The 72,089-nt window shown below is 33.6% G+C and overlaps 2 protein-coding genes and 1 non-coding gene across 3 annotated transcripts; 1 reads left to right on the forward strand and 2 right to left on the reverse strand.

Moving 5' to 3' along the window:
- Positions 1–26,822: 26,822 nt before the first annotated feature.
- On the forward strand, positions 26,823–26,929 carry LOC121212852 (small nucleolar RNA R71). Its single transcript, XR_005908225.1, has one exon. It is a non-coding gene; the product is annotated as a small nucleolar RNA R71 (small nucleolar RNA).
- Positions 26,930–33,835: 6,906 nt separating this feature from the next.
- On the reverse strand, positions 33,836–34,426 carry LOC107919339 (E3 ubiquitin-protein ligase RHA2A). The gene has a single exon (XM_016848815.2). The coding sequence runs from the start codon at positions 34,424–34,426 to the stop codon at positions 33,836–33,838; it is 591 nt and encodes a 196-aa protein (XP_016704304.2).
- Positions 34,427–53,601: 19,175 nt separating this feature from the next.
- On the reverse strand, positions 53,602–54,641 carry LOC107894704 (L10-interacting MYB domain-containing protein-like). The gene is made up of 2 exons (XM_016819956.2): positions 54,349–54,641; positions 53,602–54,259 (listed from the first exon to the last, which is right to left on the reverse strand). The coding sequence occupies exons 1-2, from the start codon at positions 54,532–54,534 to the stop codon at positions 53,633–53,635; spliced, it is 813 nt and encodes a 270-aa protein (XP_016675445.2). The 5' UTR covers positions 54,535–54,641; the 3' UTR covers positions 53,602–53,632.
- Between the last annotated feature and the right edge of the window lie 17,448 nt (positions 54,642–72,089).

The raw sequence follows: 72,089 nt of genomic DNA on the forward strand, positions 1-72,089 counted from the left end.
GCAAAGTAAGGAATCTCTAGCAATTGAGTCACGACAATCAGGTTTGAAAAATGTTAATAAAATTTTTGATGACTTAATCTTTGAAAGATCTCTGTATTTTGATTAGCTTAATTGTTATTCATTTTTTGTGGATGATAAATTTGTTTTGAGTTGGGGCATAAAGAGTTGTTTGCTTGATGTGTTTTGCAATAAAAAAATCTATTCATATCATTTGATTGAATCGACAAGTGCAAAATGTAATCATGTATGATGACAAGTTTTCACGTAAAGCGCTTAATCTGATTGAATGTAATAGTAGTGTGAATTCTCTATCTTTGTGCAAAATCCACATGTTTTTGCAAGTCTACTCGGAAGAGTTTCAAGGATTTTGATTGTTTGCATATTTGTTTGCTTAAATCATTTTCATATGACATGTGTGATTTATTGATGAAAACAAATTTCTTGCGGCACTTTGGAACTAGTGACCAAAACCATGTGTTCAAGCCCGATACATGTTCTCTTAAGTTGTTGCCAAGCCAAGGTGAGCGTCACAATTGTATTTTGAATAAATGTGTTGACCTTTTCTACGAGCTCCGACTTTTATCATTTTTTTTGAAAACAAAAGTTGAGAATTTTGTTGGCATGCAAAATCAAATTTTTGACCTTGGAAATTGCTCTATTGTAGGGTTTAAAGAATTCGAGAATATCTTGCATGATTCTAACTTACAACTGCTTCATATTCCTTCTATGTTGTTGTCCATGAAATTTTCAAGTCAAAATGAAATGGTAAGTGAAAACTTTGCCTTCGAACTTGGAGATTATTGTTTTATATCATTTTGTATCAAGCTGTTCAAAGGATTGGAGTGGAGAATTTTTGTTGTCCAAAAACATAATTCTCATATGCCTTATGGTCTTGTTCTAACATTAATGATGAACCTTTTTAGTCATTGTAAACTTATCAATCTCTCATTTGTTTTATCCCAAACTTATCACCTTCGGTGTGGCATTTGAATTATAATTTTGGTTCCTAACTCTCTATAGTTTACGGCTCAAGATCCTCTTATCAACAATTGCTATTGTTGGTTCATTCTCTGGCCTTAGCCATCCATCTCCTCCCACCATCCTATCACTTCACCATTCATCCAACTACCTTGCTTATAAAAGCCATTAGCCTAATTTTATCCACCATTCTTCTAATCCATTTTAACCTCTTTGTTTAAGCCTCATTTCTATCTATTTTTATCCTTTTTCAAAACGAGCCAAGACTTACCCAATTTATCGATCGGGCAACTTATACGACTCAAATCACTTCTGAGGCGAGTTCGTATCACCAAGACCACAACCTCGCTTGGAAGCTGAACCAAGAAGGAATTTAGAGTGCAACCATTGACCACCCCAATGTGGCACTGATTCTGACCGTCATATGCATTGATTAATTTTATTTTGTATTATTTATGAAAAATGAAGTTATTTTGAATCTTTTTGTACATAGTCTGATTTTTGTTCCATTCATCTTTAGGAAAAATGGAAATTAATTTTGATTCTTTTCACATACCATAACAATAATATTTGATTTGACAAGAAATATGTCATGCTTTTGTTAAAAAAAATTGAGAACCCAATTCGATGTGGACATATGTTTTTTAGTTTGATTTCACATACCATAGTAATAAGATTTGATTTGATTTGATTTCACATATTATAATGGAATTAACATATGATTTCTAGTTCGCTTAGTCATTTTAATGTGGACATGATGGCATTGTATCGCCCGGGTTCCTACACCACTCGTATAACCTTGGTTGATTTGACCTGTCCCAAATATCCATGTTGTCGCATATTTGATTCAACATAGGTCGACCTTTTGGTTTGCAACACAATCTTCTATTGAATAACAACTTAAACAAAGCAAGTGATACAAACAGCCACTTACGTTCATCTAGGACTGGTGGGAATATGAGTCTCCACACGTTGTACAGTTTTCTAATTTGTACACTTCATCGACAAAGCTCATAAGATCCAAACAGAGATCGATATGAGCTGCAATTGCATGAGTGCATAGAAAATGAAGTGCATCAAATTTCTCACAGTTGTAAATCCTATTTCTCAAGTGTACACGGTACTGTGCCCCGGCAATACCTTAATTTAGTCTATCAAACTCCTTTACCCAAAACTGTAGGTCATCGCGTGAGTGACAAACTACGTACATGCTGTTGGCTTGTGTCTTACCCTTCTTAATTTGTTCTGGTACCACCGGGCACCATACATGGCCTCCCTACGTTTGCCTAGCATAACTCGCCACTCACTTTGGGAACAATTCCGCCAAACGGAAGTATGTCTTTTTGACAATCGAGGTTATTAAAAAATGAAGCATTCCTTTTAAAATGGAACTGATGCATTCTGCCAAGTTGGAGGTCATATGGCCATTTCTTAGACCCACTTCGTAGGATTGTGTCCATTGATCGAAGGCTATGTTAGAGAGGTATTGTGCCCCTACTGAGTTAGTTGACCGTAAGATTTCCAATATCTCATGAAAACAGTTTTCATGATCTTGTACCCTGTCAGTAGAAGTTGATAGTGACGATTACAAACCAAAAAATATAAAAAAAACAGAATATTACAAACCAAAAAATATTGGTGATGATAACATACCCATGTTGGTCACTTGTGATCGCTCAGCGGTAGAGGGATATTGCTAGTAGTAGTTGGATGCAACGTGCCTTAGACAATACCGATAGTGTGTGCGGTCCCAGAGGTTTTTCTATTGTTTAATTGCAAATAGTATTCCAGTTCTTTGACCCGAGATGATGCATATATTAGGTTAAGGGTAGACATGCCTCCTAAACCTAAACAGAAAGAAATCTCAGTCGTCTACTTTCTCCCCTGGTTTTATTGCAAATGCAATTGGAAAGATCATTTGATTACCATCATGTGCCACAGCCAACAACAGTCAATGGGTATATCTACCATACATAAAGGTAACGTCTATTTGTACCAATGGCTTTCAGTACTAGAATGCTTGAAAGCATTGCTTGAAGGTCCAAAACAAATGGCAGAACACTCGGTATCTATGAAACAAGTGATCATTGTGGTACGCAGGCTCCATTTCAAGATTTGTTACACAACCCGGGACGTACCTCTCCAGCACCTAACACAACTACCATACCTCATTGTATGACACATCCCACCCACTGTGCATCTTCTCCAAGGCCATCTGCTTTGCTATCCACACCTTGCGGTACGAAGGCGTGCAGTTGAATTGGCTACGAATATTTGCAATTAAAACTGACACAACAATCCTCAAATCCACTTTCACCATCGGTAGTATTATGCACGCGATCATATTTGAATCTAACTTTGAATGATCTCGTGAAACACTTGCAACCACACGAGTATGTAAAACCCTAATTAATAAAACCCTTATTAATAAAACTTTAATTAATAAAACCTTAAAAACCCTATGATACTTTACCAAAGGCAACACACATATACGGACCAGTGAATTTTATTATTGTGCATAATTTCGTCTTCTTCTTAACAAAAGCCATGATTTTTCATGCGCATCTACCATCTCACATTGCACACTTGGCCTCGAACCTCTCAGATTTAAGTTTAACTAAGTGGAAGTTAACCCCGTTTTTTATGTTGTATCCCTTCAATGCACCGAGAAAACCATTTTTACTAGAAAACTCCCTGCCTACTTCCAAATCATCTGAATCTAACGAAAGACTTGCATGGCCAGGCCTTCTATGTGATAGTTTTGCAAACTCCAACTCATCCTCTACCGATAGTCGACACTATGCATATTGGATAGAGGAAAGTACATCGTGAATCATGGATTTTCTTCTTCTTCATCTTCACCCCCTTCACCGTCTTCCAGCTCAGTTGGAACATGCTCTAGTTCAGAAAATAATACAACTTTTAAACTATCGGCACTAGGCTCCCGGGTTGTATCCACATCGGATTCATTGTCATCCTCATTCTTAAACTCACCAACTTCCATGTTGGAGGTCTCCTTACCGGTAGATGTCGTAGGGAGACATCATCCCTTCTCATGTATGTGTTGGAACATCCAAAATCACATATCAATTGTCAACTACTGGAAGTTGCTACATTCCCCAGAAAGTATTCCCTACGTTGAACATTGACCTACTGATGTTCATGTCCAATCCACTAATTGAGCGTCGTGCGAAGGTTATGTATTCCATTCTACCACAAAAACCCGATATTTGGGTGTTTTGCCTCCCACGATTGAAATCCAAGACCGAGACGGATGAGTGTCTTCCCATTGATGATTCTGGGATTCATAATGAGAACTTTCTAACAAAGTGGTTGGACTATCGATATTTTCAATTGTTATCACCTCTCGAACAGGAAAAGATGTTGAAGTCGCAAGTCATTCATCTGGCCTTGAAAATTTCACATATAACTTAATAAACGGAAATCCACTGTCGATGTGCGTCTACAACATTGCCTCCAAGCCTCGAGCACCTTTGATATTGAATACGTCATATCACACTGGATCGACCGAAGCACAAAATTTGTAATATCCCTAAATTAGGTCTAGTAGTTTCGAGTATATTTTTTAGGTTCCGAGTGTGAGGGAATTTATAGGGTTTCTAGTCATTTTTAATTTAATTTAGGAGTTTAATTTCATCTAAAATCGATTAAACAATAATCCAGAAAATTAAAAAAATTATATTTTTGAAAAAATAATTTTAAAGATTTTAAATAATTATTAGTGAAAATAATCAATTTGGGTTGAAAAAGAATTTTATAATAATTTTTATTGGGGGTAATTTGAGTAAAATTTTTAATTATTAATTAAATAGGATTTAATTGTAAAACAAGGAAAAATTTAGAATTTTGGAGGGAAAGGATTAAATGGTAAAGTAAGGGAAATATGGGAGTGGTCATTAACCAAATTTCCCAATTTTTAAATTTCTGGTGGGAGGTTTCACACATTTTACATCAGATTAAAGAGCTTTAAAATTCATTTTCTTTGCATGATTTTAAATATTAATCATCAGAGAATAGATCCAACCAATTTCCTTCTCAATATACTCTCTCAGTTCACCTGAAATTATTCTCAAAAGTAGCCAAAAATATTCTGAAATTTCTCAAGTTTCTTGAATCAAGATTTTCAATCAACGAATTTAGAGCGAATCAAAGGTAATCTTAAATCCTAAACTTGTTTTTATGATGATTAGAAATATTTTGACATGATTTGAGAGTCAATTAAATTATTTTTATCAATGTCATCTTTTTTCAAGAACACATGACTCTTTAATGGTGGATCTTGAATTTTGAGAGGAAATCTACAAATCAATGGATGTTCCAACTCAAAATGGATCTATTAAAATATTTTTGATATTATTTATCAAGATTAAACATGATTTGTGAGGTAATTTAAAGAAATCTGAATTTCATCATCTTCATAAACTGATTTTCTGAAATTTTGTGAAATTGATTTAAAGATCAAATTGATGCTTAATATAAGTGCATTTGGCTAGTATTGATTATTGAAAGTGTTTAGGAGCGCTGGAGAGATCGATTTTGTGAGGAATCGAGTTTTCGATTTGATGTTACAAATTCAGTAAGGTATCTTTGTGAGAGGATTTCGATTAGTATAGCTAATTAAAATTCGTATTTATTATAGCATCAAAAAGGTGGTAATGTTTACTTTATCTATGTTGAAACTCTGAATCTTGAAGAGGACCGAGCTAACACTACAAGAAAACAGACTTTTAGCGGCATTTCTTTTAGCCTTTAAAACTATTAGCGGCATGGAGTTTGTAAGAAAAGCGCTGCTAAAAGTCATGGCTTTTAGCGGCGTTTGTTAGGGAAGCTCCACTAAAAGTCATGGCTTTTAGCGGCATTTTTTTCACAAACGCTGCTAAAAGCCATGACTTTTAGCGTCGCTTTTTTAATAAACGCAACTAATTTTGGCAGATTTAAAATGTACATTTTTCACCAATATCCAACCCTTCCTGCATTAAATCCAAACAACAAATATAACATGAAATCCAACCAAAAATAGCAAATGTAGCATAAAAAATACAATAAAAAACATTAAATCTAAATGATACTTCAAATTCAACGAAAGATCTATGATGTAAATTAATAAATTAAGTAATAATCTTACAATAATGTTAAATGTGACAATGTTAAAAATATTCTTACAAGGAGAAAACTAATGCCTAAGATGGCGGCTTTTGTGACTGTTGAAGCATCTGCATCATTTGCTGAAGCTGTAGCTGGAGCTCATCGTACTTTCTGTTCTGCTCTGCTGCCATCGCTGCTACCGCTGCCTCCCTCTCTGCTGTCTCCCTCTCTGCTGCCTCCGCTCTAAGTTGTTGCTGGAGTTCTTCATATTTTCTTTGAACCTCGACAATTTGCTCAACCATGTTCACTTGCATCTAAGTTATCTGGTCTCTTAACCTCTAAACTTCAGCTTGAGCTTGACTCCCGAAAGGCATGTATTGCTGGGAGCCGGATCCAAAATATTGGGTCGGGGTAACACCAGATCCTTGAAATCGAACCCAACCATACCTTTCAGGACCCAAAACTTCAGTGATAATTCTGTTATCAATGTTCTCAAGATTAACAGAACTATCAATCGAAGCAATCTCTTCATACTCCGCCTTCTTCTCCTTTAGTTTCTCCTAAAAAATCAATTAAAGAGTTAGAAACAAAATATATAATAAAAAGGAATGCAACATAACTTAACATTATTTAAAACTACTAATAACGAATTAAACCATTATAATTAAACATTATAAATATTTATAATAAATCAATTTTTATTAAGTAAATATACCATAATTTCTCCAGCTTCGAATGTCATAGGAGATCCGTCTTTCTTCCTATGCGTAATCTTAAAAAGCTGAAGGCGTCCAACTTTTTGACCAGACAAGACTTCTTGCAATATAGTAGTAAAAATATTATTCAATAGTAGAAAGTCATTAATATTTGAAAGAATTAATAAATTCATAATACCTCGGCCTCAGCTATAGAAGCAAAACTTCTTGACCTTGCCGTGTGCGTGAATTTTTGTTTTTGCCTGCTGCTTGCTCCAACTCGCTCACGGTCCTACACAATGAAATTATTATTACGTATATAGTAAAGACTATATATAAGAGTTTGGAAATACGTAATACCTATCCTTTCTTTGAATTCCAGAATCTAACCGCATCTTCCCATTGGTACCTCAACATTTTCGGAGGGACATTTCTCAATTTTTCCTCGAGGCTTATGTCTTTCTTAAAATATAATTTTTTTCAAAGTGCTTTTATGGTCTCTCCATTTTTTACCCAATGCCTTCTTGATACAGTCATCGGAGACCTCTAAAGCAAATCTCTCCTAAAACAACACAAGTTTAGAATGTAAATATAAATGAAACTTAAACCAAAGTATTATAAATTACATTCACGTTTTGTTACCTTAATATTATTGAGAGCTTGATTTTTGTTGCTATCAGGCATGTGATGCCATGATTCGTAGTTGATGGGCAACATATTCACATTTCGTGATATAATGCCCAAATAGCCTTCTAAAAGTCGAGCTTCAGATCCAACAAGCTGATCATGACTGTTTCAACTTACTTTGACATGCTCGACAGGATTTAAGTCGTATAAATCTTTAAGAAGCGTACATCCTCGACCTCTATGTGTCCCACCACTTTCAGCTGAAAAAAGGTATATTATTACATTAAAATTGACAAATAAATCAATAATAAAAGTCAACACATGTAAAATGAACTTAACATTATTTTGAAATTCTACAGGCTCGTCAAGTGTCTCCGGCACATTCGAAGATCCAACAACTATTGTTGTTCACTATTTGCTTCTTCCGAATTTGGAGTATTCTGGACAATACTTAAATCTCGTAATCTTCTTCTACGCATTTTTCCTGCAATACACATAAAATAGTTGAAGTTTTAGTAACAAATTACAACAATAATAGTACATATAAAATAGTTAAATTATATAACATGATCAAGATTAAAATTATAATATTACATATAATTAAAAAATCGTAAAATCATTCTACATCATTATTTGTAAATATCTTCATCCACATCATGTCGAACCCATTGATGTTGTGTACTAGTACTAGGGATATTTTCATCTAAGTTTTGTTCTAGAAAAGGTAATGTTTCTGACCTTTCAACGATGTCATCTCTACTTCCATTACCCATGTCAAACAAGTCTCTAGGGGTGTTCCGGAGTACAACATACCAACCCTCATCAGTTGGATCTTTCGAACAAAAAACTTGTTTCACTTGAGAAGAAAATACATATGGCTCGTCCATCAATTGTTGTCCAGTGTGAATCAAGTGAGAGAAATTAACCATTGCAAAACCAAATTGATCTTTTTTAATTTCGCGAGCAGTATTAACATCAGCCCAATCACACCAAAATAAGACAACTTTCCATCTGCCATAATAATCCAACTCAATAATGTCGATAAGAAGTCCGTAACACTCCACATTACCCTCAACCGGATTACTGTCCCTAGCACTAGCATAACTTGTAATTGAAGAATTAACAACTATTCCATAATTTTGAGTTCTTCTCATTCTCTCACGATATTTTGTATGAAATCTATATCTATTGATGAGGAAGGCACTATATCTTTTTATTACTCTATTCGGACCTTGGGAAAGCCATTTAATTTCGTCATTGACGTCCCTCCCACTCCAAACCTATTGAATCGAAAGTAAATTGAGTAATTATAAATGTATTATGTAAAAACATTCTTATTTGATTAACTAAATTTCGCAATTATATGTAACTTATTAACTTCAGTTACATACATTTGGCTTAACCATTCATGAAAAGATTCTGTGAATAACTTATTAATCTCTCGATGTTGTAATCTTCGAAAGCGTGCACGAGATCTCAAAATTTATTTGTACTCACTATGTTAAGAACAAGTTTAATTGGTTAGAAGATAAACAAATCAAAATGACGAATATGCGAGGAAATTTTAGAACTTACTTGCGTAACGGTTCAACTGAATCGTGGTGAAAAAGTACATATCGATGTGCTTGTATCCACGATATATCATCTAATTCTGCAATTTCAACTTTGCCGATTGGTTCTCCATAACTGTGGAATAAATAAGTTTCGGCCAAGTTATGATCATTGAGCCTAGCATTTCTACTTGGTCTATTCAATCGTGGTTCAACATCTTCTAAATATCTAGAACAGAAGGTAATGCACTCCTCTGCCAAGTAGCCTTCAGCAATTGATCCTTCTGGATAACGCTTATTGTGACAATAAGACTTCAATTTGCTTAAGAACCTAAACACGATATACAATATTTATCAAAAGCTGTAACTAAATGTATAGAGGCGAATGAATGAATACTTGACAAATAAATTAGCACCTTTCTATAGGATACATCCATCAATAAAGCACCGGTCCACCAAGTATTGCTTCGTGAGGGAGATGGATTACCAAGTGCACCATAATAGTGAAGAAGGAAGGTGGAAAGATCTTCTCCAAATTGCATAAAGTCAAAGCGGCTGGATCATGTACTTTCTCAAGTTCTTCAACATCCAAAACTTTGCCACAAATAGCTTTCATTATATTGGATAGTTCAATTATACAGGACGTCACATTTTTTGACATACAGCACCGTAAAGCAACTGGGAGTAAATCTTGCATCAAGATGTGGTAAGCATGTGATTTTAATGAATATAATCTTTGATCTTTAAGACTCACACATTGAGATATATTTGACGCATACGCATCTGAGACCTTTATATCCTTCAACACCATGCAGAACACCTCTTTCTCTTTCTTTGAAATTGAAAAAATAGAAGACGGCAACCGATATTTCCCATTTGGAAGTACTTGAGGATGAAGATCACACCGAATTCTCATGTCAACTAAATCAAGTCGACTCTGAAGATTGTCTTTTGGCTTTCCATCGACATTCAAAATTGTCCCAATTATGTTCTCGCAGACATTCTTCTCAATATGCATGACATCAAGATTGTGGCGTAAAATGTTGTGCTCCCAATAAGGTAACTCAAAAAAAATACTCTTTTTTTCCACAAGTCCGCCTCATTAGGATCATTCTCTTCGTCAGATTCATCATCAGATTCATCCCTCGATCTTCTCTTTGTTTGCATGTTAGGTGGTTGATTCATTTTCCCATAACTGAAGTTGATATCTTTTAACATAAACAAGATTTCAGATCCAACGGTCTACTCAGGAACTCCTCTGTACTCTTCAGTACCGTCAAATAGAGTCCTCTGAAATCTAAATTTATGATTTCCATCTAACCACCGACGATGGCCCATATAAGAGAACTTCTTCCCATTATACAACCACTTCGAACAAGTTTGCGCAGCACAACAAGGATAGGCATAACGTCCTTTAATACTCCAACCCGATAAATTACCATAAGCTGGGAAATCATTAATTGTCCACAACAAAGCTGCACGTAAATTAAAGTTCTCCTTTCTTAATACATCATATGTCTCAACACCCGACCATAATTGTTTTAACTCTTCAATAAGTGGTTGCAAATAGATGTCAATATCATTTTTGGGACCTTTCTCTCTAGGGATAATCTTTGATAAAATAAATGAAGATTGCTTCATGCAAATCCATGGAGGCCAATTGTAAGGAACAAGTACTACAGGCCAAGTACTGTACGAAGTACTCATGATTTTAAAAGGATTAAAGCCGTCAGCTGCTAGCCCAAGCCTCACATTCTGAGGATCACTTGCAAAGCTTGGAAATTTACTTTCAAAAGATTTCCAAGCTAAAGAATCAGCAGGATGCCTTAATAATCCATCATCGGTTCGTTGATCATTATGCCACCTCATAGAATCGGCCATCTTTGACGACATGAAAAGCCTTTGAAGTCTTGGTATTAGGGGAAAATATCGTAAAACCTTGACTGGCTTCTTTCTTAACTGTGCCCCACCTTCATCCGCATTCACATCTTTTGTATTCTCATTCATCCAACGAGACTTACCGCAAACATGACAAGACTGTTGGTTCTTCTGATCACCCCAGTACAACATGCAGTCATTTGGGCAACTATGAATTTTATTGTACCCAAGGCCCAAATCTTTTATTAGTCTCTTCATATCTTGACAAGACCGGGAGATTTTTGCAAACGGAAACATCTCTCTCAGAAACTCTAGCAGCATTATAAAAGAGTTTCCGGTCCACCCTCCGCATCTTCATTTGGCTCCTCATCAGGTGCACTTGTTCCCGTTTCGCAAAAAATATTTCCACCAATATTACAATCATCGGATGCAATAAAGTTAGGTAGAAACGATTGCTCACCATGATTGTACATATTAAATGCATCCCGCAACATACCTTCCATGTCATCTTGTCTAACATACTGGTGTAATCAGTATCAGGATAAGTCGGATTAATCGTTGAAGAAGTTCGACTAGATGTACACTCTCTATGGAAAATCTAGCTTTTATACCCTCGAATAAAGCCATCAACAATTAGATGTTCGTTGACAACTTCACAAAAATGCCAATTGATGTTGCCACACCTCTTACACGGGCAAAGAATCATATTCTCTTGGCTTGCATTTTGAAATGAAAAATTTAGAAAAGTTTGTACTCCATTTCAGTAGTCGTTGCTTACCCTTGACAAATTCATCCAACTCCTATCCATTTTGTTGTTTTTGAACTCTAAAGTTGACAATAAATTGCATTTACTAAAATAGATAATATATATCAAGTATAAATTATCTAATGGGTGTAAACTAATTCAGGCAGTGGGATTTTCAAGTGTATATTTATGTATTACGTAAGTTAAGTAAATTTTGTAAGTTATGTAAGTTATGATATGACATATATTTGTGTACTATGTAAGTTATGTAACTTATGATATGATATATATTTATGATATATATTTATGTATTATGTGGGTTAAGTAATTTTTATTGTTAATTTTATAAGTGATGAGTTTATATTAGAAAATAGTTTAGTAAATTAATAAATATGAGTAAAACATATAATTATGTTGTTTGATAAAAGTAAATATTGATTTTAAAAATTAATTATTTTTAATTTTAATTTTATTAATATAACATTTTATATTATTTTGAATAATTTTGAATAAAAGATACATATGATAATTTGAATATCTTATTTTCAAAAAAAAGAATAATTTATTTTAATGTTTTAATAAATAAAATCGATTTAATATGTTCTACATTAAATGATAAGTAATCAATATTTTTAAAATTTTGAATTAAATAAAATTTATTATAATTATCAAACTCATTTTTAAAAAAATTAAATATTAAATTTTTTAATGAAATAAAAATTAATACTCGAATCAACAAACAATAATAATAATAATAATTAAAGCTTAAAATAATAATAATAGTTCAGAATTCGGATGTTTGGAATTTAACATGCATGATGTATATAAATTTCAATGGTTAGTTATTAAATTATTAATTATATAAATAGTTACAAAGTGTATTAAATTATTTTAATTTTTATAAGGGGTCATTCCTATATATACTATCTAATTTTAGTGATTTTTTTAAAAAATAAAGAGTATTTTTAAAGATTATAGGTAAGAATAAGTATTATATTAAAATAAATATCAAATAAAAACATTTTTATTATATCTTTAAATAAATTAAAGAAATTTAATTCATGTTAATTCCAAAAGGTAACAATTAAATACATTTAACTTTGGCATTATATTTATTTTTCATGTAATTTGTGTAAAATGTTAACATAACGTATAAATGTTATGAGCTAAATTTGTTAAATTATGACTAAATTGACATAAGATATAAACATTACGATTTAATTTGTTAAATCAAGATCAAATTGATAGAATATATAAACTTAAGATCTATTTGTTTTGTGTAAACTATTTATGAAAAATAATTTCTGAAAAAATATATTGATTTTATGGAAAAGTTGATATTTTTTTGTGTTTAAATGATTATAAGTTTTTCTGGAAAAACCTAAGTTGTACCTAACTACCATTTATCCTACGAACCAAGTTGTATATGTTAACCATGTTAGAGTGAGAATAAAATGTCATAATCTCATTCACAAAATATTCAATCTAATAGAAGCCACTTGACTGATATAAAATTCTTTTTTTCTAGTTTCTTCCTAGAAACCGAATAGAGACATGTTAAAAGCAAAGGAATTCTAAAGTTAATAACACACATTGGATTGGCAGCAAAATTATTATCAACAATAACTACTTCAAAAAAAAAACAATCATAGTAAACCAAAAAAGACTAGTTTCTCAAATATCTTAAACAACGAACTAAGAACCTTCCAGACATCTCAACAGTAGTTTTTCTTTCAATTTTCTAAATGAAATTCAAGAATGAGGAGTTGTTAATATAATAAATAAATAAACAAAAGTGGTAATCCTCATATTAGGGTTGAACTTTTTACCTTTATTTGATATAACAAATGGGGTTTGGACTTCAAGCCCAAGTTCTAATGTATGCCTGCAAATTCTTAAACCATGATGATTCTAGAATGTGAAATGTGGCAGCCATTCAATTTTTTACCAACACAAATGAATAAAGAGATCACAAAGGGATTTGACAGATACCAAGAAACTAAATGTAAAGACATTATAAATTGATAAAAGGTAAGCATTTCATGGTAATGTCTACCAAAATTGCTTGAGGCCGCTTTGAAGAGCTGGCTTTGGGCAACATTCATTAAAGTTCATTCCCTTTTACATTTCAACGTTTTCTTTCAATAATATCATTTTAAAGTTTAAAACTAGCTTTATTTTTTTAGTGTGCAATTTGCTGATAAATTTTGCAATATTTAATATAAGATAAATCTCTTCTACTTAAAAGAGTTGAATGGACCTACTGTGCCATAAATAGCATGGTGGAATATATGCATGGATATGATGATAATATTTCTGCTACAATGGGGACAAGAGAAATAGTTTTGTAAATATACATACCTCTTAAAAATTATAAATTGGATGGTAGAGTCGATTAAATTGGATGGCAGTTTAAATTACACCTGCAAACAATGAACAGGCACAAAATTAAAAAATAATCTAAGGATAAACAAGAATAGTAATTTAAAAAATGAAAATAAAAGAAAATAAAAGATTAACTAACCTTTTGGCTATCTAGGCTTTCTGTATATCGCTTTAGTGTATGAAAAGAGCAGCAAATGCAGGTCCTGATAATTTGATGCCAAACTGCTAGAAAAGAGCCACTCCAATGGATTTTCTATGCCTGCCTTTGAATCACCTACAACACCAAGGAAACAGAAATGTAAAAATTAGGGTTTGTTTAAACAAAAATGTGGGGATAAAAAGATCCAAATAAATCAAGCTAGATAGACTATATATACAATCAGATAAGCAACAAGGATTCAAACCAAAAGGAAAATGAAGTAGATTTTTGAAGAGTAAAACTCAAATGAAGACCACCGGATTACTTTCTGACCAAAGTGTAAACTTATTAATATTTGAGTGACCACGAGTGCAATTCACCCAAATTTTTATAAATAAAATTTTTTACCACCGACATCAGATAATAGGTAAATACAAAACGAGCTGTAAAAGGAAAATCAAATTATTTGCTAGTTATTGACACTGCAAATTTCATATAGGTGGTATTCAAGTTTTGTACAGGTTCAGATTTTGCATGTATATTATAGTTTGAGTGAGCTTCCATTCGAAAACACTGTTGCAGATAGCAGGAAACTTAATGCAGCAATAATAAATTCAGTTAGGTCCCTCATTTTTTGAAACTTATATATCAGAAAATTATTAACAACCCTTTACAATCTAATAAAGATACATGCATATACAACATTACATGGAAAGATATAATGTCTTGTTCCAATGTGAACCAGTTTACTCTTCTGCTCAAGTATTGTGACAGAACACGCAGTTATTGAAGCCTCATAGAAGCTTACCGCAACAATGAAATTAGTTCAAAACAATAAACGCGAAGGGTCCAAATTGATTAAACTACTAAACCAATATCATCTATTATAAAATTTACAAGTGGAAGGAAGGTTGAGTGCTGAGCATTAACAACAGAAAGTGTTAACAATAGAAATCTGCGTTCCCTGGGTTTCTATTAAAATAAACAACAGAAAGTGTCGAAAGAGGACAGACATTTACAGATTGACTGTAACAGCGGAGACCGACGGCGATGCAGCAGAGGGGTTAGTCGAGGGTGATGCAACAGTGATAGGGTCAGCGTCTTCACCAGTGGATCAGTTGGGATTCAGACTTAGGGAAAATTTAGGGATTTGGGAGGAAAACCCTGAATTGGGGAAATTTTGCTAAGGGAAAAAACAAGAAGTATCGGGGGAGTGAAATGGGGTAAAACGAATGAAACCAAAATGACACAGTTTTGGTATAAACAAAATGACATTTGCAGCATTTATAAAGAAGAGCCAGTAATTCACTTTTTTTGCAGCATTTCTAAGATAGCGCCACTAATTCCTAAACCGTACCACATAAATTAATGTAGTTTTCATTCAGTTTCTCATATTTTTAGCAGCGTTTATAAGATAGCGCCACTAAATCCACTACCATGCCAAATAAAACGACGACGTTTCCATACAATTTCTCATACTTTTAGCAGCGTTTATGACTTAGTGCCACTAACTCCACTATCCCTCCAAGTAGAACGACGCTGTTTTCATTCAATTTATCATATTTTGTGGCATTTTTTAATAAGCGCCACTAACCGCGCCACTTAAAACGATGGCATTTTTATTCAATTTCCAATATGTAAAACCAAAACGACACCGTTTTGTTTAAATTTAAATGTTTTTTTGCAGCATTTTAGTCTAAAATGTCGCTAATACCTTTGATTTAAACACAAATTTTTATAAGTATAATTAAGCCTAAAACCAAAAGACTAAACCCCAATACCCTAAACCCTATAAACTAAACTCTAAACTCAAAACCCAATACCCTAAACCTTATAAAATAAATCTTGAACCCAATACCCTAAACCTTGAACCTAAATTATAAATCTTAACCCCTAATTCCATGCACCCTAAATCCGTAACCATTGATTGCGAGGTTTCGTGATAGGTTTTAAATATTTATAATTACTCGTTCTTGAACTAACTATTATCGCGATGTAGGCAAGTGTACCTATCGAACAGTAGTATAGTTTTAGCAAGACCGGATTGTCGAACCCAAAGAAACTAAAAGTACTAGTAATGATTGTCTTTTTATTATCTAGCCTAAGAATAAAGAGGTTTTGTTTTAATTAACTAATTATCTAAACTAAGAACTCACAGAGAAAAGAATTGGGGAATTGCTTTTGGGAAAATCGATTGAATGAAGGCAATACTTAATAAAAAATCCACGTAGACTTATACTTGTTATTCTGGCTTCGAATCGGATGATTTATTCATTCAACTTGTTCCGTTGAGATCCCTAAATTATGTTATTATCCCTATTCAAGAATAACAACGTCTAATCCCTAGATTGAATAACCGAGACTTTTCTCTAATTAACACTCTAGGGTTGCATTAACTCAATCTATGGATCCCCTTATTAGGTTTCACCCTAATCCGGCAAAATCTTGTCACCCTATTTCTAGGTGCGCAAGCAACTCCGCTTAATTATGAAAAAAGTACTCTTAGACAGGGTCTATTCCTCCTCTGAATAAAAGCATGTCTTGAATCAATATCCTGGGATATCAAAACAAGAATTAAGAACACATAATTAAGTACAAGATAAATATTTATCATACGATTCAGAAAATAAAAACAAGATTCGTCTTAGGTTTCATTCGCCTTAGGTATTTAGGGGTTTTAGTTCATAACTAAATAAGAAAACATCTCAGAAGAATAAAGAATACAAAACATAAAGAAAACCCAAAACTCCTGAAGGGAAATTGAGGAGAGATCTTCAGTCTTGATGATGAATCCGGCTTCTGAGATGGATCAATCAGCTTCCTTGGAGTAATTCCTTACCCCACTCTTCTCCATCTCCCTTTTTTCTCCTCTTATAAGGTGTATTTATAGGCTTCGAAATGCCTAGAAGCCCTCAAAAGTGGCCTTTTTCCGAATTGGACTTAACTTGGGCTCGGCAGGGACACGCCCGTGTGACACGCCCGTGTGCGATTACTTCAGGCCGTGTTCGAGCCTGTTAGAATGGCACGGGCGTGTGCTATACCCATGTGATTCGTGCTCCAATTCTTCCAGATTGACACAGCTGTGTGGTCTGCCCGTGTGAGGAGGTCCAAGCCGTGTTGATTTCGTACTTTGGCCCATTTTCTTTGTTTTTTGGCCCGTTTCTCATTCCTTTCACTCTCCTATGCTCTCCTAAGTATAAAACATGAAATTAAAGCATTAGGAGCATCGAATTCACCAATTCTAATAAGAAATCATCCATAAAATGCATTAAACATGAGGTAAAAATATGTATAATTTACGATTTATCAAATACCCCCACACTTAAGCATTTGCTTATCCTCAAGCAAAATTCTCAACTCATAATCAAAATAAATTCTTCTCAACTTATAATTTCTATCGATAATATCTCACACTAATCCATAAGTAATCATACATTGAAAATTCAACTAAAAGAACACAAAAGTTTCAAACATTCCAAGTTGAGTTTTTAATCATGCAAACATAGGTGTTTCTCCGCATCTAAGTAATTATCTTTGATTCAGAATATCACAGAGTTTCACATCCTCACTAAATATTCACTCAAATCACTCGAGGTGTTTAAGGACAATAAATGAAGCACTCAATAGTCAATAATGAAAAGTCATTACTATAGGCTTGCATGAAAATCAAATCTGCACCACTATAATTCAAGATGATACATCAATCAAAAGGTCTTTAGAGGGTTGTAACGAGGCTTGGTTAGGGGGGTGTGGTCACAAGCTGAAAGAAAGGGTTAGAATTGAGATTGAATCAAAAAATTGCCTAACTAGAAAAAGAGTTAATATTCACTTGTGTACAACAGAGCTTCTTTTCAGAATATGAAATTATAGATATATATATAGTTTTTTATTTTTTTTAAAGAACAAGTTAAATAAAAAAAAACATAAACTAATTATTAAGAACAAGACATAGCTAAACAATTCATTCAACTCAAATCTCAACAAAAATAAGGATTAATTTAGGGGATTTCAATAATAATGGGTTAAAGGTTAATATTAAGTGTAATACAAGAAATGGTTTGTTAGGCTCAAGGGGGTTTACTACGGGTTAATTGTGGAGGTAGGCTTTTCATGGCATGAGTGGGTTAATCCTAAGTGCCTTAATCATTTTGACATATTGTAACACCCCGAACCCGAGACCGACACCGGAGTCGAACACGAGGTGTTAACAGACTTTAAACCCCTTATAAAAAAAATTTCCCAGACACTGCCAATCTGCGTACTAGTCGCTTTAAAAATCATATCTTGAGTTTCACAACTCAAAAATCAGTTTCGTGATTTTTCCCTGAAACTAGACTCATATGCCCATCTACATATTTTTTTCTAGAATTTTTGGTCGGGCCAATTAGTACAGTTTATTAGTAAAAGTCTCCCATGTTACAGGGATCGACTACACTGACCTTTGTGCATTACGACTTGGATATCTCCCTGCACAGAGCTTCAATACTGATGCCGTTTGTTTCTATAGAAACTAGACTCAGAGAGGAATCTATACATATATGGTATGACTCCTAATTATCTCTGGTTAATTTATAATGAAATTCCAAAGTCGGAACAGGGAATCCAGAAACCGTTCTGGCCCTGTCTCACGAGAACCTGAATATCTCTTAACATACTGTCCATATGATCTTTTCGTTGCTTCTATATGAAAATAGACTCATCGAGATTCGAATACATAATTTATTCATCAATTAATTCCACTCCTACTATTTTTAGTGATTTTTCAATCTCACGTCACTGCTGCTGCCAGCATCTGTTACGAAAGCAACTATGCCCATTTCGTGATTTCTCCTTGATCTAACTAGTAATTCATCATACATATCACAAATTATGATCATGACTAGCCATGCCAAAGGCTAATCATTGTCAAACATCCCCCTACTACACTATTGCCATATCATGAATTTTAACACCAAAATAATCAACCATGACATATGGCATAAAAAGGTCGAATTATCAAGATTTACGACCTAACGTTATGAAACCAAACCCAACCGAACATTTATGCCATTTTCGCATGGCTAAAAGTTTACATACCAAAGTTCAAACACAACATAATAGCCTATACATGCCGAAATGTTCTCCTAAGCCGACTAAGAAGAAAGTACCAAAACTTGCTAGCCGGTGTGATGACTTCGACGACGGCACGATCACGCAAAAAGAGACGAGTCCAAGAAACCTAGAATAGGTGACAAGCAAACACCGAATGAGTATATAACTCAGTAAGCCATAAGCATTCCACAACCATCCATTAATAAAATTATCACAACAGGAAACAATGAAATGAGGTTAAGTACTCCATCCATACCAACTATACCATAGTTCCTTAAACCCTATGGTTCAATCTCATACCAAGTCCTACATTGGCCTTTCATACATCATTTTATTTTCGTTATAATCATACAACTAAACGTACTTTCACCTATTCCACAATGAACCTTATGTACGTGACTTCAACTATAATCGTCACATAGGTTCAAAACTTACCAAGCTCAACTCCAAATATAAACATAGCGCCTATTAGCCATGAACTCAAGGTACTTACCTTTTCCGCTGTCCAAAATTGACTCGGTAAAGTCGCACCCTTCATGTAAATAATTTACAGAAAATATATATTGGGTTCGCACACATAGTGCTTAATAATCAACCACGCACACTTAGTGCCATGCACTTTAAACTCACACACTTAGTGCCATGCATTTCAAGTTCGCACACTTACCTTTTCCGCTGTCCAAAATCGACTCGGTAAAGTCGCACCCTTCATGTAAATAATTTATAGAAAATATATATTGGGTTCGCACACATAGTGCTTAATAATCAACCGCGCACACTTAGTGCCATGTACTTTAAACTCGCACACTTAGTGCTGTACAATTTAAACCCGCACACTTAGTGCCAATCTCATGACCGTGAACACTTATTGCCCGCACACTTAGTGCCGAAAACCAGCCACTCAATAGGCTTCACTTCCTTTTTACATTCGACAAATTTCATCTCTACTTACATATACATTTGTATACATTTCATCTCATTAAACACAATGGTATAGGTATTACGATCCTTTAAATCAATACCAAAGATATGCTTAATGACTTACTTGTGTTGGGTAAGATGGTTCCAACTCGGCTACTCGATGATCTTTTCTTTGCCTTTGCTCGATTCTCCTCCTTTAACTCCTTGAGCTTAATCAATAAATCAACTAGTTTAACCGCCTTGCTAAATATTTACAATCCAATTACACATGCATATGTATGTTAGTATATTCGGCAATCACCCTTACTAATCACCCACTTGATCAATTATAGAGAATCAAAGTTAATATCACAATGTGTACCCTATATGGCCCATTATACATAATCAAATTTAACATCATCTATATATTTACTCATATGGCCGAATATACCTAATCATACATACACCTAACCAAAAATAATTTCTAGAATCTTTATATCATTTATACACTAGTAAAGCATCCTCTCCCTTTCCATCAATTTAGCACATGCATTACTCATTAACCTACAAAAATTATATTCGGCCTTAGCACACAACTTGCTAGCCGATTCTTCCCCATCTAGCAACCAATGCACATATGTGCTCACTCAAAAATGCTAAAAAAAAGAGATTCAAGAATCATCAATCCACCATCACATGCATCATTAACAAGCTTCATATTTAGCATGCAATGGCATTAACACGAACTCCACCTAGGCCGAATCTTAACTCATCTTCATGCCTCATCACCACAACATCAAACATCAAAATACCAACCAAGAATGTAACATGCATGGCCGAATATCATCTCCATCATTTAACAAAGTTTGAACCATGGCTAGGTAGATTTCAAACTTACAACTTAAAATATACATGAATCTCAAAGAATAATATCAAACATACCTCAATCTAGTTCATGCATGGCCAAACTTCCTCCTAATTCTCTTCCAAACCAAACATGAAGCAAGAACTCCTTCCTCCTCCCTTAGAATTTTCGGTCAAAAGAGGATGAAAAAGGATGAACAAGTTTTTCTTTTCCTTTCTTTAGCTCACGGCAATGGGGGGAAACAACCACTCATTTTTTTGTTTTTCCTTTCTTTATTACCCATACTCCTTATTTTATTTTTTTCCTACATACTTCACTAGGCCAACATGTTCCCAACATGTTTCCACCCATAGCATGGCCAACCACTAGCTCAAATTTTGGGTAATTTGACATGCAAACCCATCATTTTCACAACATGCATTAATAGACCATTTTAAATTAGCCTATCATATTTTCACCATGTCTCATATCGATCCCTATTTAATAATTTCTCATGCAATTGGCAAAATTGGAGAATGAAACTTCCACATACTCATGTACACACATAATAAGCATAGAATATGGAAATTAATTATTTTTATGACTCGGTTTTGTGGTCCCGAAACCACTTCCCGACTAGGGTCAATTTTGGGCTGTTACACATATCAAATCAAATGGTGTGGTCTCGACATGCATAATCAAGCAAGTTCTAGAATAATAGTTCAATACTGATGCACTCAAAGCAATAATAAAAGTGAGTATGAAAGAATTAATAGATGCTCAAAAGGCTCAAAAATCTCACAAAAATTATGGCTTTTTGATGTTTAGACTCGTGAATTCCAATTCAAAGTAATACCTAGACTTGGGGAAACAACCTATAATTTTAAATTTTTAAAAATCAACTTATCATGCTTGATTCTCTAAAGTCTTAAAGTATAAAAAATCAATGCATAAATCCCTATGTTTTAATTCAAGATATATCAATCAAAATCATAAATTTATCCTAAATATGATATGAGAGTTTTTCAAGAGAACAAGATGATCATTCAGGGATTTTTCTGATAATGAAATAAATACCCCCCACACTTAAGATGTACATTGCCCTCAATGTACAAAGATAGATGTTAGAGTATAAAAATAAGATAATGAGAGAAGTGAAACTTCTTGTTTGATGAATTCCTTGAACTAGAGTTTTGGAGAGTGATCGGTTCAAGAGTGGAGGAGGATACTCCGGCGGTCATAGAGGTTCATTAGGCCATAAGCCCTGCGCCGAAAGAATATTATATCTAGTGGTAGCTATGGTCGTGGTCGAGCAGGACATGGCAGTCGTGGAGAACCTTTTCTGGTGGAGTTTTAGTTCCTATGTGATGATGAGCTTAAGAACTCTATATAACTGTGATAAAATCAGAAACTTTTTAGGGGATATTAGGAAGAATAAGTACTTGAAAAGAAATAATCAAAATTAATAATTAAAAATAAAACTCTAAAATCTAACAAAAATAAAAAGTAGTTTCAATAAAAATTAAAAACATAAAACAATAAATAAATATTTCTAAACATCTTCATCACTGGATGGTTCGCGAGGTGGGACTGGCGATGAGATGTGGAGGTGCTGACAAATCTGCTATAGAGTAGCATCAATGTTGTCAAATTGTTGAAAACACTGCTGCTCAAATCGGATGAGGCGCTCAGAGATGTTAGCATATGAAGCCGCCGCATGAACTGGATGAGAGGGTGGTGGTGGCTGAGTCAGTGGGTCCTCGTGCTGTGGGGGGACATCATCAGGAATGTCCTCGTAGGCCTCCTCCTCGGTAGATTAGGCGAGACGATATTGGGGAGGGTAGGTTCCTCGGCTCCTCTCGATCATCCTCATCCCAAGCATGCTCGAGATGCCTTGTGGAGACATTTGGCCAATGAGGGTGAGAGATGATTCTTGGGCCGCGGTGTTGAGGAGCCCGAAGTGTCGCGCCAGCCTAGTCACATAGGGGCCAATGGAGATGACCCCCTTCCGATGCCGCTCCGTCTAGTGCTGAATCGCAAGGGCGATGAAATAGGTAAAGTCGATGACATGCCCTTGCGACATGCACCATAAGAAGTAGACGTCGTGGGTGTTGACGATGCCAGTGCTCTCTCATCTCCCTGTAATTGTGCCAGCTAAAATTGCATGTAAATACCTCAGAGATGGTGGGAGAACTGATGCCTTAGAACGGCTAGGATTGTAGGAGGGCGTGCTAGGGGCCAACGTGTGCCAGCACTTCGAGGGAGAGACATGTATATGGCGACTGAGAGCATGTAGTTCATTCTCCTCTCGAAACTCCTCCGTATATAGGCCTAGAGCAGCACCGAACTCTAGGACCCTAAGCTGGCAAATTAATTTTCCTAGGTGAAACTGGACCGTGCCGGGATCATCATACCTTGTCATTACAGCCTGGAGATGGAACATTGAGCATAGTTCCATTATGAGCTCGAGGTATGTCAGCTCGATAATCCTGAAGAACAGCTCCCAAGGGTCAGTGGTTAGGAGAGCCTGAATCGTGTCAGCCATCTAGACTTGTTCTACAGCAATCTAGTCGATGCAGCAACCCGCAATTAGGGGTTGAGCCCAAATTATTTGGAACAGTTCTTCCTAGGGCCCTCGGAGAAACTGTCAGAGAGGGTGACAGATTTTCGCGGTTAGGCCCGCGGAAGAGGACGCTCCCTTCCTCTTCTTCGAAGCAGGTACGGCAGTTTTCTTTCCTCTTGAAGATGACATGGTACTTGCGAGTAGAATCATCGAGTCATCTTGATGAGTGGTCGAAGTGAAAGGAATACAATATTCAACTAAAAAGCAGACATTCGGCCATAACCAAACATGACTAATATAATAATTTCATAACCTTATCATTGTATGTAGCAGTGGCATGTGTAAGACAAAAGAATGAAGCTTTCCTAACAAAATGAAATGTATGATAAAAAAATGCAAATTTCATGAGAGGCATTGGCATGGAAATATCATGAGAATGAGCATGGTAAAATCATGGATATGAAGTTTTCCTAATCACTTGATTTAACATGCCATGTATAATAGCTAACTTAAGAATGCAAACTAAATGATAAAAATCATGAGCAAATTGAAAAGTAGTTCAAAAGTAATGAAGATTATGCTAATAATAAACATTAATGATAAGTAAATAAGAAGTGAAAGGAGTAAACAAACGCTAAAGGAGAGAGATTGAGCGTCAAAAATAAAGTTGAAGGTAGCGCACGGGCGTGGCAGGGGGCTGTGTGAAGTTGCAGTGGCTAGGGTTAGGGTTTTTGAATGGGAAAGAAAGTGAATAGTGCAGGGTATTTATAGATTTTAGGGCACACGGCCATAGTACACGCCCGTGTCCCCCAATTTCAGCCCGTGTGATTTGCAAATTTGAAATTTGGGCGCGTTTAACATTTAGTACACACTCGTGTTCCTCGAGCGTGTGGGTTCACACGACCATGTCTAGCTTCGTTCGCTTCTACCACGCCCGTGTGTTCAAGCTCAACGCCCATGTTCATTTAATCGGTTCGACCATGGGTGTTAGGCACGGGCGTGTCGCACACCCGTGTTAGTTTCTCAATTTCAACCACGGATCTTCCACACGGACGTGTCGCACGCTCGGGTTGTTTTGGCAGGCTCGACCACGGCCATGTCGCACGGCCGTAGCGTTTTATCGTAGCCCATGTTGGGGAAATCTGTTGCCCTATTTTCACAGGACCTTAGGCACGCCCGTGTGCTTGGCCGTGTCTCTGTGGAAAACCCCTATATTCAAGATCTCTGTTAGTAGGTTAAGAGTTAAATACCAAAATTTAAAGAAATTAATAATGTTAGTGCTCGAGTTGCCTCCCGAGAAGTGCTTATTTATAGTCTAAGCTCGACTTACCACTCTGTTGTATGGTCATGGTGGTTGGAGGAGTTTATACTCCTCATTCCTGCTATCAGTCTTATTAAAATAAGGTTTTAAATGGGTGTTGTTTACCTTAAAAGTGCCGAACCTGGGATGACTCACATCCACCGTACCGAATGGAAAAATACTGAGTACCGTAAGAGGGATTTCCTCATTTGGTGTGGTAGTGACAATGTAGGGATCTGCGGCATCTAGTAAGACTTTATCACCAACCTTAAGTTGATTTGGAGAGGTATCGAACTCCTTCTGGCGTAATTTTGGTTTATCATGTGTTCTTGGTTTATGTGCTCACCATTCGTCTAGCTCCTCTATCCGTAGCCTTCGTTCTTTATGAATGTGTCCTTGGTCATTGCTGGAACATGCCTCATGAACTTCTTGGAAACTCAGTTTCTGCAAAGTAGTTTGTGTCATATTGTCAGTTTTAGTAGACTGGTGTGGACCATTACCTTCAATGTTTGATGTGATGCCAGAATTACGAGCTTGAAGGGTGATCACTTCGTCTCCCACACGAAGTGTAAGCTCACCTGTGCCAACATCAATAATTATTTTAGCAGTTGCTAAAAAGGGCCTCCCTAAAATCAAAGGGGTGTTATTATCCTCCTCTATGTCCAGAACAACGAAATCAACGGGAAATATGAACTTATCTACTTTCACTAGTACATATTCAATAATACCTCTAGGAAATCTTATAGTTTTATCTACCAATTGAATGCTCATCCTAGTTTGTTTAGGTTTCCCAAGACCTAGTTGCTTAAACATTTTGTAAGGCATGACGTTAATACTAGCCCCTAAATCAGCTAATGCATGACTTATATCTAAACTACCAATTAAGCAAGGAATTGTAAAACTCCCTGGATCTTTCAATTTTTGGGGTAGCTTATTCTGTAGAATAGCTGAGCAGACTGCGTTTAGCTCCACATGCGACGCTTTTTCCAACTTCCGCTTATTTACTAAAAGCTCTTTTAAAGATTTCATTGCATTTGGCATCTACGACAAAGCTTCAATAAATAAACGGTAAGTTAATATGTAATTTTTTCAAAAGTTTGAGGAATTTACCAAATTGTTCGTCTGAGCGGTCTTTTCTTGTCGCGTTAGGGTATGAGACACAAGGTTTATATTCTTAATTCACCGTTTTGTTATGACTTACCTCACTTTTACCTTTGCTCACCACAGTTTCTTGCATCAATTCTGGCTCAGGCGCAATGAATCCTTTCTTATATTGAGTACTAATTGCGTTGAGGTGCTCCCTTGGATTAGGTTCAGTATTACTTGGTAAGCTACCTTGTGGTCGTTCGGAGATCAGTTTGGATAGCTGGCCTATCTGAGTTTCGAGCCCTTGGATCGATGCTTGTTGATTCTTAAGTGCTGTCTCGGTATTTTGGAAACGGGTTTCTGATACCGATATGAATTTTGAGAGCATCTCATCAAGGTTCGGTTTCTTCTCTTGTTGATAAGGTGGCTGTTGAAAACCCTGAGGATTTTATGGCTTTTGATTCCCTTGACCACCCCAGGAGAAATTTGGGTGGTTCCTCCAACCTGCATTATAAGTATTACTGTATGGGTTATTTTGAGATCTAAAGTTATTGTTACCCATATAGTGGACTTGTTCCTCTTCGGTTGTAGGATTGAAGGATTGATATTCTGTATGCACACCTCCTCCACTTGAGTCACACCTCATTACTGGATGTACCTGCGTAGAACCAAGTAAACCATCAATCTTTTTATTGAGAAATTCTACCTGATTTGACAGCATAGTAACTGAGTCGACGTTATAAACGCCGGCTATTTTTGTTGGCTTAGTCCTCATGACCTGCCACTGATAGTTATTCAGTAACATTTGTTCAATGAATTCATAAGCCTCTTCAGGTGTTTTGTTGTTGATGGTTCCTCCAGCAGCTGTGTCAATCATTTGTCTTGTTGAAGGATTCACACCATTGTACAATGTTTGAACTTGCAGCCATAGAGGTAACCCATGGTAAGGGCACCTTCTCAATAGATCCTTGTATCTCTCCCATGCATCGTAAAGTGTTTCTAAGTCCATTTGTACAAAAGAAGAGATATCATTACATAACTTAGCCGGTTTAGCCGATGAAAAATATTTTAGTAGAAATTTTTCGGTCATTTGTTCCCAAGTAGTAATAGATCCTCGTGGTAACGAGTTTAACCACTGTTTAGCTTTGTTTCTCAGTGAAAAAGGGAATAACCGAAGATGAATGACATCATCAGAAACGCCATTAATTTTAAAAGTGTCGCAAAATTCCAAAAAATTTGCCGAGTGTTGGGATCCTCATCCTGCAAACCATCAAACTGAACAAACTGCTGTATCATCCGAATTGTGTTAGGTTTCAGTTCAAAATTGTCGAACAGGATTTTGATTAGCCACAATTGCAAGAGGTAGCTGATTGCCTTGGTTTTCAGCCATCTCTTCGGTTGGGGCTTGAGTATCGTCTTCTTGCTCATTCTCCGTGTATCTTAAGCTTCGCCTTATTTCTCTTTAGTTTCTATGAACTGTGCGATCGATTTCTTCGTCAAAAAGTAATGGTCCCGACGGGTTTCTTCTAGTCATAAACTATGAAAACCTGCCAAGAGAAGGAAAAAGAAAGTTAATTAGTAATAATAATTAAATTAAATTAAATTGCAAGAAAAATAAATGGCTAAAATAATAAAAATTGAGTGTTCCTAATATTTCAGTTCCCCGGCAGGGGCGCCAAAAACTTGATCGCGAGGTTTCGTGATAGGTTTTAAATATTTATAATTACTCGTTCTTAAACTAATGATTATCGCGATGTAGGCAAGTGTACCTATCGAACAGTAGTATAGTTTTAGCAAGACCAGACTGTCGAACCCAAAGGAACTAAAAGTACTAGTAATGACTATCTTTTTATTATCTAGCCTAAGAATAAAGAGGTTATGTTTTAATTAACTAATTATCTAAACTAAGAACTCACAGAGAAAAGAATTGGGGAATTGCTTTTGGGAAAATCGATTGAATGAAGACAATACCTAAGGAAAAATCCACCTAGACTTTACTTGTTATTCTGGCTCCGAATCGGACGATTTATTCATTCAACTTGTTCCGTAGAGATCACTAAATTATGTTATTATCCTTATTCAAGACTAATAACGTCTAATCCCTAGATTGAATAACCGAGACTTTTCTCTAATTAACACTCTAGGGTTGCATTAACTCCATCTATGGATCCCCTTATTAGGTTTTACCCTAATCCGGTAAAATCTTGTCACCCTATTTCTAGGCACGCAATCAACTCTGCTTAATTATGACAAAAGTACTCTTAGACAGGATCTATTCCTTCTCTGAATAAAAGCATGTCTTGAATTAGTATCCTGGGATATCAAAACAAGAATTAAGAACATATAATTAAGAACAAGTTAAATATTTATCATACGATTCAGAAAAAAATAACAAGATTCGTCTTAGGTTTCAATCCCCTTAGGTATTTAGGGGTTTTAGTTCATAACTAAATAAGAAAACATCTCAATAGAATAAAGAATAAAAAACATAAAGAAAATCCAAAACTCCTGAATGGAAATTGAGGAGAGATCTTCAGTCTTGATGATGAATCTGGCTTCTAAGATGGATCAATCAGCTTCTTTGGAGTAATTCCTTACCCCCTATTCTCCGTCTCCATTTTCTTCCTCCTCTAAGGTGTATTTATAAGCTTTGGAATGCCTAGAAGCCCTCAAAAGTGGCCTTTTCTGAATTGGACCTAACTTGGGCTCAGCAGGGACACTCCCGTGTGACACGCCCGTGTGCGATTAATTTAGGCCGTGTTCGAGCCTGTTAGAATGGTACGGGCGTGTGCTATACCCGTGTGAGTCGTGCTCCAATTCTGCCAGATTGACATGGCCGTGTGGTCTGCTCGTGTGAGGAGGTCTAGGCCGTGTTGATTTCGTACTTTGGCCCATTTTCTCCGTTTTTGGCCCATTTCTCGTTCTTTTCACCAATTCTAATGAGAAATCATCCATAAAATGTATTAAACATGGGGTAAAAATATGTATAATTTATGGTTTATCAACCATAAATGTCAAGATTCTTATTATTTGTTTAAACCTTAAAATCATTTGATTTTTTCTCATTTTTATCAATACTCCTTACCCTAAATCCATAATACTCTAATAGTCCCCAATCACTAAACCCACTAATAGTTAGAAAGAACGTCACTATTGTTCAACTTTTTGCTAACCATAATTTAAGTGAGATAATTATTAATTTCGAAAAAATAATTTTCGTAAACATAAACGTAATCTTCAAATATATGTTGGATTGATATTTTGATATATTAATAGTCTTTCATTTGCCAAATGCATCATTTTTCCATTTCATTTTTTTTTACCTCTTTCATTGTTTGTGTTTTGTTTTTTTCTTTTATATTAATATCTATATACATATTAATATTATATTATATTAAAATTTATTTTTAAGATTTTAGGGTTTATGATTTAAGAGTTTAGGGTTTATAGTTTAGGGTTTGAGATTTATGGCCTATAATTTATGGGTTTAGGGGTTATGGGTTAGGAGTCAGGGTTAATGGGTTAGGATTTATGGGTTAGAGTCTAGTGTTTAGAGTTTTAAGGGTTTAAAGGTTTAGTGGTTTAGGGGTTTAGTGCGTTAAGGTTTAGAGAAAATCATAACATTGATTTTAACAGCTTGGTAACTTAAGTTATCAAATTGTAACTTTTCATACTTAAGTAACTAAAATGAAATTAACTTTCCCATAACTAAGTGAATGGTGTAGTTAATTTATATTGTTTATAAGTCGGTTTCAGATATGATCAAATTAAATAAAATAAAAATAAGACCTTATTTAATTTGTTATAATTTGGTCCTATCTAAAATAGATAGTTACCTATCCATATCAATCTGTTACTTTTTTATTTATTTTTCAATAAATAATTTGTTATATTTTTAATATATTAAAATTAATATTATCTCTTTTACAACTATATAAGAGATTATTTAATATATAAATTAAAAAATACTAATTAATCTAAACCCTAAACCCTTAACTATAATCTCCAAAACCCTAAATTATAAAACATAAACCATCAATCCTAAACCACAACCCTTAAACCCATATTAATCCCTAAACCTTAAAATTGTTATCGAGCTTTAACGGCGTTTTTCAAAAAGCGCCGCTAATACTCAATCTATTGCGGCGTTTTCGATAAAGCACTTTTTGAAAAACACCGCTAATGCCACTAAATCTCAAAGTAAAATGACGTCGTTCTACTTAATCTTTTAACGGCGATTAATCAAAAACGCCGCAATAGATTGAGTATTAGCGGCACTTTTTGAAAAACGCCGCTAAATCTCAATCTATTGCGGCGTTTTTGATTAAGTGCCGCTAATGCCACTAAAGCTCAAAATAAATGACGTCGTTCGGCTTAATCTTTTAGCGACGTTTTTGAAAAAATGCCGCTAATACTCTATCTATTCGCTTTTTAGTGGCATTTTCTATTAAAACGCCTCTAAAAACCTGTTTTGCTGTAGTGTAACCGGAATTAAAGCTTGGATTTGCTTGGTTGATTACTTGTTTGTGATAGAATAAATTGTGTGGTGAGTGTTTTCTAAGGGTAACTTGGTAAATTGACCCTAATTTATGTTTAATTAGTAGCTTAATTGATGATTTCAATTGATTAATTATGGTTGAACGGCTGATTTTTGCAAGATTGATATTATATGTACAAGAGTTTATTTTTTATTGAATAATGGTAAGTAAACACTTAAGTGGTTTTGTGAAATTTAATTAGGCTAATTAGATTGATGATTAGAGCATGGTTACTAGTGTTTTTTATCATGATATATTGTTGTTCCAATTGGTAATTGAATATTGGAAAATGGCAAATGAAATGCTTGATTTAATTGGATGTTAAATGGCTATGTTACATGTTACACATAAGCATTTTGTCACATTAAATTGACCACAATAATGATTGATTTATATGCTATGTTTGACTGAATATATTGGCAACATGCATGGTGGATCTATTAGATATAGTTGGCATGCAATAGGATTTGTGATGACTCACCTTTATTTGTGACATTGTGAGCATATGGCTCTAGGTGGACTGATTTGTTTGCAGTATATAATGGAGTGTTAAGCATGAGACTCCACTCATTGGGATATTTGAGACACTATAAGAAAGCGTGTGCTTCGGCCCGCTCAACTCGGTGGACTGTATTTAATATTTGTGGGAGTTTAGAGATCCATTTATCCGATGTATTATCACCCGATTAAGCCATGAGAAGTGTATGCCAATATATTTTTGTGTGATTATTGTTATATCATTTGATGTTTGTAAGCCATGAATAATTTATTATTGATATTGATAAAGCATATGGAAATTAAATTGACATGTTTCATTATTATGGCTGATAATTGGTGATTGATTGGATGTGATTTAAGCATGATTTGGATGTTGATTTAGTAGTTGTTTTTATTAACATTCATTGGGTTTTTTAAAGCTCGCACCTTCACAATTTGTGCAGATAATCGTTGGGCTTGAGGAGTTGAGGAGCCGAGCGAGAGAGTTCCAAGATATTTAGGCTTGGTAGAGACTTTATTACACGTTTTAAATACTATAATCAGGCATTGTGGAACTCCCGAGAATTACTTTAATTTTGGTTGTAATTAGACTTTGGACATTGGACATTTTATTTTGGGATGGTTTTATAATGAACTTTAGGCATGTTTGAGTTTAACTATTGAATGATTTATAGTGTATTGTTGCTTGATAACACGGTGTGTGAGGCATAAAATTTATACTAACGATTGTTTAAATAAAGCTTCCATAGTGTGGTTTACTAGCGACTAAGGTATGCCACTTGTTTGATTTATTCGGTGTTTGTTATGCATAAAATTGATTGTCTAATTCTATATAATTATGGCTTGATTGATGTCAATAAACTCAATTGCAGGTGTATGTATATGTATGTTAATTAATCGTAGTTAAATCGGGTTTACTTAACCATTAAAATATGCAAAATCGGGTTTTAAAATGAATTTTTCATGAAAATAGTCATAGTGGTTTTCACATGGGCATGTGAGGGGTTGCACATGGGCGTTTGGGTAAGTGAGACAAGCGCGTGGAGACTAGAGTTATCACACATGGGCGTGTGGGATTCCCACACCAGCATATGCGATTGGTCTAAAAGTTTTTCACGATGCAAACATGGTCGTTTAATGACACACGGTTTAGAGGACACAACTGTGTGGGTTTTAGGGTTTGAATTTTTGTCTCTTTAAATTGGTATTCCAATTTGTTTAAGTTACAACCTAATCATTAACGATAAAGCTTGAATTAGACATAGTAAACGAACTCAAATTAAGCTGAAATTTTTAGGCTTGCATAATTTGACTAAAAGAAGGTCGGTAAACACTTAGATCTAAAATCGGGTTAGTTTTACCGTAGGTGGTAAAATAATGAAAATTCCTTTAGATTAAATTACGTAGGAAAAGTTTAAAGTTGGCTCATAATTTGCTTCCGTATTAATAAATAACTAATAATTAGATAAGATTGAGGTGTTATAAAGTCGGGGTGTGTCTTGGGTGGTCGTTAACCAAAGAGCCACTTAGATGGCTAATGTAATGCTTTGAATTCGAGCTGGTCTGTCCCGGTCGGGTTGGGGGTGTCACAAACTCGATACTTAATAAATGATGCTCTAATTACAGTAGATCCAATGATTTTTCTCCTAATTCATTTCCGAAGTTCTGGCAACTCTATGTTCTAGTTAAAACCAGAAGATCTATGTTCTCTGATAAAAAAAATCACGCTGTTCTCGGTGTCCCGGACCTTATCCTCATAATAAATAATAGCACTAATTCTTCCATTCATTTTTGACCGAATTATCTATCGAGAGAAGTTCGAAACAAAAGCATTATGCAAAAAATATAATGCTTCAAATAAATATTTACTTAAAAAATCAATGCTTATGCTTACTATTTTTACAAATAGTATCGTTGCTCCAACTTATACCTTCCCTACGAACTTCTAATCTTTTGAACTTCTTCAAATTCTATTGCTCTAACTTATGCCACCAGATGCTAAAATATGGGTCATTTATAGCTAAGGGATAACATCTCACTCATTTCTATAGAAATGCCCTGGATAGCGGGGGTTGATATTTGTAGAGAAAAAATGCTCCAAGCAGGATGCAGTATCAGCAACAGTACTGAAAAGGGTGTCCAGGTGAAGGAACTTTCAATATTTTTCTGACAGTGCATTCTTCTTACAGCATTTTTTAAAAACATTTCAAATATCCCAAGATATTTTCTCAGAACCTATCTCGTCAAAAATTATTTTTTCAAAACACTTGAACACTAAAAACCCTAACAATAAAACCAAAAACATTAAAGCAAACCCAAAACCCTAATAATAAAATTATTTTTCTTAAAACCCTAAAACACAAATTAATAAACACATAAAAATTAAATAAAACACTAAAACACTAATTTAATAAACACTAAACCCTAATTAAAATTCTAAACCCTAATTTAATAAACCTTAAATCTTAGTTAAACAATTAAAACCCTAAAAACACGGGGGAAATGCGTTGACCTAGATGTGTTTTTCCTCAGTGCATTGACCTGGACGCATTTTACTGGTCAAGGGGAAAAAGCTTGTGTTGGACGTGCTTTACTGATTTTCCCCTGAAAACAAGATCGGCTAAGCGCACTTTTGTAAAATTAGTCTATTTCTGTCAATTTTTACAAAATTTGCCATTTCCGATATTATTTTATAAAATTGGCCTTGTCTAGTATTAAACCCAACTTTAGTAACATTTTTCTTAAAAAAGAATTTTAGATAACTAAATAGAAAACCACTAGGTAAATTTTTTATTTAAGAAAAAAAACCCAAGCTGAAATCTTGTTAACATTATATCCAATTATCAATAGTTCTTCACTACTGTTGATTATCACTCCAAAAAATAGAAGAAAAACCCAATCAAATTCACCCATCAAGTAGGCATCTGAAATCGACAAAGTGGACAAAGATTACTCTTCTCCAGCCAGCTTAAGATGCAATGTAGATGATATATATGAGAGCGAGGCATTTGAGTAACTTTAAACCCATCCAAAATCTCTTCCAAACAAATCACGCACTGCACTACGGTAAACTTGCCTTCTTCAACTTTAACCTTCGTCAGTGATCCCTTGCGCTTATCGACGGCTTCGTCCTCTGATGGTGTTGCAGCAGCAGGACCCAGAGTGACGATAATTGGGATGTTCTTGCGCTTCTTGTTCTGTGTTTTCTTCATGGCGGAACGAGCACATTCTATGATCTTTAGCATCACCCTGGCATGAAGGCCAAAGGGTATTTCCATTTGCGAAAGCTTGCTAGATATAGCCGACCACGATGTGCTGCTGGCCTGCGTTAACTGATCCTGTGGCAGCAATAGCTGTTGAATGATGGTTCCATGGTCAGATATAATGTTAGCGAAGATTTCAATAGAAAACACAGGACACAGCGACGAATCTTCTTCTACTTGCATCACCACTTCACCGTCTTCACCCTCCATCTGCCATGCCTCACATTCATAGTAACACATTCTTCTGTGTGTGCAAGGCAAAATACCCTTAACAAATAAACAAAACGCAACAAAATATGTTATATGTTTGGTGGGTGGGACGGTGGGTGGCTTAATGTGTATTCATTGAAGTTTCAGAAGAGTGGGTGAACATTTTTATTGATTACAACTTGATTTCTAAGATTTTTGCAATTCGGAAAATGATTTTGAATTTGAAATGTTGTTTGTTGGTGTTAAGGCTACACATTTAGGTAGATGAAAGTTACACTTTTTTTTTTAACAAACATGAGGAGAGAAGTGACTTGGAAGCTAAAAAATAGAAAGGTAGCTAACAACATTGATTAGGACTTAAATGTTTTGAATATTAAATAATTGGAAGTAGATAAATATTTCTATTTTCCTTGATTATTAGTATAATAATATGAAAAAAATATATATATTTCTTATAAAGTGTAATTTCACCCAAATTTGATGAAGTACTGATAACTCATTAAAAAAATGTTTCAGCTGGATGGACCAGGGAAAGAGGTCATAGAATTTTTTTTCCCATCATATCTGATTATACAATTAATCACTGGATTTTAGTGATAAAAGAGATGGTTAATTAAAAATGCACCCAAGTGACTATATACACCAGCAATTATTAGAATTCCTCAAATAAATTGAATATATTGTCAAACCCCAACAGATCCAGCTCATATCTATATATCTATAAACCCCTCAAATAACATAAACTCCACAAATTGTTTAATCTATTTAGAGCCCCAGCTCAATCAAAGGGTCAAAGCCTTCTATGGGATAAACCCATGAAACCATGCTAACACAAAGAAGCATGTCACTGGCTTCATCTGGTTTTTTTCTTTCCCTAATAGAAGGAAGTTCTACAGTCTCTCCCGGCTCAACAGAGCACGTAATGAAGGATGTATTAAAAATTTTAGATTTCCGTGGGGCATTCATTTCATGTTTTAAAACAAGTAAATATTATATATACACAATTCATGCACTTTAATATATTGAAAATATTGGTTGAAAGTTGATATGTTAGTTTCATAACTTACGTATGATATGTCTTCACTCACAATAGTATAATCATATCTCAATAAAAGGAGTAACAGTTTTCTCTCAATGACATTGTATAATTATGAAAATGGAACAATAACCATGGGTCATTTTTTTGAGACAAATTGATAGGGGACAACGGACTAAGATCGTGTTCAAGTTGTTTAATACCAAGAGATTCGAATCTGACTTGAAAAGAAGTAAAATATATATAGGAAACCAAAGAAAACAAAAACAACTAAAAGAAGAAATTTAAGAAAAATAATAAATATTTAAAACAACAAATAAATAAACAATAAAAAATAAAAGTAGAAGATGATCTGAATAAACCGATAAATATAGATGGAAGATAGTTGTCCAACTGAACCCTTTGAAATATAAACCCCTAAAAGTTCAATTAATGACTTTAATGAATAGTCCAAAAAATAATCTTTGACAAATTGAAGAATGAAAAATGAATTCCAACAACTCCTTGAAGAAAATCGAGAAGAAAAATCGCTTCTAAAAATTACAAGAAAGCAATTTTGAACAAAAGAAATTAACTCTCAAAGTTGAAAATTCATTAATGAATGAATCAACCAATTTTATGTCTTTAATGAACAATGAAAAAACATTTATATAGGCTAGCTAATTACATCCAAATAAAACTCTCAAGTTTAATGAAACTCTAGTTAATTTAAACTCTAAGAAGTAGTTTTAGTAGAACTAAACTTTATTGTTGGCTAAGAAACATAAAATTCCTAAACAACTTTAAATATTTAAAAATATGCTAAAATTCACAATAAATAAATAATAAAATAATAAAATCTAATTGATACAATATCGAGCTCATATATAATCAAAATTAGGCCTTAAACTCGAACCCAATATGATTTAAACTTAAATTAAAACCCGAAACTTATAGTTTCCCGTAATAATTCCGTCCAAAAATTCTACTTGTACAGTCTTCAATAAAATAGTCATAACTTGAGCTCACGAACTATAAATCGAGTGTTTAAAAGTACGTTTCGAAGCTAAGAGATAAGCTTTCAAACACTATGAAAACATCTCAGCCCAGAAATACCTAGATCCCATCGAACAATTTGTCGTAAGTCGAATGATCTTCTAAACTTGAAAATTTGCAGCTTGATTGAATTGACTTTAATAAATTTCACCACATTTGCTAATACATCACAAATGATTTTATCATTAGTGGTATAAATAATCATTTAGTAATCATTTTCATTATGGAATATGCAATGGAGACCATAAGATAAGAGTGATTGGATTAGGTGAAAATATTTAACCTTAAGGATCATAGATATTGATGTGCTTGGATTGTGTATACAAAATATTTAAACAAGCGAATGATGTCAAGTTATAGTATAGTTTTACAATGAAATGCTTGCTAGGTAAGTATATCAAGGATTGTACCTTTAAGGATAGATTTCACAATGTTAAGGTCTAATTGAATCTTGTTAGTTTTGATTTTCAGATGTTTTGATATAACAAAATAAATGTTAAAATCGCTTAATCAAATTTGCAAAATTTTTCTTAAAGTTTCTAAAATTATTTTCAAGTGTTACATGTAACACTTCAATTTTGGCAAATCTAAAGTTTTAAGCATATAGAAGTAGCTAGTCTGTTTGGTGTGGTGTTATCCGCCTAAATGACCATTTTGGCGCATACGTGTGGGCATATAATAACCACCACGTGAGTTGGTAAGATTTTGATTTCATGATATTCTACTATATGAAGGAGATATTCGTGTTAAGGGATAAAAGTGAAATAGGGAATGGACGAGTTCTGGGAACTCTATTTGGTGCGTAAAGGAGTTGGGTTAGAAGTTTTCTGAAAAAATCGGCATTATGTTTTCCGAAATTACAGCATTGGCATAATCATGCATGTACAATTTTGCTCATCTGAACTTGATGAAATTCTCTGCATTATTCTGAGTTGTTTGATGTGTTATTTGTGCTTAGTTTGAGTTAAGTTACACACTGAGCTTAATAGCTCACCCCTTTCATTTCACCATTTCAAGTAATCGACAGAATTAGGAATGGGGCAGCGTTTGGGAACTCGGATTGGTTTTCTCGCATATGATGGTTTGAAATACTAATAATTAATTTTTTTGGACTTTTGATATTTGAACTAATTTTCAAATTTAATTTTGCTTTCGAGTTTCTGTGGTGGTTTTTTTATTTAGTTAAAGATTTTTGCAAGATTTTTGTCAATTAAAACAAATGCTCGGCTTTCAAAATTAAACAAGCTAATAATTTTTCCTTTACGAATTTGAAATGAGTTTTACGAAAGCTAATAATGAAGGTTTTGAAATATGCTTAATCGACCAAATTATACGTTTTACTTATCGGAATCACAGTTTTCAAATTATCAACTCCAAAATTTCTGTTGCAAAACTCAATATCAAATTAAATGTTATTCCGCAAAATAAATAAGTTCTGCGCGTGATTTATCCAGAAAAAAATATGTAAGAGTGTTGGCAAAAATAATATTTTCAGATCACATGATCTCCAAAGTTAGATTTTAGTTTGGATTTTCAAATGGAAAGCGTAATACCTCAAGATTCAGTTATAACGTTTAGGCCAGGTGTAGGGTTTTACATTGATTTTTCTCACCAAACATTAGACTCGACTTATTTTAGGATAGTTTTTATGTTTAAGTTGGGGGGAATTCAAGAAAAAGTATTGGGTCTTTATTGCAAAAAGTGATTTTTTGCTCAAGGAAAGTGTCCTTTATTGTTGCTAAAAAAAATAGACCTTAGTTGTTGTGAAAAGAGGTACAATAAGCATATGGTTCCAAATTGAGAAAAGAGGAATGGGGTATTCAAGGGGATGATTGTATATTCAGAGGCTTAAGGTAAGCTTAGTTTAAGGGTATTTAGCCTAAAATGATTATCTTTTTCCATACCCTAAACCTAGCTCTATTACATCCTTATAAAAGACCTATTAATTTAGATTAATATGTCTACTACATTAATGGAGAGAAATTATTGAGTTGAACATATAAAGGCATAATTTAAAACCTTAGGATTGTTACTTAGCTCAGTTAAAGGAAGTAAAAATTGATTGGAAGGAACTAAATACACATTAAGTAGGAGGAGGCATGTAGTTCACAATTTTTTAGCATTTTAACAATTGAAAATAATTGAGTGATATATATACTTTACATAGTAGCAAAGTTTTTATTTTTAAGCATAATTTCAATGAATTCATAAGCATGGGAAATATTGACTTTTCGAAGGGATTTTTCAAAAAGTGATTTCTTGAATTTTTTGTAAATTGGTATTACTCAGGACAAGTAATGAATTAAGTTTAGGGGTGTGATAACTCCAAAATATATAGACTTTTATAGCATTTTTTACTAATAATTCATGTAAATTTCGAATATTTATTAAATGTAAAAAATGACTTAATTTATCATATCAATTTATGATAGAACAGGATGCCATCAACTAACCTAGTACTGGCGTCCCCTTGCATGAGTTCAAAATCCTCATCGTCAACCTGATCCTGACTCAATCCTCAAGAATTCACGAGTTTGCCCTTAAACAATTTTTGCCCATTATCTTGTCTATCCACATGTTCATATCAAACATTAGGTGGGCCATCCTTTTTAATCTGCACTTTATTTGTCACACGATTATCACTACTAATGCTAGCTCCGAGAAGTTCGTCAATCTTCATGTTTCCTTTTGATTTTGATTTTGATTTTTTGCTTTAATTTATGTTTTCTTTTAATTTTATGTATTTTAAAATTTTTATTATGAATATATTATTAAGTAGATGTCCATCCAGATCAAGATAAGTTTTGATGTATTTTAAATTCTAATAGTCATTAGAAGTAGATCTCTACTTCATTTATACTTCTTATGCTCTCTACTTCATTCATACTTCTTATGCCTATAAATAGAGACTTTGGAGAAGCTTTGTAGATATCCCGATTGATCAATAAAACTATGATCTCTCTTTGCTCTCCCATTCTTTTTGTTCTTCAGTCTTTGTCTTTTATTTTATAACACGTTATCAGCATGATTCTCTTTTAATTGTTTTTCTCCATAAGTCACAAAAATATCCCAAAATTTGTTGTTGTCGACTGCCTCCTAGAATTGTTGCAATTTCAATTGAGGCCTGTATAACACCCCAAAATTGGGCCTAGAAGTTTTGAGGGTAAATTAGGAATTTTGGCTCGAAATGGGTTCGAAAATTTTGAATTGCGATAACCCAAAATTGTTTTTATCTATGGCTTTTTGAAAATTAAAACATTTTTTTAAAATAATGTTCAAAAGACTTTCAATTTTGAAATAAGGACTGATTTGTAAAATGGTCTAAATTATGAGTTTTTAAAAGACAATTATACCAAAGTTTCTTTTTTTTTTTTTTGAAAGGCAATTATACCAATATTTTAAAATACCCTATTTTCCGTCTCCATCTATATCAAAGTCACGTTAACTTCTTTTTCTTTGTTTTGTGTTGTCATCCTTTACTCTTCACAAGCTCTTCTCATTCAATTTTGATTCCTAAACTTAATTCCTTAGATTTTATCATTCCCGAAGCCATAAATCTCCATAGTATTTTAAGAAAAACATGCAAAAACACCATAGATTTCTCCATTGTTGAATTTTTGGGCTTTTCGGGTTTTCGATCAAATGTTTGATTTCTCAACAACTAAGGTAATGATTTGATTACTTATTATTTTTTTTATGTTATTTGATCCTTTAAATTGAGTTTTTAGCCGTTAAATCACATGTTTTAAATAAAAGCCAAAAATTGGGTCGTTAATGGTGGATTTCGGGATTTTGGGTAAAAACATAATTTCAAAGTATTTTTCAACTAATATTGACACGATTAGAAGGTTTCTAACCTTACTTTAAAGTTTCATTGAAGATTTCCAACATTTTAATGAATTTTTGTGAAAATTGCCATAAACATGTCAAAAATTTTGATACCATGAATTGGGTAGTTTTGAGTAATTTAAAGGTTGAGAATTAGTCGTAGGTGAATAATTAGATGAATGGAATCAGTTTTAGGAAAAAAAGATTAAGTATAGACCGAGATAATTAAAATTCAAGTTTGTTATGTTGAAGGTTTCAATTGCAAGAGAATTTAACTTAAGCTTGTGTTTTTATTATTTGAAGTGAGTATTTGGCTGATTTTTAATTGTTTTGTTGTGTGATTTACATTGTTGAAGATTTAGATTCGTTAGTTCCTTCAACAAGTAAAGATAAAGGCAAGGAAAATATGGTTTAAGCTTTCGGTAATTAGGCAAAAGCATGATCAGTGAGTGTTTGGGATTGATACTTGTAGACACGATTCATAGTGTTAATTGGGAGCTTACGAATAGCCTAAACCCTTATCCTAAGTTCTGAGTGTAAGCTTTCTATTTCCCTTGTTTTATTTTGGTAAATTATTCGATTATGTGAATAATTATGAATTAATTATTATGGTACGATATTGTAATATGAGACATCTATGATGACTATTGTGTATTGTGTTGTGTTGTGGGCATGATATATATGCCAAATAATAGTGGTAATGATATGCTAATAATGCAAATATGTAGCGAAAGCGAGCGGAATTTCGGTAAGTATATATGTGTTGAATTATGGAATGTGATATTGTTATGATAGGTAATATGTGAGAATGCTTGTGTGTGATATATGATGTATTGATTTTAATGCACACCTATGTGGTCGAATTGTGATGTGTTGGAAAAAATGGGTTTGAAAAACACAGCGAAAAATAAATTTAGGGAAAAATCAGAGTTTTAAATTTTTTTCTAAAACAAGATCTTGATTGTGATATCTAAAGTAATAAACACTTAATCAAAATTGTACATTTTCAATTCGTTTAGGATGAACTCTTCGACTGAGTAGTCTTCTCTGCTATTCTTAAGCTCACGTCTGCCGAGTGTGGGTTAGTTTCGAATAAAAAAATCATAAAAATTACCAATAAGGTAATTTTGTAATTTCTCTAAACTTTTGGGTCAAGTTGTAAATTAAAAAAATATCTATAGAAATTTTCAAAAATAATCTCTTCTGAGAATTTTCTCTCTACAAATTTCTATTGAATTCAAGTGTGTAAATAATGATCCAATGCTCTCTTTATATAAGGAGAGTTTAGAGAGTTCAACTATGATTAAACTTAATCACCAAAATAAATATTAGATTAAATTTAATATTAAATTTTATTAAAATAATAGAATGTTCATTTTAATATTAAATTAATAAAATACTATTAAGATAAGTATTTAATTTAATTTAATATTAAATTATTAAAATAATATTATTTTTGGAATAAATAATCTGAAATCAAATTCTCCAGTAGAGTCCTAGTAGAAGTGTAACTCCTCCACTCCTCAACCACCGATGACCAATCGCCACCGGTCAATCGGCACCGTCGTGTCTGATGATGTAAGTGCAACACCCTTACAGTACCCTGAGCTAGTTCGACTACTGCCGATTCAGTCCGGGTCAGTGACAACCCGACTAGTTCGATCTAGTAACCGGTTGGACTGTCGATCCGATTTCACATATTGAGCCCGGTTTGACTAGTTTTTGGGTCTTATGATCAGTATAGATGTGACACTCTTCGCCGTACAGGTAATCTCTCCAAATCTTTATAGAAAAAACCACAACAGCTAGCTCTAAATCATGCGTCGGATAATTATGTTCATGCATTTTCAGCTAACGAGACGCATAAGCAATCACTTTCCCGTCTTGCATCAAAACACAACCGAGACTGCTCAAAAAAGCATCACTAGACCACAAAATCCTTTCCCAATTCTGGTAAAGTCAAAACCGTCGCTTCAGTAAACATTTGCTTCAATTTATCAAAACTTTCTTGACATTGATAGCCCTAGACGAATTGAACATTCTTATGCAACAGTTTTGTCATCGACAAATCTATATTCGAAAATCCATTTACAATTCTTCAGTAATAACCAGCTAGTCCAACAAAACTGTGAACCTCTGACACATTCCTCGACGCTTTCCACTGAACAATTTCCTTGATCTTTTTCGAATCAACTCCAATCGCATCTGCTAAGATAACATACCCCAAAAACACAACTTCAGATAACCAAAATTCACGCTTACTAAGCTTTCCATATAACCGTTTCTCTCACAACACTTGCAAAACAATTCTAAAATGTTGTTTAGATTTCAAATAGATCAAAATGTCATTAATAAAAACTACCACAAATTGATCCAAATACAGTTGGAAAATACAGTTCAAATCCATGAATGCTGTCAGAGCGTTCGCCAATCCAAAAGGCATCACCAAAAATTCGTAATGACCATAACACGTACGACACGCCGTCTTCGGTACGTCACTATCTTTCATTTTCAACTGATAGTAACCCGACCTCAAATCGATCTTTGAAAAGAAAAAAGCTCCTTTTAGTTGATCAAATAAGTCATCAGTACGAGGTAGAGGGTATCGACTCTTAATTGTCAAGTTATTCAATTGTCGATAGTAAATACAGAGTCGCATCGAGCCATCTTTGTTTTTGACAAAAAGTACTGGAGTTCCCCAAGGCAATATACTAGGGCATATAAAGCCGCGACCTAGTAAATCTTACAATTAAACCTTCAATTCTTTCAATTCTATGGTTGTCATACAATAGACAGCCATTGACATTGGAGCCGTACCAGAAAACACTTCAATTGCGAACTCAACCTCCCAATCTAGTGGTAATCCCGATAATTCCTCAAGAAACACATCAGGGAATTCGCAAATAGTTTGGATTTTACTACTCTGACTATCACCAGAATTCGAATTGATAACATAGGCTATAAAAGCTTCACAGCCTTGATTGAGAAGTTTATCAACTCAAATTGCTGAAATGATACGAGTTGAACCACTCGTTCAAACACCATTCACTTCAATCATATCATTATCCTTACTCTGAACAACAAACTTCTTTTTATGGCAATCCAGAATCACTCTGTGTTCCATAAGCCAATCCATGCCCAAAATCAAATCAAAATCGCCAAACGGTATTATCAACAAATCAACAGGGAAAGTTATTTTTGTATCACTAATAGGCATCTCCTACACACCTAATCTACTAATACAGATTGTCCCAACGGACTTGACACCACTATCGATACTCGAGAATTCTCAAATTTTAAACTTCCTGATTTAATAATTCAGTATTAACATACAAATGCGAAGATCCTAGATCCATCAAAGCATAAATAGGTTATGAATGTAATAAAAAGATACTTGTCACAACATCATTAGCATCACCATCCTCACGTGTCCACATAACATAAGCTCGGGCTGGCGCTCTAGCCTCTGACTGATGTGTAACCCAATCATTTCCCTTTCTAGTACCACCTCTCAAAAATGAACCACCTCGACTCGACCCGCGACCCCTAGGTACAGGTACAAACCTCTGAAAAGTAACAGGGGTAGCATTCTCATTTTTCGGACACTCTCAAGAAAAATGCTCTGTGGATCCACAACGAAAACAACCTCAAGTTAACTTTCAGCATTCACCACGGTGTTTTTTCTTGTAGTGCTTACAATTCAGAATATCAATATCCCTGAATGGACCTTGCATACTACCCATAGGCACAGTCGACTGTCGACCATGATTTCTACCAACTTTATCTGACTTAAAAGTCGACTTCTAACTACCACAAAATTCTTTGGTTCACTTCAGTTGTGGATTTGAACTAACAGCTCCAAGACGTTTTACAGCAATACGAGTAGTCTCAATCTTTTTATCAAGACCCAGAGCTTGTTCTACCATTTCGGTAATTTTATGATATACTAACTGTACCCAAAGTTTATCGTGTAAACCAGGCAAAAATTGCTTTCAACTTTTAATTTTAGTCTGCATAAATTCAACGGCATACCTACTAAGTCACGAAAACTTTCGATCATAATCAACCACAAACATCCCGCCTTGTTTCAGCATTAAAAACTCTTGTCTTTTATCTTCAATATACAATTCGCCAACATATTTCTTTTGAAATTCTTTTTGAAATAATTCCCAATTAGCCTGATTTATGGATACGTGGTATGTCATTGATTGCCACCAGGTATATGCTTCTCCTTGTAGTAGAGAAATAGCACAAATTACACTTTCACGTGGGTTGCATTCAAGTTGTTCCAAGACGCATTTAGTGGATTCAATCCAAACTTCAGCTGCATAAGGATCAACACCTTTCAACCCTAAGAATTTGGTCACACCATATCTACGTAACTCTTTTATCAAGGCTCGACGAACAGGAGATACAGATGTCGTAGTAGATGTAGTACCCACAACACACCGAAGAGAATCAGCTATAGCTCGAAGTAAATATGTGTCACCTCATCCCTCAATATTACATCGCTCAACGTTAGGTTGTTGAGCACTAACTGGATTAACACTCGGTGTTATCGATTCAATTCTATCTAATTCATTAGAGACATCATCTTTTATATACATCTATTGATAGTTATCTGATATTTTCAATTATAAAAAAAACAAATATATCAACATCCAAATCTTAACTTAATTCGACTCAATTATGGCATGTACCTCTAAACTCAATTCTAAGCTCGATTTAGTCAGAGAATTGGCTAAACTGCAAGCTCTGATGCCACTAAATATAACACCCCTAACTCGTATTCGTCGCTGAAATAGGGTTTTAAGTATTACCGAATAAGCGTTACCTAAATTATTCATTTCAAAATATTTCAATAATCAGAACATAATACATCATTAAGCATGCATATTGTCCCTTATTCACGCCCTTGAGACCTTAGAATCACTTTAGAAATGATTTGGGACTAAATCGGGAACATTTGAAAATTTGAGGAAAAAGTTAGAAAAAATTCAACTATATGGGTCACACGGTCGTGTGGCCAGGCCATGTGACTCACACGGTTGTGACAGCCCGTGTCTCAGGCCATGTAACTTTCGAAATAAGGACACATGGCTGTGTCCCAGCCCGTGTCAGTGCCCGTGTAACTCTTTGACTTGGGTCACGCGGCCAAGTCACACACCCGTGTGCCAAGCAGTGTACTAGCTGACTTACTTTCCAAGCACCCCACAGATGACACACGGCCATGTCGCCCATTCGTGTGGACCTAAAATGCACCTTAAACAATAAGTTTACCATTTCCTACTTGCTTGGGCTTTAAGCAACTCAAAAATCGTTCTTTTAACCTATTCAAAACACAATCAAACATACTCAAAACATGTTAAAACAATCATCCTAGGTGCCAACAAATGTACCCACATTGGTGCCACAAGTTATATCATTAAAACATATCATCCATCCATCACTTAAATCAAAGTTTTAAACATGCCAAAATCAATCAATTTGGCCTAGTTTATATCTACCTAAAACATCAAACTTAAATTCACAAACACTTAACAAGTCTAGATTCAAATCCACATGCCAAATTATGGCTCCAAATACAAACATAAGTTTATATATATACCAAACTAACATTATACTTAACTCAATTACATTACATATACCAAATTCATTAAAAACCAAACACATCCTAGGTACATGCCATTACAAAAGATAAACATCACCACATTTGAGATTGGGATCATCGTTGGATGCTGAGTCGGCGATCAAAAGAGAAGTACCTAGCCTGCGCACGAAAAACAAAATCGCACGTTAAGTAAAACTCAGTGATATTTCTACAATCTGAACAATTAAGGACATAATGATACAAGAATGCATAATTGGAATTATACAAACATACTATTGCCTAAGCTTATCATTACCATATACCATCATTTCAAATTTATGCATATTACCATATCATTTCATACTATACTAAATTCTCACATGCTATTATATTTGATTTGTTTAACAAATATCTCAATTCACATCACTTGCTATATAAATAACTTTTCACATATCAATCCACATTTGTTTTTACAATGGCATTATCCATTCCATATTCAATTCATGAGTACATAACTTATGTATTTCATTTAATCACAACACATCTCATTTTTCATGTTTCAATTCACTATCTCATTTCCATTTCACATGCCATGCCATTTCAATATCAATTATAGAACTTTATTATTTAATTACCCTTATTAACACGACTCGGGCTCAGAAAAATACACGGATCCAACCAACCACCAGTTTGGCACCTAGTGCCTCATCAGATAAATTCAAAGTAATAATTGGGCCCAGCGCTATATAAATTGACACTCAATGTCTCATCGGTTAAATCGAAGCAAATTGGCACCTAATGCCTCAACGACTCGAAGTCGAAGAAATCCCTGAACTCTTCCTCGAAGTCGAAGAAATCCTTGAACTCTTCCTATCCTATGTGTAACACCCCCACACCCGAAACCGTCACCGGAGTCAAGCTTGAGGTGTTACTAAACTTATCTTACCTTTTAAACAACTCTAAACCACTTATTTTAATTTTCGGAATAAACTGCTTTTCTATGTCATGGTTGCTTAAAAATTCATTTCTTGAGTTTCAAAACTCAAAACTAATATTCGTAATTTTTTACTGAAACTAGACTCATATATCTATATATTAATTTGTTTCTAGAATTTTTGAATTATCCAATTAGTACAGTTTATTAGTTAAAGAAACCCCTGTTTCAGAATTTGACTGCACTGGCCTCTACTTACTACGAACTACTTTTCTCTCTGTACAAAAATCATATGACTATACCGTTTGTTTCTATTAAAACTAGATTCAATAAGGATTCTATCCATATTAAGTACACCACCTAATTATTTTTTTAAAATTTATGGTGAATTTCTAAAGTTGGAATAGGGGATCCAGAAATTGCTCTGGCCCTATTTCACCAAAACTCAGATACCCTATAAAATACAAAACCTTTACCTGTTTTGCTTATTCCATATGAGATTAGACACAACGAGCTTTAATTTCATATACTATTCACCATCAACCCATGTCTTTCCGATTTCTTGTGATTTTTCAAAATCCCGTTATTTCTGATACTTGAATCTGTTTTTAAGTTACTTTCACATTTTTCTTTGTTTTCATGTGATAGTTACTACTTAATCATACATACTATTAAACATGTATATCATCAGCCACTCTATTAGCTAATCACTAGCAAGTATTTACGCATCATTCATTGATCATATCATATCAAAAGAAACCAAGTTCCTATACATGCCATACACAAAACGAAACGTCTAACTATACCAATGTGATTTCTTCGATAGTGTGATCGGGTCTCCGACGTTTCCTTCGATTCCCGAGTGGCTTGATAAAAACTATAAGAAAAAGAAAAAAAAAAGAGTAAGCACTAGGCTTAGTAAGCTTACAAGCAAATAAATTACAACATTCAACATAATGAATAATTATACATAATATCACCTAGCCTCATAAACTTTCTTTACTTCTCATTTTCTACCTTCTTCTTTACTCACTTACCTTCTTTCTGACTTGACCTTTCACTATTCGTAAATATAATCTACCTTCCCTTTTGCTGATAATTCACTGTAATTTAACGTGTACAATGACCCGTTGAACCACTCAGAATACTAAGGATACTAGGGTCGTTCCTATCTATCAATATCCTGCCAATGCCATGTCTTCGACATGGACTTACATGAATTATTCCTGTCTCCAATGTCATATATATATAATATGGGCTTACATGGCTCATTCCTGTCTCCAAAGCCATATAACTGATATGGACTTACATGGCTCATTTCTGTCCTGTCATGTCCTGTCAACCCCAATATCCTAACATTCCTAAGGTTCAAACGGGGCTTCCTAATGCTTTTTCTCTGTCACTTCGCCTTTAATTTGACTTTAAATATTCAAAGAAAATAAGTATATAAATGCTGGAAATTGACAATAACAATGTAAAATAAAAGAATATTGCATTTATTTACTGTAAACTTACCTCGATACAAAATGTGACTAAACTTTACAATTTAGTCCTTTACTTTTTCTTTTCCCTGATCTACTCCCGAATTTCGCTATTCTTGATCTATAATAGAAAATTTAAATTATTTAATATTTACATTTATCAAAACAGTCCTTGACCCAAACTTTGACAAAATTACATTTTTGCCCCTAAACTTTCACATATTTGCACTTTTGCCCCAAGGCTCGTAATTTAAACTTCATCCTATTTTCTTATGTTTTATGACATGCTGATCATTTTTCCCTTCTATGACAACATCAAATTCACACTCTAACATGTACTTATGACTACTAGGTATTTTTACCGATTTAGCCCTTTTACTCATTTTCACTTAAAACCGAGTAGCACAAGTTGTCTAACATAATTTAAAACCTCATATTCTATCATAAAACATCAAAGTAAACACTTTTCACCTATGGGTATTTTTCCAAATATGAACCCTAACTTAAATTATTGCTAGCATAAGCTTTATCGAGCTACCGGGACTCCGAAAACGTAAAGAACATTAAAAACGGGGCCTGGAATCACTTACTATGGAGCTTGAAAGCTTGAAACAAACCCTAGCTATGGCTAACCCTTGAAATTTCGTGCTAATGAAGAAGATGATGAATTTTGTGTTATTTTTCCCTTTTTATTTCATTTAATATCCAAATGACCAAAATGCCCTTCCTTATTAAACTTTCAAAAATTCCATCCATGTCCTATTTTGTCCATGAACCTAGAAATTGGTCAAATTTTTATTTAACCTACTAATTAATATTCCAAAGCAATTTCATACTAAAAACTTCTAGAATGCAAGTTTTGCAAATTATTCGATTTAGTCCCTAATCTCAACTTAAGCACTTTATGCATAGAATTTCATCACGAAATTTTCACACAATCATGAAATCATATCATGAACCTCAAAATAATAATAAAATAAACTTTTCTACCTCAGATTTGTGGTTTTGCAACCACTGTTCTATTTAGGCCCTATTTCGGGATGTTACATTTCTCCCCCCTTTAGGGATTTTCGTCCCCGAAAATCTTACCTGTGAAGAGATTTGGGTACTGTTTTCACATAGCCTTTTCGGGTTCCCATGTAGCCTCGTCTACCCCATGTCTATTCCATAGGACTTTCACAAGTGCAATACTTTTGTTCCTTAATTGCTTTATCTACTAATACATGCTTGCCTAATGGATTCGAGACTTTAACCACAAATTCTGTAGATTCTATAGGCATACTTGTACTAGACATCAATTTCTTGCAAACATATGAATGAGTTGAACCTGGATCAATCAAAGCAATGACATTAATATCATATAGAGAAAATATACCCGTAATCAAATCGGGGAAGGATGCCTCTTCGCATGCACGAATAGCATAAGTCCTTGCAGGGGCTCTAACATCTGGTCTCACAGCCGAATCTCTTGAGGTACCTCTGTTACTTGCTCCTACTCTCGGTTGCCTCGGTGATCTGCCTCTAGTAGGAGCATTTCTGGATCTAGCACTCTGTGTTATCTCTCGATTAGCCACCTCTGGACATTCTCGTACAAAATGATCTGGAGCACCGCATTTATAACAAACATTTTCGCCTGCCCGACAAGGACCATAATGAAGTCTACCACACCGTGAACACCCTGATCTACCCTGTCCAACATTACCTACACTTGCAGTCGAGGTGTTCTGAGCCTTCGAATCCTTAAATCTGCTGCCTCTATTCTGTACTAGAATACCCGGCTGAGAAACTAGATCTGGTAGAAAACTCCTTTGGTCTTTTGGATGTAGCCTGGAATGACCTACTCATCTGTCTCTTCTTTGTATCTTGTGTCTCTGTCTCAACTTTGCCTTTTGTTTTTAACAGTTTCTCTGCCTTACAGGCTCTCTCAACTAAAATAACGAACTCTTTTATTTCTAGGACACCCACTGACAGTCGAATATTATCATTTAACCCTCCTCAAACCTTTTACACATAATAGCCTCTGTGGACACACATTCTCGAGCATATTTACTAAGCCTGACAAATTTGCGCTCATAATCGGTCATTGTCATATTACCTTGTTTCAATTCCAGGAATTCCTTTCTCTTCTGGTCAATAAACCTCTGACTGATGTACTTTTTACTAAATTCCTCCTGAAAGAAATCCCAAGTGACCTTCTCCTTTGGTACAACTGATACAACTGCCTTCCACCAGTAGTAGGCTGAGTCTCTAAGAAGTGATACTACACATTTCATACATTCCTCGGGTGTACAAGATAATTCGTCAAAGACTCTGATAGTATTTTCTAACCAAAATCCTGCTCTTTCTGCATCATCATCTTTTGTTGCTCGGAACTCTTCTGCCCCTTGTTTCCTGATTCTATCAACTGGTGGCTTTTCTTTTATCACTGTACCTGTGACTGGGGGAGCTTGAGCTACATGGGTAGCCTGAGAATCATGAGGGGGTGGAGGTCTAACTGCCCGATTCGTACGAACGAACTCGACAAACAAATCATTCAAAGCTTGGAAGAGAGCTTCTCGAGTCACTCCTCCCTGATTAACTGTTACTGGCCTATTCTCAGATGGCGCTGCCCCTTCCGCGGGAGCAGGCGCATTACTTTCTACATTATCATCACCAGCTTGCTCGGGATCCATTACTATAAAACAAAATATCTAAAAATCGTCAGGAGTCGTCACACAATCAAAATACAGGTCTGGCATGTATAGCTAGACTTTTACTCACACGAACTGTTCCGAGAACCGACTAAACCTAATAAATGTAACACCCCCACGCCCGAAACCGACACCGGAGTCAAGCTTGAGGTGTTACTAAACTTATCTTACCTTTTAAACAACTCTAAACCACTTATTTTAATTTTCGGAATAAACTATTTTTCTACGTCATGGTTGCTTAAAAATTCATTTCTCGAGTTTCAAAACTCGAAATTAAGATCTGTAAATTTTTCCTGAAACTAGACTCATATATCTATCTACTAATTTTTTTCTAGAATTTTTGACTTAGGCTCAGTTTGGAAATGCTTTTGAGAAGTGCTTTTAAGAAGTACTTTTGAAAATTTTAAGTGTTTGGTATTGCTGTCAAAAAGTGCTTTTGAGAAGTAAAATGTCTATTTTAGACATGATATTATAAAGTAACAAATATGTATTTAAATAATTTTTAAATTAGTTAATATTATGATATTTTAGCAATAATATAAAAAATAATTTATTATAACTCATTGTTAATATTTTAATATATAATATTAATTTTAAATATTTCTAAGTAATTAATATTAATTATTTATTAAATTTAATTAGAATATATAAACTATATTTAAATATTTAAATATAATAATTAAATATTTGTAATTAGATATTGACACAATTGTATTAATTTTAAAAATTATTTTTTATTTTTAATTAATGCTTTTAACTCATTTGTAAAACTCATATTAGATAACATAGAAAAGATAAACCTAACAAATTAAAATATTACATATATTTGGATTAAAGTTTCAAAAAGGGATAATATTTATATACCAAATATAAATACTAAAAATTTTACAATAGCATTTACAATTTAAAGTGAATTCATTAAACTAGAAGCTATAGCATCTCTTGTTAATTCCATTTCAAAACCACTTGAATTGTTTGATTCACCGTCATCATCACCATCGTCGTCGTCGTCGTCGTCGTCATCATCACTTTCTCGACCATGCACAATTTCTAAATCAATATTATTCTCATATGCCCAGTTAATATCTTCGTATTCCATAAAATCTGCATCATTTCGGCCGGCATGTTTTCGGATAAAATTGTGTATCGTCATTGCAGCAACAACGATCATCGTTTGCTTTTCAAAACTATAACTTGGCATATCTCTTAAAATGGCCCATTTTTTTTTCAAAGCACCAAAAGTTCGTTCAATCACACTACGTAATAATGAATGTGAATGATTGAATACCTCTTCTTTACCAGATACCGGTCTACCTCTACGAAAGTTAGGTAAATGATACCGCTGACCTCTATATGGTCCAAGATAACCTTTCATTTGAGGATATCCAGAATCAACAAGATAATATTTTCCTACATGTCATAATATAACAAACAATTAATTCAAGAATTTTTTATAAAAATAATCAATTAAAGAACTTATACTTTATTTTTAAAAATCACATATAAATAAAATATCTAACCATTTGGTGGGTGCGGAAATTTGTATTTTGGATCTCGAATTGCATCAAGAAATATTCTAGTGTCATGTGCCGATCCTTCCCATCCAGCCATGACAAAGGTGAAACACATACTAAAATCACATACTACCATGACATTTTGAGTAGGGATACATTTTCTTCCAATATAGGGAATTTGTTCATTTGGTGGAAGAATAGCGGCAATATGAGTACCATCAATTGCACCTATGCAATCTTGAACAAATAATCATATTAGTCTCGTGCATATTTTAAGTTGACCAAAAATATTAAAAATATAATAAGATAAAATTAAATTTTAACCTCAAAATGCGGCATATATCTAGAATCATTACGTATTTGTTCGGGTATTGAGCTAAAAAAGGATCTTCGGGTGCAATTAGATCAGTGGCCATCCTTGAAACTTTTTCAAGCACAATTGCAAAGTACTGACTTATTGTTGATCCAGACCTTTGAAATCTTTCTCGACATTGGGAAACTTTTGCACCGGTACCCAAGATGTATAAAAAATTCCCAACATTTCACTAGAAGATATGTTTCTTGAAGTTTGCAAGTTGTATCTTGTCTCCAAAACTCTCAACAAACTTGTGAATACCATTTTAGACATCCTAAAATTAATCATACAACGTGACTCGTGACCGTCAAGGATCTCTCGAATCCATGTTTCACCTGACTATTTTGAATTCATGCATGGCTGCTTTAATATATACTTCTCGTAATATAATTGTACGGAAGAAGATGCAACAAAAAATAATCGATTAAAACATTCCATGCGTTGTAAAATCTCTTTCTTTTCCCTTTCATCATCACTGTCATCACTGCTGTAATTCTCAACTATACTCATCACCTGCCAAAAAATTTGAACATCCAAAATCATATATAAACAACTATTGATAAAACTAATTTAGTATAAATAAGTAGAACATAAATTCAATAACCAAAGACCAAACATAAACAACTATTAATAAAAGTAGATTACACATAGATAAGTAGAACATAAATTCAATATCCAAAAACCAAACATAAATAACTATTGATAAAACTAGTTTAGGATTTTTATTTAGTCACATAATAGATATCTCCTAACCCTAGAAGATTAGAAAATTTTCAGCTATCCTCCATTTCCGTCTTAAGCCACAAAGCTCTAATCTTGGGATTAATTGATAAAAACATAATTCGCTTGTCCTTATTGAGCAATAATCTAAGTGCGAAAAAGTATAGCAGACTAGCTTCTAGAACTTCTTCCGACATGCTGTCGAGCACTTTGACTGCTTGTGGAATACCATATGGATCCATAATAGGAGTCAAACTAGATGTGGCTTGACTCATATTGTTAGCTGCATTGCATAATTTTTCTATTTGACTAGACAATCTTGCCGCCCCTCCAATTTGCTTTGAGGATTTCTTTCTTCCAGTTTTAAAATGTGAACTTGATATCTCAGGGTTTTTCCTTTTTTGACCGTTTCCATCAATTTGAACATCATTTGAAATGTGAACATCATTTGAAATGTGAACATCATTTAAAATGCGAACATCATTTCTCACATTTTCTTCTTCATTCTCTTCAGGTATTTCATTGTTAACATCTTTAAAAATATCACTACGGAGTGTACCAGAAGAAGGTGCCCATGCTTTATCACCTGTTGCAACTATCCCCATGAACATTTGGTCTAACTTCCCTTCGAATTCAGGATCAATGCCCAATGTTCTAAATTTTTGAGCTTCAGGCACAACCTACGTATCAAATGATAGTTTAATAACAGTAATTATCAATAAACTCATAAATAAGAAAAAAACAAAAATATAGGGAATTATTAATGTACCTTTAGCCTACTCTCCCACCAATCATCCGATGCATCAACGGTTCTTTTTATAGGATTCCACCCTAGACCAGTATCTTCGCCTTTAAGTTTCTTCCAAGCTTTCCATTCTTTTTTTAGGGCATCCCACCTATTTTTAAGTTGTCTTTGTGAAAAACCCTTGCCTGTTTCTTTCTCAAAGTTAGTCATTATTTTCAACCATCCATCTTTTGTGAAATGAGTACCAGGCCTATTGCCTTTCAATATCTCTTTAATACAAATATCACAAAATATTTCTGTCAATCTCTTATCCCATATTACTTTCACTTTTTCACCACTAACTTCAATCGCCGACGTACTCATCTATTGTGTATACGAACAGATTCGTTTCAGCCAGTAAAGCAATTAAGAAAATCAAATGTCACAAAAGTATATTTTTTTAGATGTGTATCGAAATCAAGATAGGATCCTAAGGTTTTTTTTCTCAATAAAAATCAACTTTTCAAGACCGGAATAATAACCAAGAAAAAGAACACAACTAATAATAAGATCAAACACAATTAAACCATGCAGCTTCAATGACAAAACAAGCATACTAATAAAACATAGAGAGGCTGTTTAACGCTGAAATTATTAATGATTAATAAAATAACCTGAAATATTTTGCATTGGTTAAAAGTGCTTATAGAATTAATTTCTTTACGTTGGAGTAGAAATATGGAGAAGATAGCAGCCAAGCAGCGAACCATGTTGAGAATTTTCTCGACAATTGGTATCGAAATAATTAACATAGATAAAATATTTTTTAGGTGATAAATCAAAGTTAGCTTTAGCAGCAAACTTAATTAGCTCATTCATATCAAACATAATTCTTCTAATTTTAGATTCTTGATTAAATTGTTCTTGACAATCTAATAATTGTACAAATTTATCTACATCCTCTATCTTTTTATCTGTATGAACTTTTCTGTCATTCTATACTATAAATATATAATATCACTATCTGTAAATTCTTCCTTTAAATATTTCATTATTAATATTTATCTCATTAATCCTATCTTTTTTCCCTACAATATTTAGCTATATCCTATTTTTCCACAACTAAAACATTTACATTCTTTTATAGATTTTTTTATCATTATCTATATTATTTTGAGAAAGTATTTTTCCTCATATATTTCTCTCTTTTCGAATATCTTCTTTTATTTCTCTTAAAATCTTTGTATCTATATTTCTTATAAGGATATTTTTTACTTCTTTTAATGTTATTTATTTTGTTAATATCTGAATAATCTTCTGACTCATAATTTATATTATTTATGTCTTTCCTATTACATCCTAGTTTAGGTGCTTTAAGATCTGGGCATACATCTTTAATAAATTTTAGATTAATTTTTGCTCTATCTTTGGTAGATTCAAGACATTGTCTTCTATTTGACTACAGCTAATATGGTGGCCTATTGTTTTGCAACATTCTGCTATTTTTTGTTGGGCTGGTGCAACACTAACCTTTTGACTTTCCTTCTTTCTATAAATAACCAAATTTCAACAATCTTACCCAAACTTGAACGAAAAATTATCAACAAAACTAACCCATCACTGGAAGCAAAATCTTTATAAAGATAAAAGGCATAGACATAGTTCTTTCAATCTACAAACAACTAAAACAGTTTAATAAAAAAAAGAAGACCCCAAAAAGAACCCTTTTTCAGAAATAAATAGTATGAAGCATACTTAACAACAAAATTCAACAGGAAAAAAAAGAGCAAGATATTGCTATAACGATCAATCGATTGGAATCAAATATATGGGAAAGCAAGATCAAAAGTACCAGATTTGTGGGCGATTTGAGCTTAAGAGAGTGAGTGCAAGAAAGATTTGTGAGCTTTCAATAAAGCAGAGAGTGAGTAAGCTAAGCCCCCAACTGAGAGAAGAAGATGAGAACGAAAAAATTAAAGAGAAGAATGAGAAGGAAAAGAAAAAACTCACCGGTGGTGGAGAAGAGGATCAAACCAGAGAAGAAAATATTGTTGAAAATTAAAATGGAGGAACAAAACACTTCTGCAAGAATTACAGCAGATGAGACATGTTTTGGTTATGGTTTTGCTTTTTTTACTTAAAATGGAGGAAATAGGTCCTGCAAGAAATCTTTTAAAGTAGCAGGTGAAGATGAGAAGAACAAACCAGAGAACAAATCAGACAAGAAAAGAGGAAAATAATATCCTCTAACGTCTAGAAAAAGCAGAAGTTAAAATAGTAAAATACTGCCAAGAAGTACTTTTGGCTGATAAAAGCCAAAAATTTCTCCTTTTCATCTATGCAAAAGTCCTTTTTTTAAGTTGAAAAAAGTGGTACAGAAGAAGGTTGTTCTTTATTACTTTTAACAAAAAAATCACTTTTTTGCCAAAAGCCCATCACACAAGTAGTGCCGAACAGGGCCTTAGCCAATTAGTACCATTTATTAGTTAAAGTTACCCCTGTTTTAGCATTCGACTGCACTGGCATCTACTTACTACGAACCACTTTTCTCTCTGTACAAAACTCATATGACTATACCGTTTGTTTCTTTTAAAACTAGATTCAATAAGGATTCTAACCATATAAAGTACACTGCCTAATTATTTTTTTCAAATTTATGGTGAATTTCTAAAGTTGGAACAGGGGATCCAGAAATCGCTCTGGCCCTATTTCACCAAAACTCAGATACCTTATAAAATACAAAACCTTTACCTGTTTTGCTTATTCCATATGAAATTAGACACAACGAGCTTTAATTTCATATATTATTCACCATCAACCCATGTCTCTACAATTTCTTGTGATTTTTTAAAATCCCGTTATTTCTGATACTTGAATCTGTTTTTAAGTTACTTTCACATTTTTCTTAGTTTTCATGTGATAGTTACTACTTAATCATACGTACTATTAAACATGTATATCATCAGCCACTCTATTAACTAATCACTAGCAAGTATTTACGCATCATTCATTGATCATATCATATCAAAAGAAACCAAGTTCCTATACATGCCATACACAAAACGAAACGTCTAACTATACCAATGTGATTTCTTCGATAGTGTGATCGGGTCTCCGACGTTTCCTTCGATCCCCGAGTGGCTTGGTAAAAACTATAAGAAAAAGAAAATAAAGAGAGTAAGCACTAGGCTTAGTAAGCTTACAAGCAAATAAATTACAACATTCAACATAATGAATAATTATACATAATGTCACCTAGCCTCATAAACTTTCTTTACTTCTCATTTTCTACCTTCTTCTTTACTCACTTACCTTCTTTCTTACCTGACCTTTCACTATTCGTAAATATAATCTACCTTCCCTTTTGCTGATAATTCACTGTAATTTAACGTGTACAATGACCCGTTGAACCACTCGGAATACTAAGGATACTAGGGTCGTTCCTATCTATCAATATCCTGCCAACTCCATGTCTTCGACATGGACTTACATGAATTATTCCTGTCTCTAATGTCATATATATATAATATGGGCTTACATGGCTCATTCCTGTCTCCAAAGCCATATAACTGATATGGACTTACATGGCTCATTTCTGTCCTATCATGTCCTGTCAACCCCAATATCCTAACATTCCTAAGGTTCAAACGGGGCTTCCTAATGCTTTTTCTCTGTCACTTCGCCTTTAATTTGACTTTAAATATTCAAAGAAAATAAGTATATAAATGCTGGAAATTGAAAATAACAATGTAAAATAAAAGAATATTGCATTTATTTACTGTAAACTTACCTCGATACAAAATGTGACTAAACTTTACAATTTAGTCCTTTACTTTTTCTTTTCCCCAATCTACTCCCGAATTTCGCTCTTCTTGATCTATAATAGCAAATTTAACTTATTTAATATTTATATTTATCAAAACAGTCCTTGACCCAAACTTTGGCAAAATTACATTTTTGCCCCTAAACTTATACATATTTTCACTTTTGCCCCAAGGCTCGTAATTTAAACTTCATCCTATTTTCTTATGTTTAATGACATGCTGATCATTTTTCCCTTCTATGACAACATCAAATTCACACTCTAACATGTACTTATGACTATTAGGTATTTTTACCAATTAAGCCCTTTTACTCGTTTTCACTTGAAACCGAGTAGCACAAGTTGTCTAACATAATTTAAAACCTCATATTCTATCATAAAACATCAAAATAAACACTTTTCACCTATGGGTAGTTTTCCAAATATGAACCCTAACTTAAATTATTGCTAGCATAAGCTTTATCGAGCTACCGGGACTCCGAAAACGTAAAGAACATTAAAAATGGGGCTTGGAATCACTTACTATAGAGCTTGAAAGCTTGAAACAAACCCTAGCTATGGAGAGCCCTTGAAATTTCATGCTAATGACGAAGATGATGAATTTTGTGTTATTTTTTTCTTTTTATTTCATTTAATATCCAAATTACCAAAATGCCCTTCCTTATTAAACTTTCAAAAATTCCATCCATGTCATATTTTGTCCATGAACCTAGAAATTGGTCAAATTGTTATTAAACCCTCCTAATTAATATTCCAAAGCAATTTCATACTAAAAACTTCTAGAATACAAGTTTTGCAAATTATTCGATTTAGTCCCTAATCTCAACTTAAGCACTTTATGCCTAGAATTTCATCACGAAATTTTCACACAATCATGCAATCATATCATGAACCTCAAAATAATAAGAAAATAAATTTTTCTACCTCGTATTTGTGGTTTCGCAACCACTATTTCGTTTAGACCCTATTTCAGGATGTTACACTATGGAATGTCATCTATATCTGACTCGGCCCGATACTGTTAATAGGGTTTCATTTCACTTTTCAAATGCAACAAATATCCAATTCTCATATTTGCACATTATCACATTTACACATATATTCATTTCAATTTCCAATTACTCAATACATTCAATTGTAAAGTATATTAATTCTCACCTCTAATGCTTATCAGGTGCAATAATTCAAAATGCAATAATTTACAATTTAGTCCGGATTATAGAAACACAAACTGTGGATTCAGAGCTATTTGACTTCGATTTTATCCTTCCCCTTTTTAGTCGAGGATTCTGGTATGATGTTAGCTACGGAATTAAAACAATTAAAATACATCAATACGAAACAATTCAATTTTACATTGAATATTTCAATTTTTACTCAATTTTTGCTTAAATTCCAATTTAGTCTCTAAACCGAGACTAATTTTTATTCTTCACATTTAATCCTATATTTTTATACTAATTTCACTTTAAGCTAAATTTAGCTCCCTATTTTCAATTAAATCCCTAAGTTTCAAATTTTTCACAATTTAGTCCCTATTACTCAAAATTTAATCCTTTTCCATTTCTAGCTTAAAAATCTATCAATTTAATCCCTAATACTAAAACTATTCAACAACATTTAAAATCTTAATCAATGTTAAAATTTCAACATGGGTCAGGTAATACTTAACATAGGGATTCCAAAAATATAAAAATTTCAAGAAAATGGACTAAATTGACTAACCAATTGAAGCTGAAAAGTTTGAAACCCTTATGTTACTGTCCTAGTCTTCTCTTCTTTCTTTTATTTCTTTCTTTTATTTCCTATTTTGTTTTTTTTTCATGGTCTCATTCCTTTCCACTATCTTTTATTATTTCTTTTTCTTTTTATTATAAAATAATATACATATATGCTTATTTCATATTATTATAACATATATATTATATAATACATATATACATACTTTAACTTTTAACTATTATAATATATATAATAAGTTTACATATATATAAATATGTACTCATCATTAATGCCGTCCACTTAATGGAACAAAGGCATAATTGTTTCTTTAGTCCCTTTAATTTATTTTATTCTATAATTCAACTTTTACCTTATACGTGATCTAGTCCTTATAATTTAATAACTCTTATCTCATACAAATTCACTTAACCGAAATCTAATTAACTACACAACTGACTTCATAAATGTTTATTAAAAATATTTACAAGTCCGATTTATGGGAATGGAGTCTCGGGAATGCATTTTTTGGAACCCCTGACTATAGGGTCGTTACACATCTTAGGTCTAGTCCAATGTATCATTCTACCAATGAATACATTTATGTCTCTACTCGTGGAGTCAACTGCTCCCATAGCCAAGACTAGTCATCTCCCCAATTGGAATTGTAGACGACATAATAATCCTTCTCAGTATTTGAATCAAATGCTCACTTTGATTCTTTTATGGGATTAGGGACTTATCTAGACTATCTATTGAAGTAGGTTATCTTTCTCACAATGTAAATGTTTTTTACAATGCCACTTATCTTTAATTTGAAGTCTAGACAATCAATGAGCTAATATTTGCTTGTCATAATTTCACTAAGCATGCAATGTATAAACGACATAAATACAAAAAAAATAATAGTGAAATGTGAAATTAACTTTATTTATTTATTCATCGTTAAAATAAATAAATAACAGTTACATGTTTACTAAAATATGGGCACATTTCTCAACATGATGGATCAATGAGCATTATTGTGGCACTTAAAGTGCAATTAAATTTGAATCCGATAAGCATGCATTGTGTACAAGTTGTGATGTAAATTGATGAATATGAACAAAGATGATATGCATTAAATCAGTAATTAAAAATGTGTAATTGTGGATATTTTGGCATTGTGATCTCTTGAAACCATTGAATATAGTTGGCATGCCATAGGATTGTAAGTATTCATCTATATGTATTGTTTTTTTAGGCATTGAGGCCTTGGGACAGGTTGGAGAGATGAGGGAATGTGAGCTAAGCTCCATTCAACGGGACATGTTTGGTGTGTTAGAGAGTGTTAGTTTTATGCTTCACTTTTAGGGATATGTTCAACTCAACAAGTCATTAGGTGTGTTGGAGATCCATGTATCTGATGTGTGGTGATAGAGCCCACTTTTATGTTTCATAGCCTCAAGTGCCAAATTATCGTTTAAATGTGATCTTATTTATTATGATAATATGATGTGAGATGCATGCATAAACATGTGAATAATAAGCTAAATGAGTCGATTTAAGTTTCACAAAAATGTTAGTATGTTCTTATAGTAAATTGCATATATAATTGTAGTTTGGGTCATTTTAATTTAACTTATGAATGCATGTGAATATATAAGCTCGACCTGTGAGTTATTAAAGCATGTATATGATATTTAGTCTTGATGAATTACTGTAAAATGAAATATTTGTATATAAGATGAGTGTAGTTGTACGTGAGAGTGTATGTTAGTTTTATGATTTAATGAAGCGTGAATATGTTATTGTGACTTGTTTAGAATATGTGTAACAGCCCGATTTTGGGCCTAGTCGGAATAGTGGTTTCGAAACCACTATATTGAAGCTGGAGAACTCATTTTAATATTATTTTATGTGTGACGGCATGATTATAAAGGTGCATGAAAATTTTGTTGAAATAAATTTTAGCGTTTGAGAGCTTAATTGCAAAAAATGACTAAATCGCATAAAGGGTAAAAGTTCAATTTCACTTGATAGACATACCAAATAGCTAGAGAGCCAAAAGTTAAAGTCTTTAAAGGGCAAATAGACCCTTATAATACGGCATGGCCGGCCATAGCGACAAAGAATTAGGTTAGTCAATGTTAGGTAAAAATTTGGTGACTTGTTTGACTAAAAAAGAAATAAAATAAACAAAAGATGATATCACCCATTTCACCTCTTCTTCTTCACTAAAATTCTCAGCAAAAATAAGGATTTTAAAGCCTTGAAATTTTAGCCAAGCCAGCCTCTTGCAAGTAAGTCAATTTGAGGGCTATTCTTGATAATTTTTGTACTTTTGGGACCCCTAAAGCTTAATCTAGCTATTGAGGGGACTATTTTGTGAAATGGTTGATAGTCTAGAGACTTACCATGAAAGGATTTGTATGTTTTCTGAGTTTTTATGGAAGAAAATGAGTCTTGGTTGTTGAATGAACAACTTTTGTAAAAGGACTTCTCATTAAAACCCTGATAGGACTATTTTGTAAAGTTTGTAAAATAGATAGTAATGTTGTGAAATATTGAGAATTTTGGGTGGTCATTAGAGAAATAAATGGTCGGTTAGGCTTGGATAATAAGGAAATTCGATAAAAATTGATTTTCGGGCCTAGGGGTAAAATTGTAATTTTTGCAAAGTTTAAGGGCAAAACGGTCACTTTACCAAAGTATGAGTCTTAAGTTGAATTGAATGATTTGTGTATTAAATAAGCTAATTTTTGAAATTTTAGATCAAAAGAAACATTATTCGGGTCTTGATCGAGGGAAGAATAAAATTTACAAGGATTAAGCTCATTCCCATCATTTTGTGCCGAGGTAAGTACATATGTAAATAATGTGTCATTGTAGCTTACTTTTAAATATTTTATTTTTACCATGTGTCATAATCTACTCGATACCATGAAAGTATAAATAATGTGATATAAGAGTAACCTACATTATGAACAAGTACGACAGAATCAAGTTAGATACGAGATCCCGTCAAACCTCAAAAATAGTATAGGATACAAAAGGTATGTAACGCCCCAAAAATCCTGAAATCCTGAACTTTCTTTTTTTCAGTTTCGATAAAAATTGTGCTTAACATTCCTAGTCAAGTGTTAATTATGTGATAGTAGGTCTTGGTTAAGGTTTGAGTTCGAACTTAGGGGTGAAGGAAATTATGGTTTAATTATTAAAAAAACCTTATTTGCAAGTAGGTTTGCTTTTAAATAAATGAAGGAAGAATTGGACACAAGAAAGCCTTGTGGTGGAGTGGCAAGTGGCGTCACATGCATGATAAGGAGTCTGGGGTTCGAATCCCTCATTGCACAAAAGAAGGATTTATTTTTGCTTAAGGGGTGGACAGTGGTGGCATTGGATATGAACACTATAGGGAGTGATAGGAGGAGAAATTTGAGAAGGGGATTAGGGAGTTATCAAGGAGAAAAATTAAGAGATGAGGAGTGAAGAAGAGGTGGAGCCGAATTGGGAATTTGGGCATTGGAATTTCGGCCATAAAGGCTACATATAGGTGTCGAATGTGAGGTTGCTAGGCTAATGCCAAATTCTCCCTCACCTTGTTGCCAGAAAGCACATTTTTTCTCTAAAGATCTAAAAGCCGAAAATCCCTTGTTCTTCCTTCTTTTTCTTTGTGTCGATTCTCCATTCTTCCTTACTCAAAGTTTTCTTTTTGATTCACCTCTGGTTTTAAATGATTTCTACTTTTCTTTGTGCCGAATAATCTTTTTCACCATACAAATCTCAAGAGCCGAATATTCTCTGTCCCGCCACTACTCTTTCTACTTCAACCGATTCTAGTATAAGTGTTTTGCTCTCTCAATCGTTTTTGCTAGTATAGATCATTTTGTCTCTCACTTCTTCTAATCAGTTGTAGTAGGATTAGTATCGAATCCCAATCGTTTGGATCTCTGCCGATTTGCTCCTTAGGGGTGAGATATTGGTAAGTGTTCTTCACTTCGGTAAAGGTTGGCCGAATAGGATTTAGTAGAAAAGGGTGACATATGCTGGATACAAGTCACCCAATATGTTTTTAACGATAAAGGTTAATGCAGATGTGGGAAGTACTCGTGGTTAGTGATCAAGGAAAAGCTATTAAGGCTTGGCGTTTTAGGTAAGGTTAAGGTGAGATTTTGACTTTTGGTAAAGTATTCGATAAGTATATGTGAGTAATCATTGAGTGATATCGATTGTAGGTTCGTGGTAAGAGGGATCACAACATGCTTTATTACCAGGTGTGTACATACACTGCACACACACAAGTAGATCGGGAAATACTGAAAAGTCAAAATGTCGAAAAGTCGAAAGTTTGGCTATGGTAGTCTTGCGAGTGCACGAACACTCGTAAGGGGGAACTGATAGGTTATCTGAGGCCCCATGGGTGATTTCATGGACTTGGGTTGTATTTTGGCCAACCGGGCCAGAATGGGCTAAGTGGGCCCGATGGGCTGTTGGGCTCATAATAGGCAAAATTGGCAACTTGATGTTAAGTGATGGAAATTATATGAAAGCATGAATATGAATGTGGTTTTGGCATAATGGGCCATATGAATGTGATTTGGGCCTAATGGGCCATACGAATGTGATTTGAGACTAATGGGCCATATGAATGAGATTGGGCCCAGTGGGCCATATGCATATATGTAGATTGTTTGGGCTTTGTAAGGGGTTTTGGGCCTAGTATCTAATAACTGTTTAATTGGCATAGAACTTAAATAATTAATTAATTGCGACCGTGGACGAGTCATAAGGTTAAGGTGTGGCAATAGGTATATGCATGTCTAGGATTGGATCTAGGGAGAGCTTGGTACTTAAGCGGTCTTAATGACTCACCTCCTCTTCTCTGGAATCCTACCTGGTGCATAGTATCTGTTCACTTTAGCCAATGAGGACTTGTTAACGGGCCAAGGTAAGCAACAAACTCATAACAAGAGAAATTACCTAAATGCCCTTAAGGGCGAAAATGACTAAAATACCCCTATGTGTGGAATGTAAGACTTATGAATGTTCATGTATATCTGCTGCATACATACGATATTCTGTTTAGGTTGCATATGGGTTGGAAATTATGGAACGGATAAAGTATATGAGGATCGCATGGTTGCTTGACGACCGTGGATCCACCGATGGTTATTAAGCCCAATAATTGATCAGTAGCTTGCTGCAATGAAGGTAGTACCGTAACCGGGCTACCATTGATGTGTATCGGATGGGTGGGTCGATATTTATATCCTCACATGATGTGTACCAGGGGACGGAGTTGATGTGTAGCGGTTGGATTATTGGGGTGGGTTGCATTGCATTGCATGTATGATTTTATGGTGATTGATGAATGCTTATTACTCGTCGAGGGTTGTACACACTGAGTTTTCGTAAACTCACCCCCTCTTTTATTTTTCTCAGGTGATGCTCAGTAGAAGGTTCGATGTTTGGAGAGACTCGGAGGTGGCCAGCTAGTAAGACGACTTGACTTGTTTTTTTAAAAGAAAGCATATAGTTTCTAGCTTATTAAGTAATTTCAGACGAGAATGTAATAAAGCCTTCCCTTTTATTATTATTTGGATTGTTATCTTTATGCGTTGTAATTGTGAGAAGGTGAACATGGGTTTCCTAAATCAGAGATTATTTTTCTACGTTTCCGCAACTAAATTTTAAAATGGCAGGCTTTCATAAATCATATGTTTTAAACAAGCTTTTGCTTTTGAAAGAGAGTTTTTATAAGCTAATTAAGGTTTCTCATTTTAAGAAGGGTTTTCAATGAAAATAAGATTTTCGCTAAAACACTTCAATGTGATGAGCCAGATTCAGCCATAACGTCCGGGCTGGGTTTGGGGTGTTACAAGGTAAGTCATGAGAAATTGAGTGGTCTGAACTTATGAGTTGAGTCTAAGTTTATGAGACAAGTGAAATATGTAATGTGGGTCTGGGTACTAACTTTATGTGCAAACCTGTGAGTAGCTCAATGAGTGGGCATTACATGATAAAGCTATGGGGCTCGAGTACTAACTTGGTGAAAAGGCTCGTGAGTAGCTCAAATATGCAAGTATTACAAAATAGAGGTAGCTTTGGCTACTTGTATAGTACTTAGGAGCAAACTATCTATGTATTCATTAGTATTTTCGAGTGTTCAAAGGGGTAACTCGATGAATGGGTTGGCGATACTTCCAATGAGGTATGTCAATAGAGAGAATAAACTTGAGTTATTTTACAAGTAACTACAAGTATGTATACTAAACTCTCGAACGAAGACCTTAGTATGTGATGAGATGTAGTAAGTATGTGTAAAAGAAGGAAGAGCAAGATAGTGAGGTTAAAATGATATATCATTTAAATGTGATAAGCCATTGTTTGACGAATGTGTTTTTAATTACACTTATTTGCATATATGTACTTATTAAGCTCACATGCTTACCCTTTTTCCTTTCCATTTCCTTTTAGTGCCACCAAAGTAGTTCGAGGATTGTCGCCTACATCGGAGAAGCTAGTCATACTATCCTTTAAGCTCTTGGTATAAATAGTTTTATCATTTTGATTATGGCATGTATAGGAATATTTGATTTTATTTTTGTGTCACATTGTTTTGGGGCCAAAGGTGTTGGCTTGTTTTAGCATTTGACTCATTTTGTATAAGGCCATGAAAATGGCTAATATTGTAAGTTATTATATGAATGCAAGATAGTCTTTTGTGAATGTGAAATTATTGACATAGTTAAATTTGTGAAATGTATATAGGCCTTACCTATGGTTGTTGGTTGAGAACTCATATTAAATTAGACCTTGATATGTTGATTAGTATTAAATTTTGTTTCAGGGTGGCATAAGGCTTGGTAAATAGCCTTATATTGGCCACACGGCCAGCTCCATGGGCGTGTTGTCTGACCGTGTGTCCACTACACGTAAATTTTACAAGTCAATATGCATGGTAGTAAACACAGGGGTAGAGACACAACCGTTTGTCTCAGCCGTGTGAAGGGCACGGTCTAGCACACGGCCGTGTGCCTCGACCGTGTGCACTTAATTGGATGCTGACGTCAGAAATAGAATGTCAAGGTTCTTAGACACAGGCTAGGACACGGGCGTGTCATGGCCGTGTGAGGGACATGAGTCATAGACACGGGCATGTGCCAGGCCATGTGAAAACCCCTGTAGGTTCGAATTTAGAATTTAATTCACATGGGCGTGGGACACAGGTGTGTTCCTAGGTGCTTAGGTCGTGCGTGCCACATGGGACATCAGCACGACCATGTTCAAGTTCCACACGGGCGTGTTGCCCATCCACACGGGCGTGTACCTTGGTTTAAAGGTCATTTTCCTAGTGTTGATTAAAGGACCCGAATTGGTCCCGAGTGATTTCCAAGAGATGTTTAGGCCTTATAGACCCCTGATAAGAAGTTTTGGAAAAGTTTCAAAAAGTTTTGAATTTAATCAAGTCTTAGTGACTCGTTAATGTTTGGATGCATGTGTTTAAGTTTAATAGCGCCTCGTATTCTGTCCTGGCGTAGGGCACAGGTGTGGGGTGTAACAATATGGTTGTAAACGTGTTGTAGTATGCTCTTGTTTAACCTTTGATGTTATGTATAGTTTTTGGTTATTCTGACATCCACTGAGCTTGTTTAAGTTCACCCACTCTCTCTAACCATTGCAGATATTTAGCATTTGCAATGTGAGGATACCAAGGAAGTGATCCAAGTTAGGCTTTAATATTTGCGTAGGTGGTATTAATATTATTCTTTGAAGAGTGGGAATAAGGTAATGTTGTTAGAGTTTAATCAGTTATTATTATGGTCTTCATGATATTTTATGGGTTTAGTTTTCTAACACTTTTGATGGATGTTATATTTATTTCACTGGTATTGTTTTGGTTTGAATATTTGCTATGTTGAAGTGTGATAAACTGTATGTATGGTCAATGAACGTTGAATAATGTGGTAGATTTGTTGCATAAGTATTGCCATGATGTTTTGGATGTTTTCATAGCTTATTTGCTCTTAGGATTTATAAACTTGGAACTTGTTATGTTGATTCCTTGCTCGGACATGTTTTCGATGACTGAGCCATTGTTATGGTCATTTTGACGATGGTTTGATGAGGTAAATGTCGCATGTTGAGTAGTTGTTAGTTAGAATGGATTATATGCCTTAAATTGTTGAATTTTTGTGGTCTAGAGCAGAGGTTTCGATATTCATGTTTTAAAAACAATACAACTATGATAATTCAATGTGCATGAACTCATTATGGTAATTTGGTATCGGTAAAATAATCCATACTTAAATAAAGGTACTGATAAATTCTAGGATTTGATTTTTAGACGAGAAACAGAATGTTGTTTTGGTATCGATTTTTCAATCAGTGTCAATACCATTTAAAAGAAATATCAATACCTTTGTTTCAATATCGATACATGCATAACTTGTTTTGGAATTTTGCTAAGTGGCTCTAATGCATGTTTAATTGATATCATAAGTTTGTTTAAAGTATGCTAAGCATGTTTTAATGTTGATTGATATATGTTGGACTTAAAATTCGTGTGAATGCTTTATAATAAGAATGATTTAATAATAACATGAAAAATTACTATGAGTTTTATGTGTGACGATGGTGTAGCATCCTGTTACTCAGGCTCGGCGATCGGGTCAGGTATACGGTGTTACAACCTGCACACTATGGGCAATCATTAAAGCCTTTGACCACTTAGGTACACATAAATCTCTATTTTTATGCCCTTTATGTAAAGAAATTTATATAATCTTTACATGGTATGTTTTTCTCCTTTGTTGATTGATTTTTGGTAAAATTATTTTATAAAAAAATTATTATTACTTTAAGGATTCTTTTAAACTAAGGTTCTTTTATTAAATTATAGTATGCATGATATTTGGATGATTAAATTGATGATTAAATTATTGTTATTAAATATGCTTGAAATTTGATTAAAATTATGAGAGAGTATTACTAATCAATTGTCTTTGGTTAAAGGGAAAAGGGAAATTCAATAGGATCTAATTGACTCATTAATTTGTTATTGTTGAATGATTGGATAATACCTTTTAGATTAAATTATAAAGTAAAAATAATTTATTAGAGCATCATAAGATTATATAACTTATATGTAGTATGTTCTTGTGAAAGCATAGTTATTTTAGTACTTGTAATAGTGCTCCTGATAATAACCAAGGTGATGACGATGATGTTAAAGATCTTCAGGTATATTTTATTATGATTTATTCATTATATCATATTTATTATAATTGGATACTAATCATAACAACATGAATAGATAGATTTCAATTTGAAATCCACGTATGTTTGCGATAGTGATCATGAAATAAAAAATCAATGGAGGCATTTAAAAGTCTGTCTTACTAGATTTGTTGCATTCCCCGATGTGAATGCAAACATAAAGAAAATAAAAAATATAATCATGGACCACTAAAAGTGGGAACTTAGTAATAAATAAGAGAACAATGAGAGTTCTCAAGATAATTCTTCAAAGGGTAAAGATAACTTATGTTATCAATGTGATATGAAAGATACAAGAATGTAGTAATGAATTCCATCCTTACAGATAGAAAATATTTATCTTATTAGGTACTGAAATAAACAAATATTATTTTAATATTTGATAGTACAAAATTAGTTGAAAGCTTCAGAAGAGCTAATATATCAATATCTAAAAAGCACAAAATTTGTAATGTTTAATGCATTAGTTTAAAATATATTCATTATAATGGATATCATATTGAGATTGTGAATGAAGAAAATATTATATTTCATATGAATCACTATTGCTATAAATACCTATTTTGAAATGATGAAAAAAAAGGGAGGATTGAGTTATTGATTACTTTTGTTATTAAATTGAATTGGTTGTGGTTATCTTTGTGATCTTCTTTTATCATCATCCACATTAAAGGGTTGAAAGAAAAATATTTGACTGTGAAAGATCTATTTATGAGCAATAGAATATGATAATTCTATCTAAAGCTCGTTATGGTTGAATGCACCTGAAGTTGCAAGTTTTTTTTAAAAAATGTGAGTATAACTCTACAGTATTTAGAATAAGTTTTCAATTAAAATTACGTGGAAAAATATTACTAATGAGAACTTGCAAGAGAGAAAACTCATGTATGAAAAGTCATTGGTTATAGACTTGTTATACACTTGGAAAATAAGATCCACTCTCAAAGTTTGCTATTAATAGACTTTGATTGGATTCAAAGTCTACTACTGGAGTTTAATTTGCTTACTTCTTGATAAAATCGTCAAGATCAACGCTGAAAAAAAGAAGGGTATGCTTTTAAATATTAAATCAACTTGATATATGGCTTAAATATTTGAGATGGTCTTCTTTTTAAGTTTTGATTACATGGGTTATTTATTGTTTTAAGCATCTCATGCATGAAAATGAATATTAACTGATTTATTTATGTTGTTATAGTAGGTTTTATGACTAATAATATATTTGATTAAAACATATCTAATATGCAAATTTGTGTTAATAAACCAATGAATTTTATGGTTATTCTAATTTGATTTAGTTCAAAGAATTGCTAAAGGTAGTAGTTCATACATTTTATATTATTCCATGTGTTAATTATTTAGAGAAATGACATGGTCAATTGTAAATGAACAGTTCTATGAGCATGAATGATTGGATTTTGAATTAAATTTCATGCATATTTATGATGATGGTTATGAAAGAAAAAAATTACTAGTTTTTCATTATATCATATTTTTATGTTTGAGATGTGACTTTTATTTATATATTTAATTTAGGATTTTTTTAATACATGACCTAGTCAATTATTCTTGGTAGTTAATTGATTATACAAAAATCTTGTTAAAAGGGCTTTAAAAGTATTTTGAATTGATCTCATATCTCATTATGGCAAAACAAAATGACAAGTTATTTGTTCCACCAGTTTTGCTCCATTCCCTAAAATGAATGTGCAATTCATAACAATTATGAAAATTTAACTTATTGTAATTATTGACAAATAGATAAGAAGAAGATGGATGATTCAAAATATTGCCAAATGTTCATTCTTAGTACTAAATGTACAATGATTTATATTAATTTATCATTCCTTGAAGCAGATGATATCTATATATCTTATTGGTAAGAAATATGATATATGTTTACATTATTGCCTGAATTACTTTTTGTACATCCCTTGAAGTGAATGTCTACAATAAATATAATAAATTTTATAATAATTTCTTTTTGAATATTTGAATATTTTGGTATATTCCCTGAAGTGAATATTATATATAATTGTTTGGAAATTATATTTTGTTGACTTAGTGACATTATAAACTTCACATTGATTTAGACATTTCTAGTAGTAATTGTCATAATAGTACTTATATGTGGATACAAAGTAAAATGAATGACAATAAAAGTATCAATTTACCACAATTTATATAGACATTATTAGTGCAATTGAAATGCATGTTAAAGTAAACCAGAAGTTTACTGATACAAATGCATTTACTACTTGGCGTGACCAGTTAGACCATCACGGATCATAAATGATGCAAGAATTAATTGAGAATTCATATGACATTCATTAAAGAACCAAAAGATTCTTTAATTTAAAGAATTCTCATTTGTTGTTTGTTCTCAATGAAAATTCATTCTTAGAAGCTCACTAGCTAAAGTTGAGATTTTATGTCTTGCATTTCTTAAATGAATATGAGTCCATTCATCCACCATGTGGATGATTTTGATATTATATGATTTTGGTAGATGCATGTATAAAAATAATCAAGTATCTGTTATCAACTTGTAACCTGTCGTTTGCAAGATTGTTTGTTTAAATAATTAATTTCAGGTCATGCAATTAAAACAATTCATCTTGCTAATATTGATGAATATATATCTTAGTCTTTTATTGATTGAGTTTGAAAAACTTTTGTAAAAGTTTGTTATTTATGTGCATAATGGTTTAGAGAAATTATTAATTGAACGTATCTGGTTAATGTCTAAATCATTACTTTATGAGAACTAAACTTCCTATTTTAACATGAGATTATCTTGATTTACGTGTTGTATGCATCAAGCCAATAAGTTATAAATACTTTCGATTACAATTGGTTTTCAGTCAAGAGCTAAATATTTCTCATCTTTGAATTTTTGTATGTGTGTATATATTCCAATTGCTCCACTATAACGCACAAAGATGAGTTAATCCTCAAAGAAAGTTGGGATTATATATTAATT

This window comes from Gossypium hirsutum, chromosome A13 (assembly GCF_007990345.1).
Source record: "Gossypium hirsutum isolate 1008001.06 chromosome A13, Gossypium_hirsutum_v2.1, whole genome shotgun sequence".
NCBI lineage: Eukaryota > Viridiplantae > Streptophyta > Magnoliopsida > Malvales > Malvaceae > Gossypium > Gossypium hirsutum.

What these genes read in the sequence shown, in the direction of transcription:
- LOC107894704 (XM_016819956.2), bottom strand. Translation starts at nt 54,534, where the DNA reads ATGACTAACTTTGAGAAAGAAACAGGCAAGGGTTTTTCACAAAGACAA. An exon ending in GGTGGGAGAGTAGGCTAAAG is followed by an intron (nt 54,260 to 54,348) that starts GTACATTAATAA and finishes TTTGATACGTAG; the next exon opens with GTTGTGCCTGAAGCTCAAAA.
- LOC107919339 (XM_016848815.2), bottom strand. Translation starts at nt 34,426, where the DNA reads ATGTGTTACTATGAATGTGAGGCATGGCAGATGGAGGGTGAAGACGGT.